Genomic DNA, 72,089 nt, shown 5'->3' with positions numbered 1-72,089 from the left:
CACTCGCTTGCTTGCTCACAGGCACCCCTGGCAATTCCTGGGTTATTTAATTGAATAAATTAAATAACCCAGGAATTGAGCATGGCAATCAAACCAGGTCAGAGCCACCCTATACATATGTATTGTTAACAGCCTAAAGTAAATCCACATCTATATTTGTAATGTAATAAGGGAGGCGGTGAAGCCTCTGACAGTGATTGATTGAAGTGGACAGGCAAAGGGCTATTGGCGGAGTTGTTCTGATGATAAGAGTGACTGGCTGCCAGTGATATAGAGATGGCAGGCAAGAAGGAGGAAGAGGAGGAGAACTAGGGCCCTGGGCAGTGTATGGCCAAGGAGGGGAGCTAGGAAAGAATGGTTGGAACAGAAAGAGACCTAGGGGAATGTGGGAAAGTAAAGACCTAATGAAGGAGCCAAAGAGGGTGAGGCAAACACACACACAGAGAGAGAACAGAAATGTGGATAGCCCAAGTTCATGTGAATAAGCAGTCATATATTTGATTGCAGTGCTCTTTTATATATTTATTTATTTATTTATTTTATTTATCATACTTATACCCCGCTCCTCAGCCAAAAAAGGCTCTCAGAGCGGCTTACACTTAGGAAAAAAGACAGTCCCTGCCCTCAGGCTTACAATCTAATAAAGACATGACACACAAGGAAAAGGAGTCAAGGAGGGAGGGAGGGAGGAGAGAGAAAGAAAGAGAGAGAGAGAGAGAGTCCAGCAGGAGCAGGCCCCGATGTTACTTCTGCCTGCTCCTGTCCCCTCGGTCCTTCTTCTTCCCCACAGGGCCAAGATGGCAGTTTGCCCTGTGGGGGGGGGAAGAGTCCAGCAGGAGCAGGCCCTGATGTTCGATGTTACTTCTGCCTGCTCCTGTCCCCTCGGTCCTTCTTCTTCCCCACAGGGCCAAGATGGCAGTTTGCCCTGGGGGGGGGGGGGGAAGAGTCCAGCAGGAGCAGGCCCCGATGTTCGATGTTACTTCTGCCTGCTCCTGTCCCCTCGGTCCTTCTTCTTCCCCACAGGGCCAAGATGGCAGTATATATACACTCACTAGAACATCTGGGTGGCTTTAGGATCAAACACTCATGACACTGCTGCATATAAATTGCACCAGCTGTTATTCTAGACTGCCACAGCCACTTACATTGGCACCGGTGTAAAGAACACATTGGGTTTGCCAGTTTGAGTGCTCTTGACATTACCTTCCCTTTTTATGGCTGTGATTCTTTATATATGCGCACTTCTGTTTATTTTGAGCTAATTAGGTAATTCAGGTTGTTCTGGCAATCACTCAAGGGCATAAAAACCCTTGCCCATGAGCAAAATTTGTGAAGTGAGCTTTGTGTATGTGAGCATGAGTGCATGTGTGTGTATGTTTGAACAATCCCAAATAAAACAGGCCATCATCATCATCATCTAGGAGAATTCACACCCAAGCATTACAGAATATGAGCTAAGCAAAATTCATTATTCAGCTATTTAAAATTCTTTCCTCCCCACCCCCATTTGGTGGATTGAGTAGGCAACGTTTCTTCATAGGAGAGATCTGTATTATTTCCCAAGATCCCTTTGCAAGGCATTTCGGTATGACTACATGGAACATTAACACACTCTCTCAGATTTCTTGGGTTTCAAATGCACGTTTCTTTTTCCAAAGGCTTCTTATTTTATTAAAATACATAAATCAGTTGACAGACTGAGTCTGCTACTGTATAGGCCCCCTTTAACTGTGAAATGGTGCAGCAAAGCACCACAGTCTTAAAGACCAGAGACCTGCCTGATTACACACTGACTTATTTTCTTCTGCATTCCATGGTGAAGGGAGGGAGGGGATTTTTTATTTTATTTTACTTCAGACACGGAGCTGGGCTTGCAGCCAGACTTGGAGTCTCTCCAAAGTGTGAGAAAGAAGCCAGGAGGGAGTCCCTTAAAAGGGGGGTGGGCTCTCACCCAGACCAGGACTTGGCAACTACTTGCTTATTTCCCAGAAGCTTTGCACTTGCATTATATCCTGCTATGACAATTGTTTCCTCAGCAAATTCGAACATGATTTTCATGAATTACGACTAAAATAGAAATGCAGCAGTAAACAGAGTCCGTCTTTTGGTAGTGAGGTGACCAGATGCAAGAGACAACAGGGCTCCTGTTACCTAAATAGTTGTACTACTGCACAAATATAACAGTAGTAGAGGCGTGTTTAGCAGGTACAGCTTGTCACATGGGGTGAAAAAGGCTGCACCTGTCCAAAACCTTCTGTACAAAGTCTTTTGTACAATGAACAAAGATTGTACAGCCCTGCCTTCCTTTGTGCCCTATACTGAGGTGCAGCATGAACCTAAGAACAGCCATGCTGGATCAGAACAAGGGTTTATTTAGTCCAGTGTTCTGTTCACACAATGGCCCAACCAGCTGTTGACCAGGGGCCCACAAGCAGGACACAGTGCAGTGTTTCCATGTTTCCCAGCAACTGGTGTACGTAGGCTTACTGCCTCTGATACTGGAAGTAGCATATAACCATCAGGACTAGTAGCCATTGACAACCTTCTCCTCCATGAATTTGACTAAAAACCTTTTAAAGCCATCCAAACTGGTGGCCATCAATTACATCTTGTGGTAGAGAATTCAATAGTTTAACTATTCATAGAATCATAGAACCATAGAATAGCAGAGTTGGAAGGGGCCTACAAGGCCATCGAGTCCAACCCCCTGCTCAATGCAGGAATCCACCCTAAAGCATCCTTGACAGATGGTTGTCCAGCTGCCTCTTGAAGGCCTCTAGTGTGGGAGAGCCCACAACCTCACCAGGCAACTGATTCCATTGTCGTACTGCTCTAACAGTCAGGAAGCTTTTCCTGATGACCAGCCGGAATCTGGCTTCCTTTAACTTGAGCCCGTTATTCCGTGTCCTGCACTCTGGGAGGATCGAGAAGAGATCCTGGCCCTCCTCTGTGTGACAACCTTTTAAGTATTTGAAGAATGCTATCATGTCTCCCCTCAATCTTCTCGTCTCCAGGCTAAACATGTCCAGTTCTTTCAGTCTCTCTTCATAGGGCTTTGTTTCCAGACCCCTGATCATCCTGGTTGCCCTCCTCTGAACACGCTCCAGCTTGTCTGCGTCCTTCTTGAATTGTGGAGCCCAGAACTGGACGCAATACTCTAGATGAGGCCTAACCAGGGCCAAATAGAGAGGAACCAGTACCTCACGTGATTTAGAAGCTATACTTCTATTAATGCAGCCCAAAATAGCATTTCCCTTTCTTGCAGCCATATTGCACTGTTGGCTCATATTCAGCTTACGATCTACAACAATTCCAAGATCCTTCTCGTTTGTAGTATTGCTGAGCCAAGTATCCCCCATCTTGTAACTGTGCATTTGGTTTCTATTTCCTAAATGTAGAACTTGGCATTTATCCCTATTAAATTTCATTCTGTTGTTTTCAGCCCAGCACTCCAGCCTATCAAGATCACTTTGAAGTTTGTTTCTGTCTTCCAGGGTATTAGCTATCCCACCCAATTTGGTGTCATCTGCAAATTTGATAAGAGTTCCCTGCACCTCCTCATCCAAATCATTAATAAAAATGTTGAAGAGCACTGGGCCCAGGACTGAGCCCTGAGGTACCCCACTCGTTGCCTCTCCCCAGTTTGAGAAGTTTCCATTGATAAGTACTCTTTGAGTCCGATTCTGTAGCCAACTGTGAATCCACCTAATAGTTGTTCCATCTAGCCCACTTTTAGCTAGTTTGTTAATCAGAATATCATGGGGCACTTTGTCAAAAGCTTTGCTGAAGTCAAGATATATGACATCCACAGCATTCCCACAGTCCACAAGGGAGGTTACCTTATCAAAAAATGAGATCAAATTAGTCTGACAGGACACTGTGTATTCAATGTATAGGCTATTACCCTATTATGCTTGTGGGACCATCACCACCACTCATGCAATGGGGCTTTGGTATGTCTAAAAATAAGACGAAATTGGGTGGAAATGCCAGTGGAGCTTCCAGAAGGGAGAACTGCTGACCTGTCCTGATCTGGAAATGAGTGTTTCGCTCATTTCCGGGGTTATTTTTCAAAGTGCCAAAGCTTCATTGTGCAAATGGTAGGCCCTGTGAGTCCAACAGAAGTAGCAGAGGAAGAACAGCCCATTGGATACTGCCTGTTTCTCACTGATTTCCTATATTGCACCCAATTGCATGTATGTGTCCAGAGCTCTACCATTCCAAGATGAGCAATATGAGACAAATAATCTCCATTTTTTTTTATTAAACATAATGGGCAGTATGCAATGCTGCCAGTGCACCAGTGGGACCACCATTTACTTTGCATTTTGCTTTTAAAAAAACTATTTAATGTGTTATTATTACATTTTTATTTTATCTTATCTTGTACACTGCTCTGAAATTTTGAATGGGGAGTAGTATATAAATATTGTAAATAAAATAAATAATAAAATAAATAAAATAAAATGGGAGGCTAGCACTTCCTAAAGCAACTGGAAACTTGTGTATGTAATGGAATGGGTCAGTGGAGATCCACCGACCTGTCCTGTTCTAGAAACTAGCATTTCAACTTATTTCTAGGGTTGCTCTAGGAAGTGTGGATTATGGATGGATGAACCCACCAATTTTGGTTTCTGCAACTTTTCCATTTCCCCAGTTTTAAGTTTGTTTTCACCTGTTTCTGCCCCTTTTGCAAATTTCTTTTTAAAGTCATGTACAAAAATTCTTGCCCATTGTTTACCCATTTCTTCCAATATATGCATTTTTGCCTAATATATGTATTTTGGCAAGCAATTTCCCCTAATGTAATGTATATTTTGTATGCACGCCCCCTCTACTAAACTCATTTTCCTCTGCTGCTGCTATTTCTTGTTACTATTTTTAAAGCACAGAAGTGCCCTGCAATATTCTGAGAATACTGAAGGATAACTGCATTTCGGTTCATGTATTGGTTCTGGAAGTGCGAATTAAGTTGGTTCACATTAAAATGTATACCGAACAAATTCCTCCCCTGTCCCTTGGCTTCATGCAGGGGTAAATGGAGCAATGGATGTTTGGGAACTCTAACCAAAGCAGCCTCTGGGCAGGAAGAAAATACTTCAGCGATTGGTTCCTGTCTGACTGGCTTTAGTGTTATTAAATGTGCAAGAGCCTAGGGCTGGTTGGGAGACTGAACTCCTACATTTCACCTGGCCACAAATTACACACCCTCTGTGGCAAGGTTAAGCCTTGGCAACCAGGGTTTCAGTTCGTGCTGAAGCAAGATAATGGGAACTGACTGGGGGGTTCAAGAGCCTCCAGGTGATGCATGTTGAGACAACCAAGCAATAGGAGGATCTAGGGAGAGCAATTAAAGGGCTACAGTATGAAAGGAAAAACGTAGAGGTGGTTTCCTTCTGCTCCACTTTGGAGTTGTTACTGCTTTATTTGGCTTTGGGAAAGTAATAATCAGAGTTGAGAAAACAGTGATTTCCCCCCTCTCTCTATCAGTCCAAGAGTGTTTTGATTTGTGTGTGTAGGGTGACCATATGGAAAGGAGGACAGGGCTCCTGTATCATTAACAGCTGCATAGAAAAGGAGATTTCAGCAGGGGTCATTTGTATATATGGAGAACCTGGTGAAATTCCCTCTTCATCACAACAGTTAAAGCTGCAGGGGCTATACTAGAGTGACCAGATTTAAAAGAGGGCAGAGCACCTGCAGCTTTAACTGTTGTGATGAAGAGGGAATTTCACCAGGTTCCCCATATATACAAATGACACCTGCTGAAATTTCCTTTTCAATACAACTGTTAAAGATACAGGAGCTCTGTCCTCGTTTTCATATGGTCACCCATACACACACACACACACACTGAGAGGCCCCAAAGGATTATGCATGCTGAACAATTTTGTAAAGGGCTGGCTGAGCTGGCATTGTGTTGAATGGCCCTCTCCTTTGGATGATGAACGGTTTGTACATGGAGAACATTCGCTCAGTTTGTGGTATTTATTGTAACACTCATATTGGCTGCATTCAGGCATGATGATAAACTTTGTGATGGAAACAAGCCTAGCTTCCTGTCAGGTTTGCAGGTTCTTCCATCCTCTCTCCTCCGCAGATGCAGCTGTGAGGAGGAGACCAAAAGCTGTCAACCCGATTTCAATTAACCACAATTCAGCATTATGTCCAAACCCTAAACTGTGGTTAATCTTAACTAATGGCTTGTTGAAACAAGCCAGCTTCATAGATTACAATTTTAAGTTGATTTGTTTTAAAAATACATAATTAAGATTAACCACGGTTTATCAAGTTCAAATGATATGGCAAGCTGTGGTTAATCAGAAATGGAAGTGAAAGGTTCCAGATGCACAGCTGGGCTGCAGGAGAAGTGGAGGGGTTGGGGAGCACTGAAGCCCAGAAGGGGGTGTGGATAATTCCCATCATGATAAATAGTGGCATTTCATGGTCTGACTGTACCCTCTGAAATGTCCAAAATATTTATGTAATGTTGTTCCCTGCCTCGATCCAAAGGGAGAGGCGTGTAAGAAATAAATAAATTTATTATTATTATTATTATTATTATTATTATTATTATTATTTCCATTGTATGTTCCCATGGAGGCTGGTGGCTCTGATGTCAATGGGGCAGTGAATCTGCTTCGGGTTTCAGTCAGAATCAATCATAAAAGATGCTATCCAAGGTCCACTGGTATATTCTGCTTGACACCTCTGATTCCATGAAGCAGTTTGCAACATTTTACCAGAATTCCAACCTCATATGGGAGTAGCCAAGAGTCTGAGAGTTCCTATGCTCTCCAAGCCCCAACCACGCCCTCAGAGCAGAATGAAAGTTAGATAAGCTTTTTCTCTTTTTGAAGGGATAAGAGATGGGGAGATGTTTTGATGTTTCTTCTGACCTGCTGGGAAGGGCCTGACAAGACTTTGGATAGAAAGGAGCCTCCAAAATTAGAATGCTTCATCCTTTGGGCTTCTCACCAAAGGATTGCTCTCTGGGGTGTCTTTATTTTATTTTATTTTAATTCTCAGTCTTTATGATCTAAGGCTTCAGTGCGATGTTGACCTGCCTGGGAGTAAACCCCATTAACTCAATGCAACTTCTTTCTGAAATTTGCACTATAATACTCATATATTGTGAATGACTAGGACAAATTTCTTAGCTGGAATTTTTTTTTTTAATGATTTAGTGTTTGTTTTCTTGTTTGTTTTTAAATATTTTATCCTGCCTTTCAATCTTTGATTCCAGAGGCATCTTATAATATCACTATATCATATAATAACACAAAATTAATAACAAATGCAATAGAAAATCACTAGCAGAACTTAAAAGCAGCAGTTAAACCAATTACAGTAAAAACCCAAGAGAAAAAAAAGAAAGATTCTTCTTTATCTAGAGCATAAAGGCCATCATTAAGTTTGGAACCAAGAGAGAGAAGGGGGTGGAGTTCTGCAGAGAGGATGCCATCACCAACAAGGCCCAATTCTTGATGGCTACCCACCCACCCACATATAATTTCTGCTTATGTGGGTTCTATGGTGCTTAATTAGAATGAAAGATATTTATTTAGAATCATAGAATACTAGAGTTGGAAGGGGCCTATAAAGCCATCAAGTCCAACCTCCTGCTCAATGCAGGAATCCACCTTAAAGCTTACCTGACAGATGGCTGTCCAGTTGCCTCTTGAATTCCTCTAGTGTGGGAGAGCCCACAACCTCCCTAGGTAACTGGTTCCATTGTCGTACTGCTCTAACAGTCAGGAATTTTTTTTCTGATGTCCAGCCAGAATCTGGCTTCCTGTAACTTGAGCCCATTATTCCATATCCGGCACTCTGGAATTACTGAGAAGAGGATGAATAAATAAAAAATAATTATTTGCATTTATTTATTTATTTCATTTCTGTACCCCTCCCCCCCCATAGTTGAAGCTCGCTGGACAATTTACAAGCAATTCATAAATGAACTGAACAAAAATGTCTTTAGTAAGAATCACAGTTATACAAAAACATGCAGCAACTGCACAATACAAATAAATGCAATGAAGCGTTCCCCTGAGTCCAGATAGAAATATTGAATTCTTGCTTGCCGCTTTGCAGTGAGCCAATCCCAATGTTTCTCTGATTCAACAAGATGCTGGACACTTCAGTAGTCTTGTGTCGATACTTAAACTCCAAACCACAGGAAAACCACAAGTGACAACTTATAAACTGCAGTTTCAAGCCAATAATAAATAATACAATATATAACAAATACCAAAGAGACAGAAACTCTTTCCCCCTCCCTTTGCAATTTAGCAACTCACAAATATCAGTTCTGTTTACTGTCTAAAAGGTGATAAGGACCCATGCTTCTTAATCAGTTCTCCAGGATTCAGCTTCCCAACAGAACAGCCTACAAGCTGGTAGGTTCAGCACCTTGAATAGCACATCTAGAGTTCTAGCTGGTTCTTGTTAAAATTCAGAATGGAATTTTTCTTTTACTATCATGAACTGGGGGAAGGGGGATGTTTGAGGCAGGGTTTGTAGCTGGGAAGGGAAAGATTAACACACTCCGCAGCCTAGTGCTCTCCCAATCTTGATTGGGCTCATACAGAGCCCAACATACAGAGCACCATTCTACATATTTAACATAACATGTAGCAATCCTATCGATTGTGCCTTCTATGATTGGAAACCCCCAAACTTAGAGGCACCCGATCAGCCAATGCAGGATGGGAGGAGTTGCATATTTGGCTAAATCGGATTTTGAGCCCATCTAGTGATGGCACTTTGGAGTGGGGGGGAGGAGAAAGAGGAAGCTCAGGATAGCTTGTATCCTGGCCTCTCCAGTCTCCTCCCCTCCCTGCCCATCACAATGCCCCCTTTCCCCTCTCTGGGGTTGCTTTTCCAATCTCAGAGGGAAGCTGGTGTGGTTCCCTCCACACCAGCTGCAAGACGGCAGGCGAATGGGGTAGGAACTCTGACTTCTCCTCCTGAGGTTGGAGCGCTGTCTCCAACCTGGTGGTGGTGGGAAATCACCACTATCCTATGCCCCTCTCAGACAACATCTAGGGGCTATAATCCGCCCCGCACACTCAGGTCCTCTGGGAAGAATTTACTCCAACAAAAACAAGGCTGACAACTATTACCCAGAGGACCTTTCTCTCTGCCAGTCCCAGATTGTGGAATGGCCTGCTGGGAAAGATTTGTCAAGTTAACAGTCTTCTGGAATTTAAAAAAGCCATAAAGACTGACCTCTTCCGGCAGGCCTACCCAGCTGAATTTTAAGATGCCTTTGAATAATGTGCTGCTTTTAATAATGTATTTGTTTTAAATGCTTTAATCAATTATATGTATTTTATGGTGTCTGCATTTGTGTTGTACCCCACCACGATCCAGAGGGAGAGGCGGGTAACAAATAAATATTATTATTATTATTATTATTATTATTATTATTATTATTATTATTTTGTGCCCTAAGTTGATTAAAACTGAATTATGTTTTCATGAATTCATTATATTGAATTATACATTTTATATTGTATGGTGCCTACGAAGATTGAAATGTGTTCAATAAATAAATGAGGATGCAATTCTATACATGCTTACTTGGGCCTCAATGGGGCTTACTTCTAAGTAGACGTGTATAGGATTGCACTGTTAGCATAGATCCAATCCTCTGTATTTGAATGTTGATTTCTATTTCTATTTGGCGCACAGTCAAAATCAATGCATGAGGGTGCAAGCCTATAGGATGTACTGCCGGGACAGAGGTGTCTGAGTTCAGAACCCTCCACCTATCCTATGCCCTGCCAGCATGAGCCAGGCTGGGCAAGAAGAGGGCAGAGATGATTTTGCATCCATCCCTTCATTTAACATACAAGCAGTGAGATTGGAATCCGCTTCTGCAAGATGTAGTGATGGCTACCAGTCTGGATGGCCTTAAAAGGGGATTGGGCAAATTCCTGGAGGAGAAGGCTCTCATGAAGGCTACTAGTCCTGATAGCTATGTGCTATTTGCAGGAGCAGAGGAAGTAATCCTGTGTACACCAGTTGCTGGGCAACATGGGCAGGAGGTGCTGTTGCACTCATGGCCTGCATGTGGGTTTCCTGTTGGTTGGCCACTGTGTGAACAGAATGCTGGACTAGAAGGACCCTTGGTCTGATCCAGCATGGCTCTTCTATGCTCTTATGGGTGGGGAGAGGACTGGAAAGGTCATAGGATACTGTGACCTCTCCTCTCCCCTCCTCTGCCTGCCTGCCTGCCAGCACATACCCTTTTCTCCTTCTCCAGCTTCTCTTAGGATCAGGTCTCCTTCTCCGTGCTTGCAGTTCTGTCTACAGGCACCGAAGAGAAGATCGGCAGCTTCCTATGGCATCCCAGACAATGTCTAGAGTGCCATGGGATTGCTCTCTGAATAGCTTTTATTTCCTGACCTTGAAGGACAGAAACTTGCTTTTTGGTTGTTGCTGAATGAAAAAGCAGATAGCCACAACTGAACGTTGCTCAAATCACACCACCAGAATTGAAACGTGAAATGATGGTACCACTTGTGGATATAACAAGTTCTTCTCTCCTAGATTTGGATTTATTCTCAAACATGATCAGACTGTGTGCTAGACACAAATGACTAAAAAGCCAGTAATATTAAATAAAGCTTATACAGCCATCATTCTGAATAAAATATCTCTTTGGCTGCCTCTGTGCTGTTTATAGGATGAAATTGCTGCCTGGCATGCATTTTCTCTCCCGTACTGTTTTGCTTTTAAATAAGTTAATTGTTTCCCCCTTAGTACTGGCAACCAAACTAAAATGGACAGCTAACCTTCCCTCCCAACCCCACAGAAGAGAGCAACTCATCAAATCCAGAAAAAGAAGAGACCTGCATGTGACGGGTCAAGGACATAATCCAGGAGAGGAAATTCTACAATTTATTTATTTAAAAGTTTTGTAAGCCCCCATTTAAGGGAAAAAAAAACCCATTTAAGGTACAAAATTTGAAACCACAAGATGCAATAAAACAATAATAAAATCAAAACAATAAAATAATAATAAAATCAAAGCAACAATAAAATAATACAATCAAAATGAACCATTTTACAACCAGAGCTAGATCTACACTACTGCTTTACAGTGGTTTTGAAGTGCAGTGATAACTGTTGGGGCACAATCCACATTCCAGATACCGCTTTCATAGTGTTATATCCTGCTTTTTATTCTACATTATCCAAAGCACCATATATATCCAATAGAGTCCTGACTATATAGGGCATGGTAAATAAATAGGTCTTTAGTGTGTGGTGAACATCAACTGGACCAGAATTCCAAGGGCAGGGGGCCACTATTGAGAAGGCCCTATCATTTGTGCCAGAATTGTTTTGACAGGCAAGCATGCCAGCAGGGCATCTGATGTTGATCTCAGAGTGCAGGCAGGTTGGTAGGACTGAAAGATTATTATTATTATTATTATTATTAATAATAATAATAATAATAATAATAATAATAATAATAATAATTTATTTGTTACTCAACTCTCCCTCTGGATCAAGGTGGGGTACAACATAAATGCAAATGCCATAAAATACATATAATTAAAACATTTAAAATTAATACATTATTAAAAGCAGCACATTGAAGATGGCCCTTCAAATAATCTGGACCTAAACCTATTATGACTACAACAACAAACAACAAGCACTACCTAGGCTAGATCTGCACTAGTGCTTTTTATCAGCATTGAAGTGCACTGATAACTGTTGGGGCACATGACACATTCCGTATGCCGCTTTTCTAGAGTTACTTTCCACTTTTTATTTGGTATTATCCAACAGGTGTCATGGTGTGCACTACAAGGTATAAATCCACAAGTGGGATATAGTGTCACCATGAAGGGATTGTGTTGATATGACATGAGGTGTAGATCCCATGATATCAAGATAATACCACATTATTTCTGTGTTGTTTTTTTAAAATGTGTGATTTCCAGGGAATAGTGCAGGAGACATCCTGGCTGTTGACGACGTCATGTAATGGACCCGCAAACATATGTGAGTGGGCAATCATGAGCATGCTACAAATCACTCATTTAGAGAAGCTCTTAGACCTAATTTACACCTACGGCCCTTTCGCAACAGAGGAGGGATGATTGCGATGGTTCCAGCTTCCATGATTGGCGCTTACGGGGCACATGCCACGATGTTTCCTGTAATTAAAGGACAGCCATTGTGGGAGAACGTGTGCCCCATTATGACGGTTCTGAATGGCAGAACTGGGAAGAACTAGGCAGATGGCTATGGCGCATAGATTTTTTTTTTAATAACTCCTGAGAGACGCGTACCAGTGCAGACATGCAGCAACACAAGGGGATTAGGAACTGTGTTGAAAATCTGCTCCTGTACAGAGATATGGTTTTTGTTTTGTTTTTTTAAAAACCACTCAGCAATGAAATGTGCCGATGCCCATGCACACGCCCCCCTCACAGCAGGCTGGCTGTTCGCCAAGTCGGGCGCTCACATCAAACAGCAACAGCTTCATGTAGGGTGGGCACACCAGCTGTGGATTTCGGGATTGTAGCGAGAGAGCCCTCCCCAAAAGTGACAAAAGCACTCAATGATATTCCTGAATAACTGAGATCACAGCAGGACCAGCTGTGTGTTATGTGGCCTGGTAGGGATGACTTCGCTATTATCCCGGAATAAACGGCTGGTGTAGACACAGTAAACCAATACTGAGAATATCTGAGTATAAATGTGGTATCGCATTTTAAAATAAGCGAATGCACAGCTGTCTTCAAATAGTGCCCTATTGTATGTCCAAGCTGCAAGGAACAGCACTTGAAGGGCCAAATTGGATGCAACATGGGAAATCCATGAGGAAGATTTCCCATGATTTTACTTTGTAAAAAACAAAAACAAACCCCTAATTAGCAGCCCTGTGCTCCATTTTTGGTAGGTCAGGGAGTGCCACTCTGAGAGAGCATCCCCCAGGGACAGCTATTAGCTCTGCCAGAACTGAGTACATAGTCTTTGTCCAGAAAAATCCATTCCTGATGTTCTTTTCAGCAACCTAATGGTTGTCTTTTGTTGCCATTGTTACAACAGCTGAATATCAGACATCCTTGCCAATCTTCTGCAAACCACCCAGAGATCTCCCCGTGGATCCTGAACTACATTCTAGTCCACTGCATGATTTTATAAACTTTGTAGCATTCTCCCTCCATTATGTTTCTGTAAAAGGCACAACTGTTCCTACTGAAGCTGATCCAGCCCCTGGATCATTCTAGCTTCCATTTCCGTACCTTTTCTACATTCTTTGCTCTGCAGTCTTTTCAAACCTACATCAGTCAATGTCGGAGACATTGCCTCTGTGAAGGTTTCCCTACCAACAGTTCATTTGGTCAATTGTGTCGCAAATTGCTATGAATTTTTAGCGTTTCTCTTCTCAGACTTCATCTGAATACAAACAATGTCAGCCAGTCATGGTGTCTCAGCTTGTGGGCACTGAGTCAACAGAAAGATTGATGGAAGGGGTGTTCCCGTGCCTCAATCAGAATCTTTGATTCTTTTAAACACAGTGATTTTGAGGCAAAGGCATCCATTGATAGGTACATATACAGCTATGGATGTGGTAGCAGCCTGCCTAGCTGCTGTTTCGGTTGTTGTGAAGTTGCTCCAAAACCAGCATTTCTGTGAAATCACCTGCAGTTTTAGCCTGTTATTCTGCCCTCGGCTCTGATTTAAACACAGTGGGCAGCATTCAAGGGGTCGCTCAACTGCTGCTGCTTCCATTGCATTTGTAGGACCCACCACTTGTACAACAGGGCTTGGCTCTTCAAAAAATAACCCCAGAAGCAACAAGAAATGTTCAATTCTGAATCAGGACAGGTCACCGGAGCTCCTTTTTGTGAGCTTGCTGACCTGACCCAATCCGGAAACAAACCTTTCCAGGGTTATTTCTGGAAGACCCCAAATCCTGTGGTGTGAGCAGTGGGTCCCATGGGTGCATGGGCACAATAGGATACTTACTAACCAGTGAGTGATTGTGGTCAATTTATGTTTTGTTTGCAATTTGTTGTATACAGTGTGTGAGAGAATGATAGCAGGAAAGAGGACATGAGGATCCTATAGGTTTGGTACCCAACAGGGATGAGGGAGAATTCTGTTTTGTCCACATTTTTAAGGGAGCCTATCTAATCTGAATACTAATATACTGATGGGAGCACAATTATTCTTCAGATTGGGCACTTGTCTGAATTAGGCAATGTAGTTCTTGTCTCAGCTGGAGGGCTACATAACACATTGTGTGCATCAGGGAACATTGTGTACAAAAAAGTATATCTTAGGGAATGTTGCATACGAAAATGCATATATTAGGGAAAGTTGTGCATGAAGGATACTGTTGTTTTTATGCTCCTTAGGTTTTTAAATTTTGTATATTTGTTTTTAATATTTACTGTTTTTAACTTTTGTAAACCGCCCAGAGAGCTTTGGCTATGGGGTGGTATATAAATGCAATAAATAAATAAATGAAAACAAATGTGAGTTTTGTGGTTGCAGTGTTGTTGTTTTTTAAATTGCAGTCTGATTCAGAAATCGAATGGAACAGACCTATGGATTGGTACATGAAAAGCTGACATGGACTGGACATATACTGATTCAACCCTCCCGAATCATGAAATGTGTTGAGTTGGTAGCTTCATATACATTCTTTGTCTATAATACTGGTGTGTGCGTGTGCGCGTGCACACACACACACGCACGCACACACAAGTCTTCTTAGCCTTCACCAATCTGACTCAACTGAAAACAAGACTGAATCATTCAACCGCCATAATCCATTCAGAGCTTGACCCTTAGACTGCAACTGTCACTCCAGGTGTCAACTAGTGGCAAGGCAGTTGTGTGGGTGGCTTTTGTGGGTGACCCAGGGGTGAAAGGCTCTGTATTCTATTACCAGCCCCTTGTACAAACGAGCCCTTCCCCGGTGATGTGATGCAGATGTTAACTCACCACCATCTAGGAAAGTTTCTTCTACTTCTTTTCCTATTCTGATAGGCATTTCGTTTTACACGATGAGTACATGAGCAAAGAGTGGGCATCTCATACTCTGTGGAGGATAAAGTGTTGTGCTATGGAGCAATACATCTGTGCCTATGTGCTTGTCATTTGCTTGGGAATAGTGGACTAGATTTTTTTAAAAAATTGCTTAGAGAAAATATGGGGATTTAAGCCTGTGCTTAAATCTCTCCCATTGAAAGCAATGAGATTTAAAAATGCTTCACTTTGCCTAGATCATGCCCTTTACTAGATGTATAACAAATATCCAGCTGATGAACTGAATTATAAAATCAAGCCCCATCTATGTAAGAAATCTACTATATCTATCTATTTATCTATCTATCTATCTATCTATCTATCTATCTATCCATCCATCCATCCATCCAGCCATCCAGCCATCCAATATTTTAAGAGCATTGGATGCTTTAAAATAATACCAATTTAAAAAATTCCAGAAGGCTAGCCATGTTAGTGTGCTGCAGTAAAAACAAGAAAGCCTCTTATGGCACCTTAAAGGCTAACCCATTTATACTGGCATTAACTTTTGTGACACTGTTCACTTTGTTCATGCATCTGATGAAGTGGACAGTGACCATAGAAGCTTACCCAAAATAAATTTGTGGATCTTTAAGGTGCCAACAAGACTCTTTGTTGTCAATTAACTACCACAAAACCTTTGTGGAGATGGGCCAGCCAATCTGATTTTTGATGCTGTTACTAAAGTTCGAGGGTGGCAACAAGAGAGAGGGACTTCTCTGTGGTGGCCCCTAACTGTTGAACAATCTCCCTGATGGGGCCCACCTGGCGCCAACTTTGTCATCTTTTCGGTGCCAGGTCAGACTTTTCTCTTCTCCCAGGCATTTAGTAATATGTAATGAGCCTGGGTCTGGGTTTTTTGGCTCATCGTTTCTAAAGTTGATATAGTGGTTTTAAATATATGTGAATTTAGCATGTTTTTGTGGTTTTTAATTTTTGTATATTGTTTTTAAGTGTTTTATCTTATGTGAACTGCCCAGAGAGCTTCGGCCATGGGTTGATATATAAATGCAATAAAAAATAACAACAACGATAGCCCAATCCTGTGCATGTTTACTCAAAGGTATGCCCCATGGTGTTCAATGGGACTTATTCACACATATGTGTGTGTAAGATTGCAGCCTGATTCAGTTATCCTTATGTTCACTTTTCTGAACATCCTGCTGAATACTGTCCATTGCCCCTCACACAAAAAGTGGATGAATAGTCCAGCACTTGGTGAATTCCTCTTGACGATGTTATGAAGAACTAACATTGGAAGATCAAAAGCAGCATCAGTATGAAAGATTGGTTGCCACAAGCCAGTTATCTTCCTGGTAAATGTTTGTGCTTAGCTCTTCTTCCCACCCTTGTTAATATGAACAGCAGAAATATTTCATCCCACTTCCCTAAATCCTGGTTTATTTTACTTAGTAAAGCTGTAAAATCCTGGTAGGTCCTCTCTTTGACAACCTACAGGCCACAGCTAGACCTAAGGTTTATCCTGGGATCATCCAGGGTTCGCCCCTGCCTGAGCACTGGATCGCCTGTGTGTCACCTAGATGAAAAGGTTTGACCCCTGGATGATCCAGGGATAAACCTTAGGTCTAGCTATGGCCACAGTCTCTTTGACAACCCTACATCTTGGTTAAAGATGACATCATATGCCCCAACCTTCTCCAGCCTCCTGCCCTCCAGATGTTCTGAACTACAACTCCCATAGTCTCTGTTGATCATGGTGACTGGGGTTGATGGGAGTTGTAGTCTAAAATACCCCAAGGGCACCAGGTTGGAAGAGACAGAAAGCCTATATACACTAGTTGCTGGGGAACATGGGTGGTAGGGTGCAGATGCACCAGTGTACTGCTTGTGGATTCCTGGTTGACAGGAAATGGCACACATGCAGAAAATATCACGGATGACCAAAAGGCTGCCAGATGTGCAAATAAGTTGGAATGTAAGCCAGAGAATATTGTTGCTCTTTCCTCCATGCTGTCATCAGGCACTCTGAGTCTGCACCAATGTGCAGACTAGGTGGTTTCACGTTTGATCGCTCTTTGCTTTGGTATGAAGGTGTGGGGTCCAAGGTATACACAGATTTCCCCTCCTTGTATGGGTATCAATGCCAGGGCTAGCTCCACATACACAACAGAAATATGTGCATGGACTTCTCTCTGGCACTGAAATAAATGGGGATCTCCTACTTGTGTGGGGCTCTGTAGGCACCTGGGAGCTTGAGATCAGGCAGACCACCTGTTACACAGCTCTGTACAGTATGCTTTATTAATGTACCAAGCATGACATGTTAAGTAATGTATGCACGATTGGCTAATCCATATTATCCAAGCATTATCACATCGCTATACTCTCTCTGGCACCATTTAAAATGAAAAAAATTGTCCAGAGAAGGAAAATTACATGGGAATTTCTCATGTTAGTATCTGTCCTCAACAGTATTTTGGCCAATAACATTCAGATGGAAACTTTCTTCATTTTATGTTACTGGAGTGGCACTCACAGTATTTAGGGCATGTTTAGATTATGCCATAGACAATTATTACTAGGAAACAGGATACTAGTTCTCCAAAACAATTTATTTCAGTCCAGAGCTCACATTATAGTCACCCCCAGCTTTAATTATGTATTACTTTACTCAAAACATTTTATACCGTGTGTGTGTATTTGTGTGTGTGTGTGTAGGGATGGATCCAGACTTTGAGCTGATCTACACCTCATTGCCTATCAATCCAGTCCTCTTCTGTATATACCTCATAGCGCAATGACATCTGTTGAAGTATTTTGGATAATACAGAATAAAAAGCAGGAAATAATGCGAGACATAAATGGAATGTGTAATGTGTCCCAAGAGTTATCAGTGCACGTCAATACTGATAAAAAGTAGTGTAGATCTAGCCATAGTCATACTTAGAGTAAACCCAGTGAAATCAATGGGACTTCGTCATGCCAAACGTATGTCTCATTGATTGCAGTGGTCCAACCCATAGTTACTTATTTATACAATAATAAATATCAATCGTTTTTAATTTAAAAAAGCAACAGCAGCAATTTTAACCATCACATAAGCTGAGGCTTAAGGTGCAATCCTATGCATGTTTAGACAGAAGATAAGGCCTACAACTTCAAGCATGCCCCAGCCAATACAGGCTTCAGGAGAAGGTTTTAAGGCACAGACAGGCTGGCATCAGAAGAAGTACTCCTTCAAGAATTTTGGTCCCAATCCATTTCGAGCTTTGTGGATGGCCTTCTTAGGCACTGTTTTAGAAGGCTACTGGAGAGTGATGACTAAAATTCAGGGGTTCATATGGTGGGGTTTATGTATCTCACTCGGGGCTCCCCTGCCTTGTCCATAATTCAAACTTTGGTTAGGTCTCCCCTCCCCTAACCACCTACCACTCATTTCCCTTTTTCTCCCTGTCCCATATTAAAACAGAATTTTCTTTTCGAGGTAAGAGGAAATATAGACTAGCAACAGTGCCTTCATCCACAACTGAACTCTGCATACAGAACCATACGAGAGAATGCAGGTTCCCACAGGGTGAAACAGTGAAAGGTCTCATGTTTACCCTTCCTCCCAGAATTTATTTTCAAAACATTGCATACTTCATCAAGAACACATGAAGTGCTCTGAAATTGCATGCTATGGAGGGCAGGAAAAAGGGAGGGGGGGGGAAGAAAAGAAATGCCCCTGGAGACGGTTTTGTTTGTGTGTTTGGCAATTTGCCGGAGAAGCCGCTCGACATGATTCATTTCATACCTGAAATATTTTATGATGTGAAGAATCTTTCTGTTTCTGAAGGAGATTAAAAAGTTTATTTCCCTTTAGGTCTTTCTGCTCACGCTGTTGCATGCCTGGGAAGTGATTTAGATGTATGGGATAAACAGATACCCCCCTTATGAACAGGCAGTGATTTTAATGCACTTAAGAACACAGAAGAGTATATTGTTCCCATATATTTTAGCAGCAGCTGGGGAAGCCCTTCTCGAGACTTGACATTAGCGAAACAGAACAACGCTCACAAAGCCTTGCAAAGCTGCAATGTAGCAACGTTACTGTTGTGTATCACCACCTCCAAGCAATTATTTCTAATTGCCTCATGTCCCCATATATTTCCTTTGATGCCAGCTACGCGCCTCACTTTCACCTTCTGCCTACTAATGCAGCCTTCCAATTACCCTCATTAGCAGGTAAGCAAAATATTGTGTAAGCAAAATCTCTGGCTCCACATGACAACTTACAAAGAGGAAGAGGAGGAGGAGGAGAAAGAGAAGAAGAAGAAGAAGAAGAAGAAGAAGAAGAAGAAGAAGAGGAAGGGGTGGGGGGAGAGCTTGTCAATGTGACACAATTTCTGTGTCATTGGTGGTGCATTTCCATAGTGTTTGAGCTGACAGCCTTAGGTTTATGACTGACATCAAAGGTAATCACTTTAAAAATCAAGGCTCTTTCAGGATTCAGACAGCTTGAATCCCTTGCCAAACAGAGCAATCTGCTAGGCAACCAGAAAACTTTGTTGACTTAGGAGGATGGAGCGTGGGGAATCTCACAATCACAGAATACAAGGTGGCGGGACAGCTGTGTTCTCCTCTCTACTCTGCATAATATGGAATAAGATTACAAAGCACATGGCTAGAAGGCTCCATCGTGAGAAATTTCTTCATTAGTAACATCAATACTTTTCCCTTCCCTAGAAGTCTGTAGATGTTTTGATTGCTTGCAGGAAGAGCGCATTACATAGAAGGATGTGGATCCGTTGCAGAAGAGACGGGGGGAACAAGTCAAAGAGGCCATCAAGACATGGACCCAAGGAGGCCGATGGCAGCCTGCCCTGCCCTAGTGCTTTCCAAATGTTTTGGACTACAACTTCCAGCATTCCTGACCATTGGCCACGCTGTTTGGAGCTGATGGGAATTGAAGTCCAAAACATTTAGATCAAGGTAGGGTGGCGATTTATGTCTTTTCCAAAAAAGAGGAAATACTTCACCAAAAGAAGAAGACAAAAAGAGGGTGCAGATTTGCAAAAAAAAATTGCATATGCTAATTCATGTAGCCGCACATTTAGAAAGAATGACTATAATTTAAATATAAATATGTAATGGGGAAGAATGTGAACTGGTGATCTGTGTATCTGTACAGGCGGCTGTCAAGGTGGCAACCGCTGATGGGTAGTTCTCCCTTCCCATGGTTCCTCATCTTTAAACTGGACATTGACCAGACTGCCCTTTGAATATAGGATAACTTCAAATAGAGGTCTGCCTATGACTGTCCTTCAAGTAATTTGAGTCTACCCATGACTGATAACTCTCACACAGTTCTATGAAGGTCCTGAGAGCTGCCCAGATCCTAGAATTACCCACACATTGCTCGGTCCTCTGCTAAAACATTCCTTTCTTCTACATCTCTAGCTATTGCTTAAGTTTCTTGCATTTCCTTTTACAGTTAAGTAGCCAGATGTACTACTTTACAGAAGACAGAGGCCTCTTCTCCTGTGAGAGAACCTAACAGACATTGCTGATTTGGAGCCACCATTATTGCTAAAACCTCCTCTCCCTCACTGCTTTTATACCACTATTAATCATGTGTAAGCAGCAGTGCAGAACAGGGGGAGATTTGGCAGCAGGGGGCACAAAGGGCCTAGTCAACACATAACTAGGGGTACATGTGGCCTGTGGACTGTGGGTCATAGAATCATAGAATAGTACAGTTGGAAGGGGCCTATAAAGCCATCGAGTACAACCTCCGGCTCAATGCAGGAATCCACTTTAAAGTATCCCTGACAGATGGCTGCCCAGCTGCCTCTAGTGTGGGAGAGCCCACAACCTCTCTAGGTAATTGGTTCCATTGTTGTACTACAATGGAACCATTTTTTTCCTGATGTCCCAGAACTGGATGTAATACTCAAGATGAGGCCTAACCAGTGCTGAATAGAGGGGAACCAGTACCTCATGTAATTTAGAAGATATACTTCTATTAATGCTTCCCAGAATAGCATTTGCTTTGTTGCAGCCGCATCTCAATAATAATAATAATAATAATAATAATAATAATAATAATAATAATAATAATAATAATAATAATTTATTTCTTACCTGCCTCTCACTGTTGGATCATATTCAGCTTGTGATCTACAACAATTCCAAGATTCTTCTCGCTTGTAGTATTGCTGAGCCAAGTATCCCCCATCTTGTAACTGTGCCTTTGGTTTCTTTTTCCTAAGTGTAGAACTTGGCATTTATCCCTATTACATTTCATTCTGTTGTTTTCAGTCCAGCGTTCCAGCCTATCAAGATCACTTTGAAGTTTGCTTCTATCTTCCAGGGTATTAGCTATCCCATCCAATTTTGTGTCATCTGCAAATTTGATAAGCATTCCCTGCACCTCCTTGTACAAGTCATTAATAAAAATGTTGAGGAGCACTGGGCCCAGGACTGAGCCCTGTGGTACCCCGCTTATTACCACCCCACAGTTTCCCTTAGACAGAGGGAAATAGCCAGTTGACTATGTAAAACACGAAATAGATTATACATTTGCTATGTGGTGATTTATCCTGGGGTTGGGTTTTTCATGGGACCCTGACCCAGATCCATAGGTGCTTCTGACTCTTCCAACCTACACCATTTTCCCACTGAAAATCACACCCACCCAACCAGCTATGTTTTGTCCCTGAATTTATCATTCACTGCAATAGCAATTACAGGGGCAAACAGCAACAGGAAGGGATTATTCTTGGGTGGGGGGAAAGTCAGATGCTCCTCCCCATGCACCACAATCCCAATTTGGAGTGCCCCCTCTTGGGCTATTTCTTTTCTAATTTTTTTAAAGTGAAGTTTGGGATAGCTTTTATATCAATTTTGCTGCGTGGTTTTTATTCTGGTTGTGCTTTTTATATTGTATTGTGTATTTGTGCTTTTAACCTGTTGGTTGTCTTACTATGGTTTTAATTTTTGTGAACCGCCCAGAGAGCTTTGGCTATTGGGCGGTATAGATATGTAATAAATAAATAAATAAATAAATAGCTGATCATGTTGCAAACATATTGTCTCTTCCCAAATAGATTTTTACCAATTTGCCATGCTAAGCTTGGGATTTCTCTCTGAAAGGTAACATCTGTTTAGCGTAGTGCAATTTTGTGTAGTCAGAATAGCAATGTTTGGTATTTCCTTTTATAAACCATTGTTACTGTTCTGTTGCTATTGTAATGAAATACTTCAGCCATTAACCTTTTGAAAGCTGACTGTATCATGTTTGCTTTGGGATTGTTTATCCAACTTTGACCAGTACAGTATCATTATTAGTAGTAAAGAGTACAGCACAGTGTAGATAGAACATAAGAAGGGTCATGCAGAATCAGACTAAAAGACTATCTAGTCCAACATTCTGTTCACACAGCGCCCAACCAGCTGCCTGTGGGAAGCTCACCAGTAGAACCTGAGTGTAACAGGAATCATCCCAGCAACTGGGACGATTCCTGGTGTGCAGCCATGATAACTAGTAGCCACTGATAGCCTTGTCTTCCATGAATTTGTTGAATCCCCTTTAAAAGCCATCCAAGTTGGTATCTATCATAATGAGTATGGGGAGTAGGGAGTATCTTGGGGAAGTTAACTCCATACTCTCCCAGTGTAGAAAACTGAGGGCCTTGCTAGACCTCCGTGAGAATCCGGGGGAAAGGAGGGGAGAACTTGCGTTATGAATAACATGAGATCTCACCCTTATTCAGACGCGAGCTGCAATGAGCTCTGGAGGAGAGCCGTCATGGCCGCCATTTTTTATTTTTAAAGCGGCAGGATGCAGGAAAGGTAAGTAGGGGTTGTTTTTTTTAAAATTCTCCTTCCCCCCGGCCCCGTTCTCCTTCTCCCACCTGCCACCCCGGCCCCGTTCTCCTTCCCCCACCCAGCCCCCCAGCCCTGCTCTCCTTGCCCCACCTGCCCTCCCCATCTGCGATGTCCGATCGCCCACTCGATGTCCCCCCCGCCCACAATTCCCCCTGATGTCCCCTGGGCCGCAATTCTCCCTGATCTTCCCGGCCTCCGTTTCCCATCCCCACCATAGCCCTGATGGCCACAGCGCTCCTGTGGAGCACTGCGGCCCATCTGCGGCTTTTCCCGGCTACTCAAGAGTAAATCCGGTAGCTGGGAAAAGCGGCGGACCTGGTTACATGCCCGCGGTCGGGCTGAGGCCAGGACCATGGGAAGAACCACGCTACAAGCAGTTCCTGTTACCGTGGTGCCAGGGCGGCTCAAGGCCTGGCTGAGGCCAGGATCCCCTGCGTGTCATCTGGGCGCACAGGGCCTCACACGGGCCTCGCACCGCGCTAACCCCTGGTCTAGCAAGGCCCTGGGAGAGTTAATGGCCAGTGACTCCAGCTGTGGCCTTCCAGGTACTTTTAGCTGGAACTCTTATTAGCACTAGCCGGCATATCCAATGGTGGAGGATGATGGGGCAACATCTGGAACCACACACATTACCCATCCCTGCCCTAGGCAAATCACAACCAGTGATAAACTCTGGCCCTGTGTAGATAGAGCATTTGATGACACATTGTTTTATAGATAGTTTAGCCATAGAAATAAAAGCAAAGTAATTACACCTCCTTCCTAATCCAAAATTGCATACACTAAACAGAACATCATCATCATCATCATCATCATCATCATCATCATCATCATCATCATGCATCTTGGTCAAAACCTCATTACTTGACACCTCCTCACTGAATTCAATGAAGTTTATCTACCATGATTAAGTCACGTTGAGTTCAATGGAGTCTAGCCTCCATGATTGAGATTGGATATGTAACCTGCTTGCTAGGGAAGCAGAAGGGTCCTAATTTTTGACCTGAAAGGGCCAGAAATTTCTTTCACGAGCACCCTGTTGAAGTGCTCCCCGAAGTCTTGTGGGCACTCTAAGCACCTTCCAAACAAAACTTACCCTGGGCAGGGGAAGGCAAAGGTGGCAGAGGAAAGCCAACCGTAGGGGAGGAAGAAAATAATTGCTGTGGGTAGAATCCAAGGGGGCGCTTACACTCCCACCAACTGTTTTCTGCCCTGCCAGTTCCCTTCTGCAAGTGATGTGTCCCGCCAATAGCTCACACAAGGAAGATTTAGCATTTCCTAAATGAAGCCTTGAAACAAGTAGAAATGCTTGTTTCTGGAAGGAGGCATGTTGGTGGAGCTTCCTTATGCAAGCTCCACCAACCTGTCTCCTTCCAGAAATGAGTGTTTCCATTCACTTCAGTTTGTCCTAGAAGTGCTACATTGCTGTTGTGCAAGCGATGCACAATGCAATTGGCAGGGCAGAAGAGAACTGGTGGGGCAGAAGTGTCCTGTTGGATTCCACACTACAATTTAAATAGGCATGCAATCCATCTCATCCCAGTGGGGAAGATTGTGACCAGGAGTCCTCTGTGCCTGCTAGGGATGCCAGAGAAATCCACAGTGGAATCAAATAAGTTTGGATTTCTGTGAATCTGACCTGCTGATTCTGCAGTGGACCGGCTTTTCCTGAGTTGCACAGGTTCCATGGACTTGCATACTGTTTTGTTTTTACTTTCCACATTTTTACCCAATTTTAGTCATAGACAAATGCATAAAATTAAAAAAACCTACCAACTGAAAATGCGCATTTCCCCTAAAGACAAAAACACAAAAATGCACATATTGGTGGATTTGCACATTTGGTGGTGGTGGTGGTGGATTTGTGCATTTTTGCAAGTATGAATTTGCGCAAATGCAAATTTGTGCAAATTCAGGAAATTGGAAAAATCTGATTCCATCAATGATTGGACTACAGAGCCTCTCTGAACAATATCAGTGACAAAAGCTAAGGGGAGTTCTGTTTTAATTTAAACAAATGCTTAAAATCTTTTTTACTTGTATTTTCAGGGCATTGCCAGAGTCCCACCATATTGATTGTTCAATGTTTTATAAATGTGTTTTCCTATGCTGATATTGTATTGGCTATAAACAATAAATTTTTGAATGCACAAAGGATTATGGAATGACAGGTGCCTGACAATCTGTGAAATGCAGCTGGAACAGATTTTACAAAACCCAATACATCCCTAGTGCCTGCACAGTCCAGGTGCTAAGTGTTGATGGGCAATTTGAAGACCTCTTCTCTCTCTCTCTCTCTCTCTCTCTCTGTATAGTTCTGTATCTTTGAAATGGACTAGGATTGAACACAAAAAGCTCTTCAAACAGAGGACACCTTCAAATACATGGCTGTCCTTTAACAGCCCTTCAAATAGGGTGATGCCCCCTGTTAATTAGGACAACTGGATGCCGTAGATAAGGCCAACCCAAGACATTTTGCTTCTGTTCCACGTACAAAAACACTTGGCTGGTAGATGAATCTTTGGCACTGGCAATGGGACAGCATCCTTCACCACACCTGAAGGCCTCAGGCTAGGTTAGGGGGTGCAGGGCAGGCAGTGTGATTCACAGCTTTTTCCTGAAACTCCTTCCTGCCTCCTCCCAGCATCTGCTGCCTGAGGTGACTGCTTCACCCTGCCTAATGGTAGGTCCAGCCTTGACCTTGGGCAATATACCGAAGAGATTCAAGAGTGCCATATTGTCTTTGGCAAAATGTACTTTAAACTGGCTGGCTTACAAAGAGCTTCCCAGGGTGAAGCTTGACTCCACAGTTTTCAGGACTAGCAGAAAGTATCATTAATCCACTTGGCCCACTCTCTTGCTTTTATCCCCAGTGAAGGGCAAACTAATCTAAAGGCAGCATAAAGGTGCCCCTCAGGAGTTGGCAAATGGCCAACACAAACCATTTGAGATTCAACTTCTCCCTCCAGGGGCCTTCTTTTGCCGTTTTAGCCAACACACTGACAACATAATCCTCCTAAGTGTCTGTGTCTGTCTAGGTTCATTTTTGTCATGGAAAGTGAGTGAACTTGTAATTGTATTTCAGTGGTTATGAATAGGAAAGGGAAACAAAGGACAGCATGAAGAAAAAGCAAGCTAAAATTGCTTCCTAAACATGCACCTCAGTGTAAAAAGTCAGTCACAACTAACTTACATCCCACTGATTTCAATGGGTCTACTCTAAGTATGACTGAGGGCCTGTTCAGACAACATGCTAACCATGGTTAGGCTGTTAACCCTTTTGCACCAAATGGTTAGTCAGCATGTTTAAACCGTGGTTATGTAGCATCTGTGGTTAGGAATGGTTCACACAACGTGCTAAGCCATTTAGCTCAAAATGCTTAACCACTGTGGCTTAGTGTGTTGTCTGAACAAGGTCATTGTCTGGATCCAACATAATGAGTAGAGTTCAAAGTTACATCCCTGATCAACTGTAAGGTCCTTGGAAACAGTTCTTTGCACTGCTGCTAGCTTTTACTTTGAGCTTTTCTCTGATTTTTACTTTGGTTGTATTCTGTTTTACTATGTTATTGCATGTTATGCAATAACTTTTGTTTTGTGAACTGCTCAGAGGGCTTTGGTTATTGGGAATGATAGAAATATAACAAATAGATAAATAAATAAATCCCTTTCCTCCCATGCCATGGTTCTAATGATGCCATGTTAAAAGAAATCTCCCTGCATATTCAGAACTATCTTGTAAGGGAAAAGACTAGACTAGAATTGTCTTCCTGAAATGTTACATTTGCCTCGTTCACACAATCGCCGCAAGCCATAATTACCACAGCTTTTCATGATGTGCGAACCCAGTGCAGGGTGGGTTGTTGCTGATATTAACAAACCATGCACAACCCAAAACAGCCCATAGGTTCTTGGTGGTTTGTTAACCACAGCAACAACCAACCCTCTCTAGGTTCACACATCATGATAAGAAATGGCAGCTGCCCGTGATGGCTTGAATATAATGGCCACTGACACACACCAGAACCCACTGTGGCTTAAATAAGCCATGGTGAGCTCTGGTGACCATGTGAACTAGGGCTGTGCATAGAACCCCCAACCTGCTTCAGAAGCTGATTTGAATTGAGCCTCAGACATCTTGATCATTTGGATACCCATTTTCCAGGGCATTCTCCCAGCAGCTGCTTGACAGGTGCTTGGGAAAGCCAGGTGCAAGGCTGACCATCGGACTCTCCCCGCTGCCACTCTCCCCCCCAAACCCATCGATCCACTGCCCCACCTACTGAGCCATGCAAGCAGCTGGAACTTACCCAGCAGTGCCCCGTACTCCATGTGAGCTGCCATACGGAAAATGGGGGCTCTGTACTTTTGTAAATCTAATGTTGCACACAATGGAGGACATAAAAGGGTCATTTCTGAAAACTGGGTAAAATGAAAAAAAATATATTGGGAAGAGCTTAATAAAAGGAGGGGATGGTTAATAAACCCAGGGTGAATGAAGAAAGTAATAAAAGAAAAAGAAAAAATAAGGATGAAAGAAGGGAATCAAGAAACTAGAAGGACATGATCTGGGGCACGTGGTAATTGTGCAGTCTTTTAGTGCTTATGCTCAAATATATTTCCATAGAGGCAATGAAAAATAATAAACCTCTTTGAAGATGGTAATTATAGAAATGTTGCTTTATATTTAGTCCAGATGTAAAGATTCCATGAGTCACAATTGATAGAGTTGATAACTCTCCTCCCCTTGTATTGTGTAGGATGATATTTTAGCTATTTTGGCTCTATAATTTGGGTGGAGCTACATATTTTGTTTAATGCAGAGTCACTGCCAAAATCCACAGTCCCTGGGTCAAGTTTTCCTTCCTTTCTCTCTTCACCCCACCCTCTCTCTTTCTCTTAACATTTAAGAATGCATAACTCAGGTGTGACATCGCGTTCTGTGTTTCCTTGTCCCCATTTGTGACAATTAATGGTGCCTAGAAGGGGTGGGAAAATGCACAGGATGATGACGTCCTGGCATGAGCAAGTATGCATAAACATTATGGGGCTGGGTGGGGTTGTGGAGAACTGGACACGGGGCTACCATTTTCAGTGGCAGGGCCATGCTGAATGGAACATGTTGTTCCATCCTTTGCTTGCATTGCAGCATTTAAGGTAGGGGATGGAATCAGGCTGTCCATAATATTTTTCCAAGAGAAATTATGGGTTGATCTGTTTCTTTAATATCAACGTTGGTCATCTACAAGAGAGTTCTCTACACAGGCACATACAAAACTTGATTCTGATGTTGTACACACACACACACACACACACACACACACGTTTAGGATGGAGACATAAAGGCTATGTTGTTGTTGTTGTTTTTTGGGGGGGGAAATATTTTCGCAACCCACAAAAAGCATGCTTAGTTGTGGGGAGGACCTTGGGCCAAAGGGGAGGAAAAACAAGCTACCTTGGAAAGGTCCTAAACAGATGATAATCATATGAGGAAGGGAGGCGTTCCGGAAATGTTTTCCCCACAAAAATCCTAGTTTGGCACAGAAAATGTTTGCACATGAGCATTCAGTTATGTCCTGATCAAAATTCACATTTTCAAAGTGATCTCCCCAAAGATTTAGCAAACTACTATGATAGCTCACAGCTTTCTTATGAGTTGTCAGCTTCAAACTAGATAAAATTGCTGAAGTCTGTGTTTGTTTTGTCATTCAGTGTCATTTAAATGAATAATGCCTTATTCATAAGACACTAGAAACAACAGAACAAAAGATATTGACATCAAACATTTAACAAACTGTGCCATCCATGAGCACATACTCTTAATTAAAGTATGGTTGCATGTATTGTAGCCTCATTCTTTGAGTGCAGCAAGTGAATCTGCTAGGCACTTAAAAATCTATTTCAACTTGATTTAAGTGTTTTCAAGGGGCGAAGTAGAGGGTGAATCCCAAAATGTTAATTTTGTTAAATTATTGACTCAGACTTGAAAAGCATCTCAGCCCATTTGTGAGAATAATAAACCTATATCAATCTACAGGGTGGTAGTTGAATAATTCTAGCCAATCTTAAGGGATATAGTTGATGCGGAAGGAACCATACTGCTGACAAGTGGCAATGGGATATCATTTTGTTTGGTTCATATTTTTAAGAAAGCCAATGTAATGTGCACCTCCCAGACTAGTAGGTGGATCGGAACACAGTTATCCTTCAGACGAAAATGTCTATAGTAGAGAAATTCATGTACAAAATATGCATATTAGGGAAAGCCGCATAGAAAAACGTGTACATTAGGGGAAATTGCATACGAAAACAAATATAAATTTTCATGCAATTTTCTAAGGGAAAGTATTGCAGGCTGATGCAGAAGTTGTATGGAACAAACTTATGACTGAATACACGCAAAACAGGCATGGACTGGAAAACGGCTTTATTAGTCTGTTCCTAGTGGCAAGTCATGGCTGACTATGGCCATAGCTAGACCTAAGGTTTATCCTTGGATCGTCCAGGGGTCAAACCTGTTCATCTAGGTGACACACAGGGGATCCAGTGCTCAGGCAGGGGCGAACCCTGGATGATCCCAGGATAAACCTTAGGTCTAGCTGTGGCCTATATGTCTATTTTAGGGTAGTTTATTTTAAGGTGGCTGTTCTTTGCATTAGCAGAAATAGGGCAGTATCCAATACTGCGAGATCCTCCCCCCTCCCTCCCGGAATGCCAGGAGGTGTAGAAAGGCCCAATGTCAATAACAGATTATGCACCACCATTTGTGCTTCTGCGGGAAGATATTTTTTTAAGCTCAAAAATTAAAACAACAACACTAATACTATTCTTCTAGTATATAACTTTTCATTTTAGTTTTCAATAAAAATAGTTTTGTAACTGCACAGTTCCAAGAACACTATAAATTTAAGTGTGTGTGATAAAATTCCTGAAGTGGGCCTCAGGGACAACCATGGATTCAGAAGTGTTTAAGGTCCAATCCAGTGAACATATCCATTGAAGTGGAATCTCAAAATCCAGGAATTCGTTAGAGGCAGGTTTCATGAGCATTTGTGGTGGACACATTCCCACATTCCATAAGGGGATGAAGATGTTCTGACAGCAATCTACTGTCACCTATATGCACAAACCATAGATTTCACCAGCTGTCACACGGATCACATACTGCCCCAAATCCATTCCAGAAATGAGCATTTCTGCTTTTTTTAACGGCTAGTTCCCCATTGCGATAGTGTTGAGTCCCACTGGCATGTGGGCAGACTTGGTTACTGCCCATAATGTACTGTTTCTTCACCCCCAACTTGTACCCCAGGGCCACTTTTTTCTTGAAACTGCTACACATCATTGAAACAAAAGTGACACATACTTCCCTTGGTTCTTTTCCATGAGTCCCTCTGCAACAAGACGAGTTTATAGCATCAGCAAAATGTATGTCTCTCAGTTGGGCCATGACTAGACCAGACCTATATCCCAGGATTGTCCCTGGATCATCCCTGTGCATCCAAATGACGCACAGGGGATCCCGGTAGCAGGCAGGGACGACCCCTCCATTTGCTGTGATAATCCTTAGGTCTAGCTCAGGCCTTGGATACTCAGCTGAAACACATACACTTCACATTACTTAGGCAGCCTGAACACATTGCAACGAAAAATCAAAGTGATACTTGCAGTCAAAGCCGGAAATAGTTACTGTGGTTCCCCACAAAAGACTAGAAGATTTGTTTCTATTCCATTCATAAGTCTGTTCTGGCTGTTCCTGCAATAATCTGAAGTGGGCATTTTTTTAAAAAAAAAAATCGGCATGGACATTATTTAAATATGTATTTTTTGAATATTTTAGGCCAAAATATGCATTTTATTTGCATTTTGGTATGGGGTTTGAGCCAACAACCGAATTGCAAAATTTGGGAAGGACGAAATCTGAAGAATAACTGTGTTTGGATCTAGACTTTTGTCCGTGAAGTGTGGATCGGGCAGGGGCAGTGCCAAACTTCTGGTGGGCATTGGGCATGGTGCTGCTGAAGGCCACTGCCTCTCCTTCTTGCTGTTTTGCCACACAGCCTCCCATGGTGATCTCCTGGGACACCTCTTCTCCAGAGCAGCCCCCCCCCCCGTATTCTGTTAGCTCTGGCTAAACAGAAGACAGGCAGCTGCCCCTGAGAAGAAATGTCCCAGGAGATCACCCACAGAACAGGCCTGGCTCTGAGAAAGGACCCCACCAGAGCTAGGCATTTGGGTATGGATGAAGAACATCTGAAGAACAGCACCAGCCATTTGCTCCTGCCAATTTGGCTCTCCAGAGGATGTGTGGCAGCAGCAGTGAGATTCAGATCTTAGGGGTAGGAAGGGATAGGGCCTTCTGAGCCCATGCACCCTGGGCAGCTGCAGGGCCTTGCCTACCCCTGATAATGGGCCTGGGATCAGGTCGATTTGTATCAAAATTCACAAAGAACGAGTTCCTCAAGCAACCTAAGCAGTAGTTTATATTCCAGGGTCAAGGACCCTCATTGAAAAAAAATGGACAAGATTTCTCACCACTAACTTATCCCTGCAATAAGAAGCCACAGGAAAGCATTGGCTGTCTTCAGGTTATACTTTCAGTTCACACAGAGTAATAATGAATCCTTATTAGGGTGGCCAATGCTCTGGTGAATGGAGTATTCACTCTCAAAGATGTCCCAGATCAACTGCAACACACAGGGGGTCCTTAGCAAACAGGTCCATGGCCAGATCTACACCAAGCAGGATGTAACACTTTGAAAACAGTTTGAAAACGGCATTTGGAATGTGTCCTGGGCCTGAACAGTTGTCAAAACCATTATAAACCGTTATAAAGCAGTAGTGTAGATACTGCCCAGATGAAAAGAATTCTCTGAAAGTTTGAAGAACACTGCTCTGTATTGCTGGACTATGTGTTCTGTGCAGAAGAAAATAATAAAATTCTGATAACTTGAAAAGCAGTGTTGCAAAGCACCAGAAAGTCATCTTTGACATTAGCCAGTAGTAAAGTGGATAGTTAATGGGTAGCTGTGACACCAAGGGAAGCAATTAATGTACTAATAAAGATGCCATTAGTGGGCATAATTTTCTATGTCGTGAGTATTATAACAGCAATAATTCATATTCATTGGGTTTTTATAATACTAATAGATTATAAAGGTAAGCAGTATATGGTTATAGAATACTGGGCTGCATAATGTTTCAGCCAACAAAATACAGGTAATGACCTATTATTTTATTTTATTTTTTTGCAATCCAGGCATGAAAATGTTATTCTGCCTTTAATAATTCATACACAAGGGTGTTTCATTTCTATTTTACCATATTTCTGCAATTAAAGTGCTCACATTCTAGCAAAGCCTAGCTGAGAAAAGCATATATATGCTGCTCAAGGACTTTCAACTAATAACTGGTTATTGATAATTCATTCAATGTGCTTCTGTATATTGAACAATTTATAATGCTTCTGAAAAGCTATCCAATTTCTCCCCACCCACCCCAATCTAGACATCGCAAGAATAACCTCCAAAAGGAGAAACAGAATAAGGCCCATTCTGTATTCATTAAAATTAGCAGTAGGAGGTGACTGCAGAGGGGTGACGGAGACCACAAAGTGGAACGCGGCTGAAAGAAGCAAGGGTGGCTATGTGGCCTACTTTACAGAGTCCTCTAAATGAAGAATTGTCAGAGGACCATCCTGTATTTGAAAGCATTCTCTATTTGAAGGGCTGCTCAGTCCAGGTCTGATTCATAGAGTTATAGAATAGTAGAGTTGGAAGGGGCCACAAGGCCATCGAGTCCAACCCCCTACTCAATGCAGGAATCCACCTTAAAGCATCCCTGACAGGTAGTTATCCAGCTGCCCCTTGAATGCCTCTAGTGTGGGAGAGCCCACAACCTCCCTAGGTAACTGAGGGCTTTGCTAGACCTACCAGGTGTTCCGTCGTTGAGGAGCGGTGAAAGCGGATTTTCCCGTTCAGCCGTGACGCCTCATCATCCACACTTGCCTTTGATTTGTGGCGGAAGTTTGTGCCGGTTGTGCTGCTGCCGCCGCTAGCACGGTTGCGCAGCCACACCGGCCTGATTGCCGTGGCTTTTTTTTTCGCTCACTGCACGGTTTGCGCAAGTCCGAAAGACCGCAAACTTGCGCAGCCGTCAGCGATGCCACCGCCAGCCCGGCGGCGGCAGTGGCAGTGGCAGCTGAAGTGCTGCTGGTGCTGTTGAGGGTGAACATTGATGCGCTCACTTCCTGATGGGGGTCGTGGCGGGTGTAATATGACCCGAGGTCAATCGTCTGCATGGGCACTCTGTGCCTACATCTCCCATCATGCCTCTGAGGTGTCGGCGGCGATGGCCGCCTCTGTGCCCTGTGCCCCATCCCAAGGAGCCAACCCACATCTGGCCGTAGCCATGGCAGCAGCCCACAAACAGCTCTGCCCTCTGCCAGCCTGGTACCCACACTAACAGGCAGCGTACAGCACCGCCATTATGCGGCCACGGTAGCTGCCCACCACAAGGAGTCACCAGCCACTTTTCCATTCCTCCGTTCCTGTGCAAACTGTCACTGGGGGAATAAAAAAAAAAAGCCGCTCTGCCGCGCTGCCCCAGCTGGCGGACTGTGCGCAAATGGCGGAGGTGGCTTGACCGAAGCTGCTGACCACTCCCCCTTAGCACGCCTTTTCCTGCCCAGTGCAGACCGCAGTGACCTCACATCCTCCCACATGTACTCCGAATTACCGCGGGATGGCAGGAAAAGGTGCACTAGAACTCACTTTTTTAAAGTCGGGAGAAAGAGGCTTCACCGCAGGATAACGGCGGATCCTCGTGAACGTCATCTGGAAGCCTCGACGTGACTGCGGAAGGTAACGCGCGCTAGAGCCTCATCTAGTAACGCCCTGATTCATTTGTCGTACTGCTCTAACAGTCAGGAAATTTTTCCTGATGTCCAGCTGCAATCTGGCTTCTTGTAACTTGAGCCCATTATTCCGTGTCCTGCACTCTGGGATGATTGAGAAGAGATCCTGGCCCTCCTCTGTGTGACAACCTTTTAAGTATTTGAAGAGTGCTGTCATGTCTCCCCTCAGTCATCTCTTCTCCAGGCTAAACAGGCCCAGTTCTTTCAGTCTCTCCTCATAGGGCTTTGTTTCCAGACCCCTGATCATCCTCATTGCCCTCCTCTGAACATGCTCAAGCTTGTCTACATCCTTCTTGAAGTGTGGTGCCCAGAACTGGATGCAATACTCTAGATGAGGCCTAACCAGTGGCAGAGGGGAACCAGTACCTCGTGCGATTTGGAAGCTATATCACACGAGGTACTGGTTCCCCTCTATTTGGCACTGGTTAGGCCTCATCTTGAGTATTTCATCCAGTTAAAGATAAGGAACCATACGAAGGGAGAGCAACAGGGGTCTTGAAGTTGCTCATCAACAGTAAGAACTTGGGCAGCAGACTAAATAGGCAGTCACAAGATCATCTGGTCACACTTTTCCAAACTATGGTGAGATGTCTTGTATACAGGGATGAGAAACCTGAACAGAAAATGAGAGATACTTTTAAAAAAATATTTACCCCAACTAGAAAAATTAAGCTTTGCTTTTTAATCTGGCCCATGCAAACTTCCCCACCAGAAGCTTAACCAAAATGTCATGATCAGTGCAGCACTTTCCTACTCCCACCCCCATATGTCAGCAGAGCAACTTGCTAAACAGAGGCGTAAATGCACCGCTTAAGACCTAACAAAATAATACCCACATCAATTTGAGCTTACTGCTTATGGACTGCAGCTCCAAATTGCACACGCCAGGCAGCTGTTTGTTTTGACTTAAACAAGCGATCTTGCATAGCAGCAGGAAAGGAGTGCTTGCTTTCAATCCCTGGGGCTTTTGTCCTGACAGTGTGACATCTGTAATGACCTTTTACAAACCAACCTGAGGATACGGGGCTGTCACTAAAATGAATATCAAGGGCGGCGTGCAAGAAAACCAAAATATAGTCCTGCGGGGAGTGCCATTGCTTATCGCCAGGTAATGAAGCCAAGTGACCATGGCACTACAAATAAGTCATCCGCTCCTTGGGTTTGAAATTCATCTTATCCTCAGGACCAATTCGCACGTGGTGTTTTCCAATGCACATGAACTGAACCTTGAGTTGATTAGTTGGTGGTAACTCATTTTAATTGATGGGTCGTGCAAATTTCAAGGCACGCTTCTTTATTTTGGAGCTCATTTTGGCCTTCTGTGTTACTGAATGAAATTATAAAAGCTAGGCTTTCCTTCTAATAATGAATAGTATTCTGATTACTAAACTGTAGGCTATCTTACACGTACCCTGACAATTGCAGGACTAATGAGGTGCCCTCCTGAGGGGATGCTAGCTAGAGGGACCTGGGAGAGAATGAGTGACTTAATTGTGCCACCCTATTTGAGGTTGTTAAAACTGGTGAGGACAGTTTCAGATGTGTATGCCTCTACCTAGCGCTATTTTAAGAGAATTGTTGAAATTGGCTCCGGGGATTTGGGGCAGTAAGTGATCTGTTTGACAGCTGGTGAAATCTATGGTTTGTGCATATAGAAAGATGACAGTAAATTTATTATTATTATTATTATTATTATTATTATTATTATTATTATTATTTTCATTTCTATACCGCCCAATAGCTGAAGCTCTCTGGGCGATTCACAAAAAATAAACCATGAAGAACATAATAAAACAACCAACAATTTAAAAACACAAATACAAAATACAATATAAAAAGCATGACCAGGATAAAACCACACAGCAAAAATTGATATAGGTTAAAATATGAAATTAAAACAGCAGAGTTTAAATTTAAGTTAAATTAGGTGTTAAAATACTGAGAAAATAAAAAGGTCTTCAGCTGGCGACGAAAGGAAAACAATGTAGGCGCCAAGTGAACCTCTCTGGGGTTCGCTTGGTGAACATCTTCATTGTCAGAACATTGTTGTCAGAACATCTTCATCCCCTTATGGAATGTGGGAATGTGTTAACTGCAAATGCTCACGAAACCTGCCTCTAATGAATTCCTGGATTTTGAGATTCCACTTCAATGGATATGTTCACTGGATTGGACTTTAAAAACTTCTGAATCCATGGTTGTCCCTGAGACCCACTTTTGGAATTTTATCAATTTTTTTTTTCAGGAGATTTTTTATTTGGTTCCACTGTAAATTACACCTGCGAGAAAGGGTAAGCATCAGGGAAACCGATAAAATTGACAGATATGGGCTCTCCCCTACCCCCAATTTCTCTGGTTTACTTTTAACAACTTGATGTTATTGAGTAAAGTTTTCTCCAAGGCTGGCATAACGGGTTGGCATCATTGGATGACTGCCAAGGCCAAGACTTCAGCAGATGGACAGCTGCTTTCAACCAGAGCCCCCTAGTTTGATGCTACGTCTCTTGGCATTGATCCCTACTCATCTTCTCTAATGCTTTCCCCCAGAAGTAGAGCCCCAGAAAACAATAAGAGGTAGCAGAAGGAACAGCAGTTGCCACTGCTTGCTCACCTCGCTGCTCTTTCACTTTGGGTAGCGGTCGTGATTTTGCCTCAAGGCAGAGGCAGAACAAGTGGGCAAGTGCAGAGGGACCCATTGAGAACACCTTGCCCAATGGCTCCTAAAAACCTGGAAGAAGCACCACTTTCTCCCAGGCAGGAAAAGGTCATTCACAAATTTCTCTCTATTTCAGCTTTTCCCCAAACACACCTTAGCAATTCTAGGAAAGAATTTCTCTTGCATCCTACTATCTTGTAAGATAAATATGCAGGACCATCACCATGAGGAGGTGAGGGAGACAGTTGCCTCCAGTGATCGCTATGGGAACACGCTATCACCATCTTCGCACAGGGCAATGATGTTTCTCCAGGACATTTGCTAACCTCCAGTGTTTTTTTTTTAAAAAAAATATTTATTAAACTCCATTTAACAAAGCAGTTTTTAAAAAAGTTAAAAATATATATATAAACTTACAAGTCAGACAGCGTTTCTAATAAATACACAAACACGATTTCTGTAGTTGCCGAACCGAGCTTGTTTCCTTCAATTTACTGTGGTCAGAGGAAGATCTGTTAAACCAGAGTTGGATGCCACATCTATACCATTGATGTAATTGAGAAAAGGAGACCATATTTCATTGAATGGGTCATAGCTAAGTTGGCCCGACGAGACTCTGCAGTGGTAGGTTAATTTTTCAGAGCAGGCTATATCCCACACTTTCCCTTTCCATCCAGTGAGTGTAGGGCCCTTCGGATCCTTCCAGTGTTCGGCTATTTCTAAACGAGCTGCCGTAAGGAGGATAAATACCAATTCTTTATGGGTAAGGGAGGGGTTTAGAGCATTGGGCAGGGACAGCAGTGCCAGGCTTGGTTCTGGGAAGATTATCTGATCAGTGGCCTTAGAAATTATATTGAAGATAGTTTCCCAGAACTGCTTCAGGGCCTTACACTCCCACCACATATGTAAGTAAAAGCCCTTTTCATCGCATCCTCTCCAACACAGTGGGGAGATTGAAGTCGTTGCATGCGAGAGTTGAATTGGAGTTATATACCATCTTAATATAACCTTGAGGGCTGACTCCTGTATGCGGGACGATATTGTTCGGAGGGGGGGATTTATCCAAATTTGTTTCCATTTTATATCTTCAATCTGTATATGTAGATCAGTTTCCCATATGCTCCTCAGAGCCAGGGAAAAGCCACCGCCCTTCTCAAGCAATAGGTCATAAATTGCTGAGGTCACGCCTTTATCTTTCCCTTTGGATCTCACACATAGATGCTCAAAGGGGGAGAGAGGGCGAAAATCCGTCTCGCTACTGTATCTTTTGTTTAAGAATGTTCTGACTTGTGTCAGTTGGAGCCAAGAGGGATTGATCCCTTTTAGCTTGTCTTTTAGTTGACTATCGTTAATTATTTGGTCTTTGACTAAAAAGTCCCTCAAACGATAGATCCCCTTACTATCCCACCCAGCAAACTGGGCATATTTATCTTCATGTCTAAAAGATGGATGATCTAAAAAAGGTAGCATTGGAGACTCTGGGGGAGAGAGATAGGTTGACCATTTTTTCCATATTGCTAGGGTAAGGCGTGTGAATGGATTGGAGATTTGTTTGACGATGGTCCAGGAAGTTTTTAGGAAGGGGAGAGCTGGGATTGTGGGTTGTTGGGATATCGTTTCTATTTGTACCCAGGGAATACTAGTCTCACAGTTGATTATTTTGACTAGCTGCCTAAGCTGGAAGGCATTCCTAGGCCTCCTTTTGTGTGTTTCCTATATAACGTCCCCTTATTTATACGGGAACGTTTGCCGTGACTGACAAAGTGGTCTAGTGTAGCTTCCATTTCCAACAATTGTAAAACCTTTTGGCAGATAGTATCAGGTGCCCTAGGTAACAGCAATGGCAGCATGGAATGCCATATACCAGCTGAAATCTGGGAGAATCATCTCCATATCGCCTTTAATGACAGCCACATATCAAATTCTGATCCGAGACTGCCACCTGACTCCCCTAACTGGCCCAATGTCAATATCAGCACTGTAGAGGACTTAATACTACAGTTAAAGTCAGGTAAGGCTCCTGGACCAGATGGCATCCCCTCAGAGATGCTGAAAAGCAACATCAGCTGGTGGACTGCCCTGTTAGCACCTCTTTTCTCCTTAATAAATAAAACTGGGTTAATTCCCGCAACCTGGCTAAAAGCCATTGTCATTCCAATATATAAAAAAGGACCCAAAAATGACCCATCCAACTATCGACCCATTAGCCTCTTATCTGTAGTTGGTAAGGTCTATGCCAGTTTCTTGGCCTTGAAACTAAAAACATGGATCCTTGATAACAATATATTGGGAGAAGAACAGATTGGCTTTAAAGCAGGCTGCTCTACTCTTGACCATTGCCTGGTACTGGCTCACCTGGTTCATAAATATTCTACACCCAGTGGAGGCAAATTATTCACCGCTTTTATTGATCTCAAATCTGCCTTCGATTCAATATGCCGAGCCCATCTTTGGAGTAAACTGGAACAGCTTTCTATCGAAAGCAGGCTTCTGTTCCTGATTCAATCTCTGCATCATAAAACATCTGCCCAGGTTCGTTGCAGTAGAGAAGGACATCTCACAAATGAGATTGTCACTTCACTTGGTGTCAGACAAGGATGTGTTCTCGCCCCCATCTTGTTCAACCTTTATCTGGCAGACCTCCCTGTCTGGTTGGCTTCATTACCATCGCATGCACCCAAGATTGGTTCAACAAAAGTTTTCGTTCTTCTCTATGCTGACGATGCCGTTTTGATCTCCCAGACTCGACTGGGCCTCAAGAGACTACTAAATGGTTTTGCCAAATACTGCGAGAAAAACCTGCTGACAATTAACTATTCAAAAACCAAAGTGGTAGTTTTTGCCAGGAGGAAGGTAAGATTCCCCTGGTCCATGGGGGGAAACAGAATCAACCAAATTGACGCATATAAATACCTGGGCATATGGTTTCATGAAGCTCAAAACTGGAGGGCACATGGCAAACACACCAAGAGTAAAGCTGAACAAACTATTGGTGCGTTATCCCGATTCTTCTATGCGAAAGGTGGGAAATATCTACCGGCAGCCATCCAGGTTTACAAAGCTAAAATAGTGTCTCAGACTCTATTTGGAGCTCCAATATGGTTCCCACACTTCAAAAGTTCTCTTGAAGGAGTGCAACATCTCTACCTCAGGCTTATATTTGAAGTCCCTAGATGTGTTTCTGGTGCTGCCCTCAACTTGGAGGCTGGACTAAGTACACTTAAATGCCAAGCTTGGATATTCACCATACACTACTGGCTCCGCTGTCACCTAACGCTCACCCCCAACTCCTTGGTTACCAAAGTCCTGTTAGAACCCTCCGAATCTCACTGGTCTAGGGCAGTGGTGCAAAAAGTAACCTCAATAGGGCTATCCCCTTTTTTCCTGCTATCTCTGGACTTGGACAGCGCTAAACAGATCACTAAACAGAGACTACTGGATATAGACCACCAAGAGCTCCGGGGAACTGCCTGGGGACCATGTTCCCCCCAATCATTGGGTCTCCCAGTCCCTTCTTGCAAAGACGGAATGCCATACCTGGGTTGGTTAACCATTCCCAAATACAGGAAAGCATTCACCCTAGCAAGATTTAACGTCCTCCCCTCCAAGTTGCTGGAGGGCAGATATAAGAAAATTCCATCCAAAAACAGATACTGCCCATGTAATAACATCGAGGTGGAATCCATTTTGCATGTGCTCTTCCATTGCAATTTTTACCAACAGGCAAGAAAAGACCTATTATGTCCTATTATGCAACGTCTCCCTGGACGATCCCCTGAGTCACTCCTGATTAGTCTACTTCAGGGCTCCAGTAAATCTACCACTGAGCAGGTGGCCAAATTCCTGAATTTGGCCATCCGCACCAGATCACTTATGGATGTTGATTGCGTTTAAATCCACAGATTAGCAATTTTATTATCTATATATCCCTCCCTTTTTCACTATGCTAGGCCCCAATAACTCAATTCTGTTCCCTTTTCAGAAACCAACAAATAACCATCTAGTATCTTTAGTGATTTTGTAACACTCTTTCTTTTTATCCCTACTCTGTATTGTTTTATATAATGGTGTATCTTCTTGTTTTATATTGGTCTGTTGACTGTAAATAAAGGAATCAAAGCTCCTTAAGAAAAAGAGAAAAGAAAAAGACTGATCAACCCTCAGTTCCAGATGAATTTGAGACCGGCAGACGATCCAGGCTAGATGTTTGTTTGCTTGAGAGAGTCAAACTCCTTCCAAGAGCTCACCATGGCCAGGACTCTGCTTTTCCTCACACTTCTCAGTTACTGTTCAGGTGTCAGTTCGCAGCCAACGTTGACTCAGCCGGCCACTCTGTCTGTGTCCCCGGGACAAACAGCTACAATATCCTGCGCCATCAGCAGTAACCCAACCTACACAGGCTGGTATCAACAGAAACCTGGCCAGGGTCCTCGCTATGTGCATGCTGATGGTGGATACGGCAGGGGAGAAGGGATCCCGGATCGGTTCACTGCTTCCCGCTCTGGGAACACGGCCTCTTTAACCATCACCGGCACTCAGGCTGAAGATGAAGCTAATTATTACTGTGCAATGTGTTACAGCAGCTCGTTCCACAGTGATAAATTCTAATGGGGAACTGAGACAAAAACCTTCACCCTTCCTAACATGTGAATTTCTTCTCTGAACTGAACGCTATGATATTTCATACCAAATCAAATATTTTCATGTTACGACATGAAGCCCAAAATGATCAGAGGTCAAATTGCACAGGCAAACTAAAATTTTGCAAAGGGAATATGCAATGCCATGAATCCAAATTAGTGTTACAAATAATAATAAAAAATACTTTAAGTTGATGAATATAAAACTCATTTGGCTTTAGTTAAAAGCTTAATTATGTACCTGCCCAGACCTTAAGATCATCTACAGGGGCCCTTCTCCGTGAGCCCCTGCCAAAGGAAGTGAGGCAGGTGGCTACTAGGAGGAGGGCCTTCTCCGCTGTGGCACCCCGGTTGTGGAATGAGCTCCCCAGAGAGGTCCGCCTGGCGCCTACACTGTACTCCTTTCGTCGCCAGTTGAAGACCTTTTTATTTTCTCAGTATTTTAACACTTAATTTTAACTTAAATTTAAATTTTACTGTTTTAACTCTGTATTTTAATTTTATATCAATTTTGCTGCGTGGTTTTTATTCTGGTTGTGCTTTTTATATTTTATTTTGTATTTGTGCTTTTAACCTTTTGGTTGTCTTACTATGGTTTTAATTTTTGTGAGCTGCCCAGAGAGCTTCGGCTATTGGGCGGTATAGAAATGTAATGTAGTGTAGCTTGCCATTTGGAGAAGGACTTAGGAGGGATATTTATAGGTAAGGCCTGATAAAGGAATAATATTTTGGGCAATAAAGACATTTTTATTGCGGCTATTCTGCCAAGATATGTGAGTTTTAGTTGGCTCCATTTAGTAAGGTCATGGAGGATCTGATTAGACAGTTTCCCAAAATTTCTTTTAAGCAGCTGCATTGGGTCTTTTGTAATAGTCACTCCTAGGTAGCGAAACCCCCCATAACATGGTTTGAAGCCTGTTTGGACACACAGAGAATTTGTAGTCTCTAGGGGAGTGTTCAGTGTCATAAGAATTGATTTTTCTTTATTAATTTCGAGACCTGAGACTTTTTTAAAGTCTTCTAGATCACATAGTAGCTGAGATAGGCCTCTAGAAGCGTTGCTGAGCATAAGAAGCATGTCATCAGCATAAAGATTTATTTTATGTTCTGCTCCCTGGATGTATATGCCCTTTATATCTTTGTTGGTTCTTATTTTGGAGGCAAGACTTTCTATTATTATAGCAAAAAGGAGGGGGGATAATGGGCATCCCTGTTTGGTACCTCGAGAGAGTCGTATGGGACGAGAGTCAAGCCCGTTGACCCCTACTGAAGCGATGGAAGTAGAATAGAGCTGGTTTATGATATTCTTGAACTTAGAGCCGAAGGCCATGGCTTCTAAGAGTTCTTTTAGGAAGCACCACTCAACGCGATCAAAGGCTTTGAAAGCTTCGAGAGAGATAAGTGTTGCTGGTTGTTTGGTCGTGTGGCAATATTGAACTATATTAATGACTCTTCGTATTGAGTCAGCTGCACTGCGTCTTGGTATAAAACCGGTTTGATCTGGATTGATATAGGAAGCTATAAATGTGTTGAGTCTTGCAACCAAGACTGCTGTAAAAAGTTTGGCATCTACATTTATCAAGGCAATGGGTCTATAAGACTCCATTTTTATTGGATCTCTGCCTTGCTTGGGGACCACCACTATTTTAGAGATCTTCCAAGACTCTGGAATCTGACTACCCTCCTGGATTGCTATGAATAAACGGTGCAACCAGGGGATGAGTTGCTCTCTAAAAGCCATGTAGAATTCTGCACTAAAGCCGTCAGAACCGGGGCTTTTCCCCTTTTTTAAGTTTTTAATTGCTTCATTGATTTCTTCTACTGAGAAAGGGCTATCCAGGTAAGCCCTATGTTCTGTTGAAAGTTTATTAAGAGGTATCTGGTCTATATAAGATGCAATATCTGATGTAGTAGGTGCATCTGAGTTGTATAAGGAGGCATAGAATTTTGCAAATTCTTCTGTTATATCCTCTCTATCCGAGTATAGCTTGCCTGAGACTGAGCGGATTTCCTTGATCTGGGCCTTGTTTTTCTTTTTAGATAGCGCATGGGCCAAGAGCTTGGAAGACCGGTTGCCAAATTCATAGTAGGTGGCCCTGACCCTAGTGAGTTTGATGTGGATAGCTTCAGTCTCTAGTTGGTTAAACTCATGGTGTTTTAATTGAAGTTTATCATATATCTCTTGTTTAGGGGAGATCTTTAAATCTGACTCCAGTCTCTTTATTTCTTCTCTAAGACTCTTCCTCGTAGTGTCCCTGGCTTTACAAAGACGGCCCTGCTCACTCAGGCAATGTCCCCGGAGGGTCGCCTTCATTGCGTCCCATATTAAGTGAGGTCCAGCATCGATTATGTCGTTATCCATGAAATAATTGTTAATCACTGTTTGCAAGTTGGATTTGGCCTTCGCGTCGGTTGCTAAAATTGGACGAAAGCGCCAAAATCTAGGCTTCTGTTTAAGCTGCCTTGCCAGGGCCATGGACACCATTGCATGATCAGATACCAATCTAGGGCCAATAGAGGTCTTGTAGATTAGATGGAATAGATCTTGAGATGTTAGAAAGTAGTCTATTCGTGAGAATGAATGATGTCTGCATGAAAGGAATGTAAACTCTTTGTCAGTAGGATGTTGCAGGCGCCAGACATCAACCAAACCCATATCATCAAGAAAATCCTGTATTCTTTGACCCTCCTTTGATCTAAACGCTGAAGGGGGGCATCTGTCTATAAAGTTGTCAAGACATAAGTTGAAGTCCCCACCTATTATCAGGTGTCCTTTCTTAAATATCAGGAGTTTTTTAAGAGTTTTTATTATGAAATCAGCTTGACCTCTGTTAGGGGCATAGATCGAGGCCATCGTAATGATGGTAGGCCCCCAGGAGCCATTGGCAAAGATGAATCTGCCTTCTGCATCCACGAGTGTATCTAGAAATGCAATAGGACTATTTTTAGAAGTAAGAAGGGCAACTCCACAGGCCTTAGAGGTTCCTGGGGCTGTATGTTGGGTGCCTAGCCAGGAACCTTGTAGTATAGGGCCCGGGTTTATGCTTTTCTTTTGATGTGTTTCTTGCAGCATAATCAAATCTGGGTGTTCTTTTCAGAGTAGGGATTCTATGCGAGAGCGTTTAACCATTGTGCCCAGACTATTAACATTTAAACTAACCACTTTTAAATGTGGAACAATTGGATAGCTGGGTGGAGTACCGTTAAATGGCCGTGATTGTATACAATTATCTCTTATTACTTTTTCTTTTTTGACAGGGTCCGGCAAGGAGAGTGTTAATTCAATCAAAGGCGGGTTTGTCGAAAGATTAGTACTGAGGTTAGGGCAGAGAGAGTTGGATTGCTTCTCTTCGAGTCACTCCAGCTCGACAATTCCTGGATTTTGAGATTCCACTTCAATGGATATGTTCACTGGATTGGACTTTAAAAACTTCTGAATCCATGGTTGTCCCTGAGACCCACTTTTGGAATTTTATCAATTTTAACACACACACACACACACACACTTAAATTTATAGTGTCCTTGGAACTGCAATTACAAAACTATTTTTACTGAAAACTAAAACAAAAAGTTATATACTAGAAAAATAGTATTAGTGTTGTTTTAATTTTTTAATTTTTTAATTCCCACCGAAGCACAAATGGTGGTGCATAATCTGTTATTGACATTGGGCCTTTCTACACCTCCCAGCATTCTGGGAGGGAGGGGGGAGGATCTCGCAATATTCTGCTCGCGAGATCCTCCCCTTGGATTCACACATGGTGTGTGACATCCCAGGAGGAGGAAAGGATGTCACACCCACCATTTTCTTTCTTTCTTTTTTTAACACTTGCGCGCCAACAAAAATGTAAGTAAAAAAACAAAAAAACCTGCACCTGCTCCCCCCACCCCTGATGGGCACAGAGCACATGAAGAGCTCTGTGCCTCATGCCCATATCCTGCCTCCTTGCATTTACTCGCAAGGAGGCAGAACAAAGCAGGGGCAGGCGGCCACACACCTCCTGTGGTCTCGGGACGATCCTGAGACCACTGGAAGAATTGGGTTTTCCTGGGGATTATTTATCCCCGGGAAAACCCGTGTTTGCCACCCCCACCCCCTGTGCGTCATTTGGATGCACAGGGACTCGGCCATGACCAACCTGGATTTTTGGGCTGGTGTAGAGGCCATTGACAAACAGTGGCAAAAGTCCTGCCTATGCTGGCTCATTGAAACTAAGATGAGTTGATGAATGTCTTAAAAGGTATTATTTTGGGTGTAAACTGGACTGACCATTCTTTCCTTCCTTCCTTCCAGCTTAAAAAAGAAGGTAAAAATCAACCAGCTGTTGTGCATTTACCCGTTGAGTCTCCTACGCTGGTGTCCAGAGACTGATTGTTAATTTGGAATTTATGTCCAAGAAGGGGAAGAGGCCAATGAATTAAATTTGGAAAACAATGGTCATGCTAGTGGGGTATTGGCTTCATATCATGCATACCATCCTGCTTTGAATGTCAGGGTGTCTTTTAAGATCAGAGATATCTATATTTTCTCAAGCAGGAATTAAGCTTCCTTTTTCCATGGGGAAATCTACACTATTGTACCTATAACGGTACATAGGGCTTTGATTGCGTCCCTGGTCACATGACTCGTTAGTTATAACATTTTATAGGTGAATTATGTTCCGTTTTACCTTACCGTTTTAACCCTTCTGCACCGTTGTTAGTTTTCAATGTGCAGTCTTCTATTGTTGTATTCCCTATCGCATTGTAAATGCAATGGCACGTGATCCTCCATTCTCCTTTCTGTTTGGGACAACTTCCTGGTTGAGACAGCTTCCTCTTCACGGCATCATCCAACCAAAATCACCAAAAATGGAAGTGGGAGGATCATAGAAGAGACAGTCAGGGCATTGGGAGGATCATAGAAAGGACGGAATCAAGGATCAGGCAACGGGGCAAGCAAACAGTGTGCTCTGGAATAACGTTACAGGAAAAGGTAAGTAACATTAATGAGCTCAGTTAAAAACAGAAACGTTAGAATTAATAATGGAACAATGGCTAACAATAACCTATAGTGTCGATTCCCCCCTTGTCAAAAATAGCAGAATATTGGATTGTCGGACAACACCAGTCTTCATACCCCTCAAATGCCTGTTGTGGTGACAAAGCAGATGGCTGCCTGTCCTCCTGGAGTTCCCCATAGTAAGGGAACTATTTTCCTGGAAAGTCATGGAACAGCCATTCCCTGGAGTGCTACAAAAAGGCAGACAGATCATATGCCAGGGATCAAGCCCCCTAATATATATGTTCTCTTCTTAAAGAAATATATAAATAAATATTGGGCTTTCTTCTTAAGGTCAGGGACTGCAAAATGTCCTTGAATGACTCACAAATTAATATAGATCTCAAAGTGGCATTGCACAATAAAAAAGTTCAAACAGGGGTGGTTGTTGATTTCAGACTTTTCTCCTTGTCTCTAATAAACTGGCCACAAAAAGCAGTTATCTCTTTGTTGACATAACCATAATCACCACCACCACGATGACAATGAAAGCAAACATGGGATTGTTGGGTTTTTTAAATAATGGGTGTTGTAGTCCAAGCCATCTGGGGTTTGTAGTCCAAGCCATCTGGGGGTTGGGGAAGGTTGATTTAGATTGTTACTGTTTATGTGTCTAAGGTCCTTATGAAAGATCAACGTATGACTGGCTATTAGGGCAAAATTACACATTACGTTAGTCACATATCTCCACCCTTAAGTAGGGATGGGCGAGCTCACCCACATCCAATTTATCAGCTGCTTGCCCTGCTGCTGCCCTCACTCGTCGGGCCACACGAGGCCTTGCCAAGCCTTCTTTTGAGGCTCGGCAAGGCCAGGCCAACTGCTCAGCAGCTGTCTGCCCTCGCTAAAGAAATTACGTATTGAATATAGGGCGACCGTAAAGTCTCCATTTATGCCAGACAAAAGGCGCGAATGGAACTCTTGCATAAATGGGGCCTTTATGGCCACTATTTATGCAAAGGGGAAGATGCACAATTTCCAGAGCCTCTTTTGTGCATCACAATGGAGTCTCTGAAAATTGCGCATATTCCCCACTGCATAAATGGTGGTCGTAAAGGCCCCGTTTACGCAACGGGGGAAATATGTAATTTCCAGAGCTTGCATTGTGGTGCACAGCGGAAGCTCTGGAAGAAGGTGGACAGCTGCTGAGCGCTCAGAGTGCAGGTTTCATGAATGCGCCAAGGATGCCCGACTGGCTATCTTATATTTATTATTTATTTATTGCATTTTTATACCGCCCAATAGCCGAAGCTCTCTGGGCGGTTCACAAAACTTAAAACTATTCAAAGTATAGAACAACAGTATAAAAACATGATATAAAATACAATATAAAAGCACAACCAGGATAAAATCAGCAGCAGTGCAGAAATGCAAATTTAACAGACAAATTTAAAACAGCAAAGTTAGAGTTCATTTATAGACTGTTTAAATACTGAGCGAATAAAAAGGTCTTCACCTCCTCGTTTATAGCAATAAAAGAGGAGACCACACTCTTCTTTGGTGAAGAAAAGATAACACGAATCGCACGAATATCTCTTCATCTTCTCAATAGGTATTTGAGCCATGTGCAGCATTAATACAGTTCTGGAAAGACAGTGCTCAGGCTGCTGAGGCTGCTGAAAATAAATATTGTTTCAATGACTTGCTTGTTTCAATGACTTGAAACAGCTTGTTTCAATGACTTCCACTACATCTACTCCCCCCCCCCCTTTTAAATGTCATTTAAAGCCTGGAACTGTTTGCATCTCCCCAGTGAAACAACTATTTGCATATGAAATGAGTGACATGGGCCAAAGGGGTCAACCACATACAGTATAAATGTCATCTCCTGTAAACTTTCCCCTAATGTGATTCTCATTAACAATACTCGCTTTCATGTGGGTTGAGTGGTCTGGTGATCTGGGACGAAGCTTAGGGTTGGAGCCCTTCAGCTCTGAGCTTATATGGGAAATTATTACTCCCACCCCACCCAAAATAAAAATAAACACCACATGTTTTTTTATTGGTTTCACATTTCTGAAGTGCGTGTCATTGAGAGTCTCTGCAGGGAAGGAGAAGCAACAATGTGGCCGCATAATGGGACGGCGGAAAATCTCGCAGTAGAAGTAATATTAGTCCATTTTTATTTTTTATTCCTGTCTAATTCCTATGTAGGAAATGCTGAATCAGAGGATGCGTGATGATGATATTACGAACAGCATTTTAACCCTATAAGCTTCTCTGAGTACACGCCATTCTTGTGGTGGTAGTATTCTGAGCCATCTCCGGAGAACACAAACGGCAATCCTGAAGAGCCTCAGGATTCCAGTTCCAGCTACTCAACTCTTATGATTGTGTTCTTGTGCACGTTTGCACAGAGTAGCTAAGAGGGAAGTAAACCACCAGCAGCCATTCCAGCTGGTTGTATTGAGAGACGTGAGAGTAGGAAGCAGGGCCATTGTGGAATGTGGAGTGCGGGAAATAATGAGGCAGACACAAGAGTTGGGTTATCAAACAGGGCCACATTTATTGATAGATTTGCGGAAGAGAAACCTAAGCAGGCATCTTCTTCTAAAACGGCATATATCTGTTAATTGAAAGCGTGAAACATTCACAGCCAAGGGGAGGCACCTCGAAGTTCACTGCCCTCCAGCTTCCCCTTCTGGGGTAGGGAGACCTTCCGTATCACCCCCCCCCCTCATGGTATGACTGCGAGTGGGTGAGAAAGGTTGGCCTCAGAGGTAATCCTTATTTCCCCAGCTGGGTCATGGTTCTCGCAGCTGTTGAACCTCAGGTATTTACCAATCACCGCTAGGTGCCTTAGAATGCTCACCATCCCTCGCCAGGTGAAGATGCCTGTGCATTCCTGCATTAATGTGACCAAATTAACTGCCAAATCAACCTATTAATATTCCCTATCTGTCTTGCAGTATGAAGTAGGTGAAAAAACTCACAACCAATCACAGATTGTGAGCAAAAAATTCCTACTTGGCTTCCATTAAAGGACAACCAGCAATCCCATACCGCCTACAGGGAAGGGAGGGAGGGAGGGAGCCGCGCTGCGAAGACGGAGGAGGGAGGGGCGTGAGCCATTTAAATAGGCTCCGATTCCCCTCCCTGTGTCACGTGGCCCACAGGAGAGGCTGCCAATTGATGGCCTCCACGGCTCGTTTCCCTCACCCCCCACAACAGCCCCACGGCGGGGGTTTAGGGGATTTCTACCACCCCTGCTAATAAAACTTAACTTCTTCCCCTCTTCCCTCTTGATTCCTTTTTCCTTGTTTGTCATGCCTTTTTAGACTGTAAGCCTGGAGGCAGAGACTGTCTTGTTTTACCAATTACATGTGAGCTGCTCCTGGAACCTTTTTGGCTAAAGAGCAGGATAAAAAAAAAAATACAATCAGTCAATCAGCTCTGGAGACTGTGCATCAACATAGCTATGACACACCTTTTTCTTTTGGAGAGCAAGAGGTTTGGGAACTGGGTGGGGCATTTTCCAAGTGTTAGTTGTGCTGAATCAGTGTGCCTAATAACCCCCAAGTCCCAATGAGACCCTGCTGATCCCCATGCTGGCCCCCTTCAGACAACATGCTAAACCATGGTCGTTAAGTGTTTTGAGCTAACCATGATGGCTTAGCATGTTGTGTGAACTGCATTTTTGCTAGCCATGGTGGCTACGTTACCACAATTCAATCCTGTTCAATAACCACTTGCTACAAACGAGTTGGCGGCCGTAACCATGGTTTAGTGTGTTGTCTGAACAGGCCCCCGTGGTTAAGGAAGTGCTGCCATAGAGCTCTGCGGCCAGTGCACAAGATCTCCACGGTCGGGCTCTGCCTAGCAGCACAGGCTGCTGCAGCCAAGTGCCAGCCCCCTCGCTCACTCGCCCTCCCCACCCACACCAGGCACTTGGAGAAGAGCTCTGAGAACAAAGAACTCACTCATGCTTGCCCTATGAGCAGCTGGACAAACCACTGCTACTTACCCACCCCTTTTCCATTCCCTGGGTGAGCTGCTTGGCCATTCACGTCTGTAATCTTCTATACAAAGATGCTTTATGGCCTATGCGTAAGGCATCTTTTATGGAAAACAACAAGCCTCCATTTCTACACAAAATGGTGGCTCACTGAGGAGTTGGGTGCTCGTGCCCACAGACCACTGAGCAGCTCATTCAAGGAGAGGAACAGAGGTGTGTAAGTGGCAGCGTTCACATACAGGAGTCTGGGAAGCTGGAGCGGTAGGAGTCAGTCAGATTCCACTACCTGCTCTGAGACGCCTGCAACATCTCTAGAACATTTCCCCATGGTTCTCCAAGCAGTTGTAGAAGAATGGCTACTTCTACACCCCACAGCAGTGCAAGGGGGTGCTACAGGCACTTTTCTTCCTCCCTCCCCATCCCCTTTCCTTTTGTGTCATGCTTTTTAGGTTATAAGGCCGTGGGCAGGGACTGTCTTAGAAATATTTTTGTAAGCTGCCTTGAGAGCCTTTTTTTTGGCTAAAGGGCAGGATAAAAATGCTATAATAAGTAAATAAATAAATTAAAAAAGGGTAGTTAAGGTTGGAGGGTGGTTAGGCATTAGTGAGAGTAGCCGTGGTTAAGGCTGTGGTTCTGTGCACGTGTGCAGTAGCACTTGGCATAGTTAGTGGTAACCATGCACCATGGTTAGCCTAACCAGATGCAACTCACCAAGTTGCATCTGAACAGGGCCACTGATTGCTTGCTACTAATCTGAAAAGAGTATAGTGGTACAGTGAATGTTGTCTGAATTTATGTTTGGGTTCAAAACATTTAGATCATGCAAATGTTCTCCCTCTACCCATCCTGCTCAGTGCCATTCTTTCCCCTGGCGGCTGCTTTTTAGTGCCCTTTCCCTCCTGGCTGCTTCTTCCTCAATCCTGGATTAATCAGAAATGGTTGATTCCACCAATCAGAGATGATATAGAAAATGGGATGCTATCAGAATATATCATAGGCTGTCAGATATGGCTATGTGATCATATGTCATTAAATGCAAGTGAAGGCAATTGAAAGTGAAGGCAAGTGAATATAAAGAGAGCTGAAAAATCAGTAAAAAGAGGAGGTATTTTGTTGTTGTTGTTATTTGACATTGGCAAAAATGGTCCTGGAAGTCTGGTTTCAGCTAGCTCTTAGCAGGATCAGAGTGGGTGGTAAGTCCAAAGCAGCCTCAGGGTAGCTGATGAAGTAAAAACAAACCAAATTAAACCACACACACACACTCCAGTTTAATTTGTTCCTTTGATCCCAACCCATTGTTGGGTTAATCCAGCTAGACACTGAGGGATATGCAGAACATGGTTCTGATTCTGAGTGAAGTATGCTTAGAATGTTTAGAGCTGTTTCTCAGAACAAAATTGTTGTAAGAGGTCTGAGGTTACATTCAAAATCAGCCAGGCAAATTAACTTCACGTAGGGCTCTAAATCACAAGCCCTTACCACATCAAGCATTTGTTGACAATGGAAGATAAATCAAGCAAGGGGTCAGAGAATGTAATAGTGGCTCAACCAGTGGAGGGGCCTTTATTGCTTTGAAATCCAATACTTGAACATTTTAGTTCCCAAACATATGTCTTTGGAAGATTTCTTATATGACCCTTTTAAGAACAACAACAAAATGGCACAAAGTGTATCTAAATAAACAGTATTTCTCTGTGTCTATGTTGGGTAAAAGAGCCCTTTGAAAACAATAGACACCCACTGATTTGAGTGAGGCTGAGATCAGATCTCTCTGCAAAAGAGGTCAAACTGGTGCCAATGTTTGCTTATTTGTTTATGACCATTTCTATCCTACCATTTCTATCCTACCACACAGAGCAGATAAAACCCCGGTTTACATAATCTCTTCACATAATGTTCAAAATTTATACATTTGTCTCCAACCTTGTTTGACCTGACCTTCGTTGCCTGCTCTGATGCTGCTGATGTTTTCTCCTTGCCTTGCCATATTTGCCCCGGTTCATCATAATCCAAATTATGCTCAAGTGTGAGTACTTCCCTCCGATTTTCCATAACCCCAGGAGGCTATTTGCCCACTGAGCATATTTCATTCCAGCAGACAGGCGCTATGTTAGAAAGACCAGGCCTGTTTTGTGGAGAAGGAGCAGTAGACGACACTGTCTCCTTGCTTGTTGGATGTCTGCCTGGCAAGCAAGCAGTGGTGGCAATAAGGAGGAGGATGCAACAGTGTTGGTAAGAGGGTAGACAAACTGGTGGAAAGGTGCCCATTGAGGGTGTCTTGCCCAAAGACCCTCAAAAACCTGGAACCAGCACTGGCTGTGGTGGAATTTTAGGCTCCAAGACAACTCCATCCATATTTTCAGGTAACCCATTGACAGTATTCCTGCGTTCTTTGGCTGCCCCTTACGCCTGGAACGCTCTTCCAGAACATTTGAGAACTACAAGTTCAATCGCAGCTTTTAAAGCTCAGCTAAAAACTTTTCTTTTTCCTAAAGCTTTTAAAACTTGATTTTGCTCTGACTTTTATACTCCCTGTTTGGTGCATTCTCTTCCCCTCCTTATTGTTTTATTATGATTTTATTAGAATGTAAGCCTATGCGGCAGGGTCTTGCTATTTATTGTTTTACTCTGTACAGCACTATGTACATTGATGGTGCTATATAAATAATAATAATAATAATAATAATAATAATAATAATAATGGCTTCTAAATCAGGCTGGGAGTTTGCCTGGCCAACAGCAGTCTTTGCTTCCCCTGCCTAACTTCTTCCTACCTCAGTACTATTATTATTATTATTATTATTATTATTATTATTATTATTATTATTTATTTATTTATTTATATAGCACCATTAATGTACATGGTGCTGTACAGAGTACTAGTACCCAGTGTCCTTTCAGGACAACCACTTTTCATCACAACGTATTTTAATGCATCCATTTAAATTTATATCCTGTTAAGCTACTCAGAATCAATGCAAACGTGCTACTATTTGCAGTGGAAGACACAGATGTCTTTCCTGGAGGAAGCACTTCTTTTGAAGGAATGTCGCATTTTCTTCATATTCAAATCCCAGTGTTTTGTAACTGGGAAGTTGTAATCTTTCCTTTATTAAACCCATCAATTCTGAAATTCATTGCAGAATCTTTCGTTGAATGAAAGCTTCATCACATCTAGTCAAATGCGCAGCTCCCGTCGCTTCTTCTGGCACCGCTCCCACGTCGCTTCCTGAAAACAGGACATTAGCCCCATTCAGTCCGGTAGAAGAGAGCAGCAACCAGACTTAATGAGGGTTTTTTAGTGGTGCAATAATGGCCAGAAGGGGTGGAAGATGGGCGAGAGGCAGACTATGTCATGTGAGTAATTTGCGAGTTCCCAGTAACGAGCGTACAGTCTAATGGACAAATTTTGGACTATGTCTGGGACATCTTTAGGACTAGAAGCTCTCTCTCTCTCTCTCTCTCTCTCTCTCTCTCTCTCTCTCTCTCTCTGTGTGTGTGTGTTTAAAGGGATCCCTGAAACCTGAAAGAATGCCAAATTCTGCACCACCAAATTCCTATTCTTACATCTAACCACAAGTATTTGGAAGTTAAGTTTGGATTTCAGTGGAACAGGCTTTCACATAAGTTTGCTCAGGACTGCAGTCTTGTTGATCAGCCCTAAACATGCTTAATGAAAGCATTGGTGCCATTGGGACTAACTCCCAATTGAATATGCCTAGAATTGTAGGCATGAGAAGTGAAATTGTGGATGTGCGGAATGCACACCCCACACCACCTTAGAAAATGTAAGACATGCATCTCTAATGTGGTGACGGCCACCAATTTGGAAGGCTTTAAAAGGGGGTTGGATAAATTCCTGGAGGGGAAGGCGATCAATGGCTACTAGTTCCGATGGCTAAGTGCAACCTCCAGTATCAGAGGCAGAAAGCCTATATACACCAGTTGTTAGGGAACATGGGTGGGAGGGTGCTGTTGCGCCATGTCCTGCTTTATTGGTCCTTTATCGACAGCTGGTTGGCTGCTGTGTGAACAGAGTGCTGGACTAGATGGACCTTGGGTCTGATCCAGCATGGCACTTATTTTCTTAATGGGCAAATTCTATGCAGATAAGTCCTGTTTAAACTGACCAACCAGAAATTTAATAAACTTATTTGTGAATCACCAAAACAGCTTAAAACACTTAGTGGAGGATTTTAAAGAAAATTCTTTTGCAGGAATCATCCCTCCACCCCACCCTGCTCAACTCTCCAGAGGGACGAAAAGATAATGCAAGCCCCATAATTATTTGCTGAAGCTTTTGACCAGGTCCCTGCTGTTAACAATTTCTCTCTCACTGTATTAATTCTCATTCCCACAACTACTTCTTCCACTCTACCAGCTCAGAGGTTAAGAATGCAGGCCTTGTTTATGTAACCCACAATGAAATTGATGGATTTCATGTATGTTTCCAAAGGGAAGTCATGTCCCTTTGCGCCTTGGGGGAGTCTGAGTAATTGACATAAAAGCCGACCTTGTGTAAGGCTCTAAGCAGATTCCGAAAGAGCCTCTGGTTGTTTTCAGGATGTCAGTTAGCTTTCTGAACACTTACCTCATGTTGTCCAGCCTTTTATCAGCTATCCCTGACACAGTGGGCATACTAAGAGATATGAATCACAGTGGGAAAAATGCTTTAAAGTCTAAATGCCTCCCTACATCCTCCTCTCCCTCCTCTTTCCTCTGCACCAACAATACATCTTAATTAATTTAGGAACAGATCAGCCCTGCTGACCAAACATTTGGAAGGGGGAAATGTCTTTCTGAAACATATTTGGTTTTATTTATTTATTCAAAGTGTGAGTCAAACCACTTTTAAAAAAATACTCAAGGTGGTGATGTACAATCTATAACATATTTATTTATATTTGTTTATTTATTAAATTCATAGAAGCCAAATATAGATGCCAAAACAACCTCCCCTCCTCAAGAACAGCATGACATATGATTTTGCAGGGGGTTTAGAGGCTCATGGGGATTAAGAGAGAGAGAGAGAACTGGCTATGGTCTAGATCTCATTTTGAAGTTGATTTATAAAGTGCCTCAAAAACTAAGCATTATATGTTAATCTAGAAAGAACAGGTCCTGCCTGTAGGTTTACCATCTTGACTGATAAAAGTCTGCTGCATGAAGGCAGTGGTGGAAGGGGTTCTTGCTTGGGTCAGGGAATGTCAAAACTGAGTATGTGTGAGGCTTGAAGGCAATCTTTTAAGAACATGAGAACATAAGAAGAGCCATGCTGGATCAGACCAAGGGCTCATATAGTCCAGCACTCTGTTCAGAGCACTTTGTTCAACCAGCTGTCGACTAGGGACCTACAAGCAGGACATGGTGCAACAGCACCCTCCTGCCCATGTTCCCCAGAAACTACTGAACATGCCCGAACCTGTCTGATTTATTTATTTATTTATTACATTTTTATACTGCCCAATAGCCGAAGCTCTCTGGGCGGTTCACAAAAATTAAAACCATAATAAAACAACCAACAGGTTATAAACAAAAATACAATATACAGTATGAGAAGCGCAACCAGGATAAAACCACGCAGCAAAATTGATGTAAGATTAAAATACAAAGTTAGAACAGTAAAATTTAAATTTAAGTTAAAATTAAGTGTTAAAATACTGAGAGAATAAAAAGGTCTTCAGCTGGCGACGAAAAGAGTACAGTGTAGGCGCCAGGCGGACCTCTCTGGGGAGCTCGTTCCACAGCCAGGGTGCCACAGCGGAGAAAGCCCTCCTCCTAGTAGCCACCTGGAAAGATCTCAGATGCTAAGCAGGGTGGGGCCTGGTTAGTACTTGGATGGATAATCTTTTATCTCCCCAGGTGAGAGATGTGGACAGGACTGAGAGGGGAGACACAGTTGAAATCTGGGAGGAAGGCTGACACAAGTGAGAGGTGTGGCTCTTAGGTCAGGGTGTCAGATAAATCCACAATGGATTCAAATGAGTTCAGATATTCTATGAATCTGACCTGCAGATTCCACTGCAGACTGGCCTTTTCCAAGTTGTGTGGATTCCGTAGACCTCTGGACCATTTTTTTTAAGGTTGGTGGGTACGCAAATTCACACTTGCGCTGCTGTGCATTAGTGTTGATTTGCACTTACACTAGTATGCCTGAGCACAAGTAGAATGAAATTCTCATACCTCCCTAAAACATCCAGTTTTGTCAATGAGCAGATGGTGGAACAAAAGACACCCAACAATCTGTGAAACACAGGCACAACAGATTAAACTACATTTGTACATCCCTACTGCCAGCTAGTGTCTTTGGATAAATGGTGGAGAACCCCATGTTGCCTTTGTGGAACAGAGACCTCATCTCTTTGTCCTTGTAAGTCATGTCTTTGTATTCCTGGATTAAGTTTTATTCTCCTGTTAAGTGTCAAACTAGATTAGATCAGTATATGTATATTGTTCTATACAATGTTGAATGGACTGGAATTTTTATTATATATTGACCGACTGATACTTTGGAGTCATTCCAATTGTGTGTGTTTTTCATAGATTTATTGATGTTCATAAATTGTGATCCACTTTGGGCACAAAAAGTGGCATATAAATAAATAGATGCTGAAGGGGACAATTTAAGAGAAACAAGACCATAAAAAAGGGAAAGCCCATGAAAAGGAAGAGGCACAGATTAGAGATCAAAGGTTTAGGAGAAGAGGCATGTTTTTAGATGCTGTTTAAATAGTTGCAAGAGGAGAGAGAGAGGTAAGAATGTTGAGGAACCGAGAGAAACATTCCAGAGTAAATGGTCTGAAACTGGATATGTAACCAGAGGTTTAATGAGCAAGGTGGTATTAGCAGACTGAAGGAGATGAGAGGGCAAATAAAAGGAAGAGAAAGAGCCAAAGATGAAAAGTGATTTGAAATGTGGGTGAAAATGTTCCAAAGGCCTTTAGGCCCTTGCATACTCCTGATCATCCTTCCCCAACCTGATGTCCTGCAGATGTGTAGGTTTACAGCTCCCATCATTCACAGCAAGCATGGCCATTGGTTATGCCGGATTGAGAGATTTTAGTTCAACAAACCCCAAGGGCACCAGATTGGAGAAGGTTGCTCCTGATGTTGTAATTTAGGGTGACTGTGGCAATACCCACCTTTCTGTCCCTTAGGTATGTCTGTTTTTGTATGTCTAGCAAGTGCAGAATGTTTGACTGAGTGGGTGTGGTTAGTGATGCGGTGAGAAAGGGGGAGGGAGGAGTATAAATAGTTTGGCTGAAGGGATTGTGTGGTTTAGTTTGAGGTTCGGTTTTAGTCTGGGAGTTTTAGTCTGGCTTGTGCCTCATAGGAGTGTTTGGTGTGTGAGGAGTGAGAAGAGATAGGATTTTAAGGAACTTGAGATTGTTGATTTAAGTACAAAAATAAGCAGGTTTGATCCAAATTGAAATACCAAAGATCTGTTAAATTTCAATAAACTTTAGTTTGTGTTCTGTTACCACAAAACATGTGTCAGCTCAGATTTATTACCTGCTATTTTACACAGTGTAAAAACATTTACCATTACACCTGCAGTTCAGAACCTCAACAATAGAACCTATTTTTCAAAACCCTTTACCTTGTTCCCTCACATATAGGGGAAAGATTGCGTTGTTTTTACCCTTTCCCAGGCTTTTCAAGAGGTGGTGCTTGGCTTGAGAAGGGTGTGCTAGGCAAGGCCTTCTGTGTGAGGTCGGTGCCATCGCAGTGACCATATTTGGGAAACCAAAAAAGAGAACACTCGGGAGGGGGGGGAATTCATTTTCCAGGGCCTCTGGAAAGCACGTCATTTCCTCCCACCATGCTAATGGCAGTTGCCATTAGCGTGGCACGGGGGAATGTTGCACTTCCCAGAAGCCCCACATTCCTGTGGGAGTGGGAGGGGGGCAACAGGGAAGAAATAATAATAATAATAATAATAATAATAATAATAATAATAATAATATTAATTTATTTCTTACCCGCCTCTCTGACGGGATCGAGGCGGGGAATTAGCATGGTGCAGGGGAATGACGTGCTTTCTGGAGTCCCAGGATAGCATGCTTCTTTGCTACAATTGGGGCCTTAAAGGGTCATTCCTGTGACCTCCCACTGCTCTAATTGGGGCCTTTAAGGCCCCGATTGGAGCAGTGCAGGGGCGGCAGGAAAGCGCACTTTCCATGGCCTCCAGAAAGCAAACTGTTCCTCTGTGCCACACTAACGGTGGCTGCTATTAGCGTGGCACACGGGAATGATGTGCTTTAAGGATGCCCCAGTAAGCACACTTTCCCCTCCTCCTTAAAGGCCCTGATTGGAGCAATGGAGAGGAATGACACGCCTCCAGGGAACACATCATTCCCTCCCACCACGCTAATGGAGGCCTTAAAGCAGAAAGCATGCAATTCCACAACATTACAGGAAATTACAGAAAATCCCCCAACACCCATGATAGAACAAAACAAAAATGACAAATTCGGGGAAATCCTGTCAGTTGGGCCCTTTCTACACTATACAGGTGTAGAGGGAGTGAGAGGGCGATCCTGGACTTACCTTCTTCCGGGATCGTCCACCATGTCCAAATGGCCAGTGTGATGTCCGGGATGGGAGGAGAGACATTGCTCGAGTGGAGGCGGCCATTTTTTTAAAGCTGCAGAAGCTGGAGTGCACTTGTGCTCCAGTGAAACTTAAAGTAAAAAATGTTTTTTAAAAAGCCCCAACCCCGCTCCCCACCCCCCACCCCGATGGCCCTGGACTCTCCCCTTCCTGACTTCTTCCCTCTGATGATCCCCCGCTACTCGCGGGGAAGAAGGCGGGATGGGCGCCCACACTGTCTGCGGACCTTGGGATTGTCCTGGGACCATGGGTAAAAACAGGATAACTGAGGTCTGTTATCCCGGGGAAATGGAGGGATCATCCCTCCCTGATCCTGGGATCGCCTGTGCGTCATTTGGATGCACAGGGACGATCTAGGGATGATTCCTTGAAAAATCCTGGCTGTAGAAAGGGCCTTGGTCACTGTTCTTGGTTGTGGTTGTAATTGTTGTTTTTATGAATGGTTGCTATTATATTCTATTGGTGTTTATTATATAAATTTCATTGTTGTCAGCTGCCTTGGGATGGATCCTGCCCGGAAAGTTAGCCTTGACATATTTTACATAGAGCTTCCCATGCAATTATCAGCATGGAGCAGGCTCCTTGCAAGCATGGCTCTCCTTGCTTTTTGTGTTCAGGCACGGTAATGCCCCCATCCATATGAACTACCCTGATCCTTTCAAGACACCCTGCTTGAGTTGCTGCATCCTTGGGAAAATAGCTTCACTGGCCCATGCTACAGTGCTTTCTCTTTTCCACAGTTGTGATACTCGCTCAATTATAGTCATGTACTGATTTACAAGTAGAGGTGCAAGTCATATTTTTACAATATAATCAGTAAAATGTGAACAAGCAAACATATTAAAACAGAATACAATGGTATTTAAAGGAGGTTGGCTGGGGTACAGCCAAACCTTTGGGGGAATATCCAGCCGCTGCTGACTTAGGATGGATTTGCTGCTGCTATTATAGTGCTACTGTGTATTATAGCATCTGTTTTTATTGCTGTGTTTTATTGTTTTTATGGTTTCCATTTTGTATTTTTATTGTTCACTGCATTGGGTATTCCTGAATAGAAAAGTGATTTATTACAGAAATAGTTAAATAGATAAATAAGTAAAAGAAGCTTGGGAAAGGGAAAAAAGGCAAGGCAAATATGACCTGCTGTAGTGTTTTAGAGAGATGATGGGTTCAAAAATCATCCAATTCATGACCACATCAGTTGGCCTGAGGCAACATCTCAGAAATAGCAGATACTCTGCCTTGTCTCTTAAGAAATACAGCCAAAGCCAGATACATGCACACCCTCTTACCAAGAGACAAAAGAAGAGCCCTGCTGGATTAGACCAAAGGTCCATCTAGTCCAGCCTTCCCCAACTTGATGCCCTACAGATGTTGCAGGCCAATTATGGGAGTTCAAGGCTAATACATCTGAAGGTCACCAGGTTGGAGAAGGCTGATCCAGTCTGTTTCCACAGCAGACAACCACAGGCCTCAAGGAAGATCACAAGCAGGTCATGAAGGAAATAGCCTATCCCTACTTTTCACCCACAGCAACTGGAATTCAGCAGCAGAAGGCCTCAGAACATGAAAATTCCATATATCCAGCCTCTTTCTCCTCCTCCTCATTTATATACCGCCCCATAGCTGAAGCTCTTTGGATGGTTTACATTTGGAGAGCCCTGGAGGACCAAATTGGGACTCCAGGTAGGCTGGATTTCACCTCCAGATAGCTCACAGGAATCCCAAGACATACAGAAGTACAAAAAAAATCTGTACTGAGAAAATGGAGGAACCTCCCCCTCTCCAAAACAGCGAGATGGGAACTGAGCATGGTCCGTGGGCACAGAATGCAGTGTGTGTGTTGGGTGGGTGGTGGGTGGGAGGGAGAAGTAGGCCAGTGGGGAGCGGGGAGAGGTGAAACAGAATGGAATGTTCTAGAAATGGCCATGACTGGCTGGAACCCTAAACAGAAGCACTCCACACAACAACATTTTGTTGCAGTATCCACTTCTTATTACTAATATCCATTAATGGACCTACTGTAGGTAGAAACTACACCAGAGCTCCATTTCTTTCCGAGGCAATGCTGAGCCAGAACTTCTTTTTCCAAATACAATTGCTACTCTGTGGGCACACATTAATGAATACTATGTAGTACCTGCTATGCGTATAATGCAATCAAGTGACACGTACCAATGGATAATGTCACGACTGGAGAGAAGGAGGAGGAGTTTGAAAGATCACATGTGCTTTATCATTAGTGTTTATAGTGCAAGCACATACCGTAGGATAGTGGTGCGATTGGGGGAAAAGGTGGAAGTCATGCTGCCATTTCAAGTTGCTTTAAATGTACATACACCTGTGCAGCTGTGAAGGAATGCCAGCTTTAAAATGAAGATTATGCAGTTATTTGCAGCTCTAGAGCTCTGTAGGTGCGGACTGAAAAAATAACTTCCTCCCCACCCCAGTTCTTCTATGACCAAGCACCCCCATCATAGAAGGAGAGAGGGAATGGAAGACAAAAATGTCCTGCCCATAAATCCGTTTCTTCACCTGAGATCAAAGGAGAAAGTGTGTGTGGGGGGGGGGGGACACTGGGAAACAGGTTCGATAGCTTCTAAGCCACTGTCACCTGCACGAAGTGTAATTCTGCTAGATTGGAACACACATGATTTGGTAGTGCTTCGAAAATGCAGTCACTGGGAAAACATGGAAGATTGAGGGACAAAAAGTGTCAGAAGTGTGGGCTGGGGAGCATGTCATGTGCCACAGAAGTGAGACTTTACACTCCTGAGATAAAATTCCAGTACAGATTGGCCCTTGCTGTGGGAAGATTTTCCCCACATCAGAAGTTCAACTAGCAGATATTTTGGACCGCGGCTGAGCATTCTGGAGGGTCTTTGTCACTCATCCAGTTGCATCAGATGACAGGAGTCAGAGCTGCATAGCCCTAGTTGGCATGAGCCAGAGCTCATTGCTTCTGCTTGCTTGATGCCTTCTGTTAGACGATCATAATTAGGACACCAGGGATAGAGGGAATGAGAAGAGATATAGCAAATTCATGCCAGGTAACATTTAGGCATAAACAAAAGGAGAAGACAGCAGACTGTGCAACATTTACTGCAGGGGTAAGAGAGAGGAGGGAATGCTATTTTTAAAAGAAGAACTTTTCATTTATATTCATTAAACAAAAAACCTACAGTTTATAAAACAACGTTAAGGCTCTACAGTTTTCAACCAAGCACCAATAAGCAGGGAAATTGGGAGTTAAGGCTCACAAGCCATAGTGCCACATCCTCCCTCAGGAGGCAGAAAGTGCAAGTGAAATTCTCATTCTCCCAGAGCAGATAAATCACGAGGACAGGATGGAGAATATGATATGTAGAGGTGACTGTGGGGTTGTGGAAAACTGATCATGAACAACTTCAGGCCATTTACTCTTTTTTAAGAGCATCCCCTCATGTTGATCCCTTGAACTTTAAAAAAAATCATAAAAATCAAGGCATAAACAGATCTGTTTCAAACTTGGCATGGCTAGATCCCTACTTAAGAGCTAGCATGGTGCCAAGTTTCATCGCTTTATTTTTAATTTCAGTTTTTTAAACTTGTACTATTCAAGGTCCTAGACCCCAAAGAGGAGATCTGAGTTTGAACTTTAAAAAAATTCCTAAAAATCAAGGCATGAACAGATCTGATTCAAACCTGCCACAGCTAAATCCATACTTAAGAGCTATTATGCTGCCAAGTTTAATCTCTTTATCTTTACAAATGACAGAGCTATAAGCATTTTGGTTAATTTCCACAGGCTATAATGGGCTATTTATCCCAACTTTAAAAGTCCCATTGTCTTCAGTGGGCCTTACTCCCAAGTAAATGTGCTGAGGGTCTTATGTCTACTCAGAAGTAAGTACCATTGTCTTCAATGGGGCTTACTCCCAAGTATGTTTGCTGAGGGTCTTATGTTGTATGTGGATCATTCTGTTTAAGTTTTAAATGTATGTATTTGTTTTAAGATTTAAAATATTTTCTACTAACAATATGATTTTATTGTAATAAGCATAGTTATACCAAACTTTGATATATTGTTTTTATCAGTTTCCTTAAACTTATTTTGTTTTCAGGTTTGGTTTTGGTTTAAGATAACACTTTTTCACATTTCTTACATCTACTTAACCAATTGCAGGTCTTAAAAATGCCCCACATGACAAGCTAGCTCATCATGGGCAGCTCAGCATGCCTAAACACTATGGCTTTACGTGTTGGGTGAACCCAAACATTTTCTACATCCATAAAAGGAGATCAGGGTGTATCTTTGGTTAACACAAGTTTTAGATAGGAAGCCAGCTTTTGTTGAGGTTGAACTGAATGATCTGCATGTTTCAATCCAAGAATGATTTGAAAAAGACTATTTGTTCCTTCCGATTGAACAAAAAACCAGAAAGCCATCATCTCTCTTCTACACTTACACACACACAGTGAGAGAGAGAGAGAGAGAGAGAGAGAGAGAGAGAGAGAGAGAGAGAGAGAGACCCTCTCTCTCTGCCAGGCATTCTTTCTCACACACATTCACATGCACACACAACAAACTACATACAATTGACCTTTGGAAACCATTCTCATCCAAAAGTCTCAACTCTGTAGGGTATCATCCATCCACACACCTAATTGTATGTGTTAAGACTGTAAATAAATATCATTGTGGGATTTATAGTTGTTTTCATTCTGTATATGGGCTTCTTCTTGAAGCTGACCAGTCCCAGAACTTTGTGCATCCTTTGACCTTGGCATCAGCCAGAAGGTCTCCCGTGACTCTCTGCCCCCGCTTATTGTGTTTTGAACTAGATCAAAGAAAAGCTTGAATAAATCCTAATGCTGTCAAATCGGCAGTGTGTAAAGCTGGGGTTGCGCTATGAACTTGCAGTGGAAGGACTTTCCCATGTCTGTGATCAAGGGAGAAGAGCCTTAAGGCAGTATCATATGTGGAAGTGGGTAAACATTTTGGGACATACATGAGACACACGTTTTATCCTGGTTGTGCTTTTTATACTGTATTTTGTATTTGTGTTTTTAGACTGTTGGTTGTTTTATTATGGTTTTAATTTTTGTGAACTGCCCAGAGAGCTTCGGCTATTGGGTGGTGTAAAAATGTAATAAATAAACAAATAAATAAACATTTATATGTAGAGATGCTACAAGCCACAAGGAACAATAGAGACATTTACATGTAATAAGTAACCAAACAAAAACAGAACATAAAAATGGTTTGTTGGATGATAAAGAGTGGGGTGGGGAGATTAGGCCTCAGCTAGACCTAAGGTTTATTCCGGGGCCTGTTCCCAGGATGTCCTGTTTGTCATTTACATGAACAAGGATGACCCCAGGACGCTCCCGGGATAAACTTTAGGTCTAGCTAAGGCCTAAGTTTAGAAGCTTTTAATAAAAGGAAAACTACTCTAATGTTGCATTAGTAGAGGCTAGACAAAAATATGTCTGAGTGTTTATATTGTATTCTGCAGAGTTTTCTTTGGATAACAAAGAGAATCACTTTTCATACACACACACACACACACACACACACACAGAATATAATATTAAGGGTTGGGCATTGCTTTTAGTTGAGCTCATCCAGATTAAGTACTTCATGTATTCATGCTTTTTTAAGTGCAATTTGAGCTCTAGATGCTGTCAAGAAGAAGGAGGTAAGATTGTGTCTAATTGCACGGGTTCTCTCTACATTCAGAACTCCCAGATTAAAAATCAGGAGCAGTGTCAAATGTTGGAATTACGCAGTTCAGAGTACAACACTGGGATTTGTGGGAGGGATGAGCTCTATGTGCTCCAATTCTTCCTCTTTCTGCCTGTCTGATCCCTTTTGGACATGGGTGAGTGCTACATTCACACAAATCATGTAGGTAAATATAGGTATTGCCCAGTCACAGACGCTTCGGCCCTGGGTGCTCCACTGGAGTTCCCTCTCCCCGAGGTTGGACTGCAACACTGGCTTAGTTTCTTCTTAGTGTTCTTTCTCACAAGATTAACGCCTGGTTTAGACATGCAGCGGGATGAGGTAGTAGAATAGACTGTACCACTCTACAGATGGGAGATACCATTTTGTGAATGCTGTCTGCAAAGAGAATTAGCACATTGAGGGGGAAAGAATCCATTCCATGCCTCTGCTTTCTGGGCTAGTGTTTTTTTTAAAACTTGCAAATAGTTTTTTTTTAATGTATAGGACAAATAAAAAATGCACTCAGGTACTTGCAGTCTAAAGTGGTGCAGTCCACCACATTCCACTGCATCTGTAGACAGGCCTTGCTCTTGTTGGGAGTATGGCATCCTCCCTCATCTGCAAGTTACAGGAAGGGGGCAGTGTTGCAGTTAGTTAATTCATGGGCATAGCTAGCCTTACGATCTCTATAGCTTATGGTGTGGTTTCCTCCTTCTAATCCTCCCCTTCCTTTCCAACTGCCCCCCTCTCTGACCTTCCACCATGCTGGGAGCACACACATTTGCTCTCCCCTTCCAGTGTTACAAAGAAATGGACTAAACAAATTATTTGGAAGTCTACACTGTAGAATTCCTGCATAACTTCACCTAGGTTCTCTTTAAAGCCCCACTCGCTGTAGCTGGGGCAGATCCCCTTTGGCTCTTGTCCTATTGCCCTGGAAGCCACATTTGACCTGGCAATGCCCTTCTGTGGGAGAGCCATGCTGGGAAACACTTTGCAGAGGGAGACAGGCCAAGCCAGCAGGGAATGAGTCCACCTTATGCCAAAAGAGCATCAAGGGCTTTTTGGAGTTTGGGAGAAGGCCAAAAAGGAACAAAGAGCCTTTGGGCTCATCTACACCAAGCAGGATATTCCACTATGAAAGTGGTATGAAATCGATATATAAAAGGCAGGAGCCACCCTACTGCTTTATAGCGGTATTGAAATGCACTGACAACCGTTGGGGCCCATGACACATACCATGTACCGTTTTCATTCCACTTTCATAGTGTTATATCCTGCTTGGTGTAGATGTGTCAATGGGCCCCAACAGTTGTCAGTGCACTTCAGTACCACTATAAAGCAGTAGTGTGGCTCCTGCCTTTGATATACTGCTTTCATACCACTTTCAGAGTGGACTATCCTGCTTGGTGTAGATGAGCCCTTTAAGTCCTCTCATGTTTCTAGGTCTGTTGGTTGGTTTGTTCATTTATTTAAAGGATAGATCAAGCTATACAGTGGCCAAGGCAACTTGGAACTATTTTTTTTAAAAAATGTGTAATTAAACACTCAGCACATTAAGCATAATAATACAATACCAAACAAGCATTTAAAACAAAACTGAGTATGGCAAATAATTCAGAAACAGTACCTGATCAGCTAAGAGAGCAATCCCATGATCCCTGGGAGAGTTTCAGTTTGGCAGGGCACAGGAAACCCGGAAGCCTCTGAGTTCGGGGTCTTCTGAGTGGGCAGGGCTGAATCGATAGAATTGCACCCTAAAAAACACAATTCTGTGGCTGCTAGATGGCATCAGAGTGAGCAAAGGATGCAGCGAGTGTCCTTTTCCAAGGCTGGAGATAGAACTCTGACCTTGGAGGAGGAAATTGGACTCTCCCCGATCTGACCCCAGCCCCTCCTGGCCTCTGAGAGAAACTCTGCAGCAGCTCCCTCTCCTGATGTCAGAGCTTTGACCTCAGGAATGGAAATAAGAGGGTAGGATGGAGCTTGGAGCATCTTGGTGGGTGCAGAAGAAAGAGGTTGTGGATCCTCTGGATCCAAGGGTCCCCCCCCCATTCATGCCCCTGGCAGTGAGAGTTAGATGGCTCTGAGGCCCATCTAATGAATAATGGCTTTTGGGAGGGTGTAGTAGCAAAATTAGCTTCTGCCTTTCCTTCCACCCTGTGGGAAAGAGCCTGACAAGACATTGGATAGTCAGAATACTCCATCGTTTGGGCTTCCATCTCACAGGGTTGCACCCTATGTCAGTTAACAGCTGCCTAAGCAAAAAGGCCTGAAGCAAGTGGTGACAAGATACTAAAGCACCATAGAAGGCCTCTCTCATGTTCCTTCCAAACATATGTTCTCCTGCCAGCATCAAGGCAGAAATGGGCAAATCAGTCTAACTTTGGTCCATGTCACTCCTATGTGTGTTCAGCCATAGGACAGTTCCATTCCATTTTTGCATTAAATCTCCATACATATGCATGAACATTTGCATTTAAATATTATCTTTACTTAAAATACACATTTCTAAACATATTTGATATGTTAAGTCAAGAACTGTGTCAGAAAATTGGGAAATTGTGAAAGCCAAGTTCCAAACCATAGATGATATTCCAGGAGGTGTAGATCAGTTCACTTCCTAGGAGAACATGCAAAAATGAAAGCTCTTAAGCATTCCTGTCTCAGGCAAGGGGCAGGATTATATAAGAGGAGACAATCCTTTAAGTATTTTCATCCCCGGGCTGTTTAGGACTTTAAAAGTTAATAACAAGCATTATTAATTGAGCCCCCCCCCCCCAAATGATAGCCAGTCTGAAAGCTTTGAGCTTGCCATGGCATTTTCACCCTGGACCAGATCCTGCACCTTAGATGCCTTCAGGAGAGGTGCAGCAAGACTCTGTTTCAACAATACAAAGAATTTGTCTTTTTTTTAAAAAAAAAAAAAATCCACATCAGTAGCCTTAGATATTGGGGTGAATTCTTTTTCATACAGACAATAAAGAAGGGGGATGTTACTTGTAAGCTTTGGTCATTAAGAGGAGACCCACATAAATTCACACACACACACCTGCTTTTGCTGACCTTCAAGTAGCTGACCTTCACCTGGCTTGCACATTGTTTTAACTGTTTTAATTGTTTTTACTGCTTTTAAATTATATATTGGTTTATTTTTATTTATATCACGCCTTTTCCCCAGTACTGGGACTCAATGGCAGGCTTCATGGTACATGCCTGGTAGTTCATAACAGCAGATGAAATTACAAAGAAAGCAAAGACTATCAACTGTTCTAAAATCTATTTTCAGCAATTTAATTGCACAGGCACCCAATCTTCCCAAGTTCAGTCAGATCAATGATCTTATATGTACATTAATATTAAATGTGTGAACACACACACACACACACACAGAGGCAACAACTTTAGCTAAGAGTTTAATATCAAAAATGTGTTGCTGGCATGAGACGTGACTTATTCCTGCATTATGAAGTCCTGCTTTCCTTTCTTCCTCAAGCCACACTCTTTGGACTGTAAATAAATTGAGTTATCTGTACGGAATTGAAGTCAACTAATTGAGAAAAGCTATTTCAGTGCCAATAGCATTTTGAGGGTTTGGAATTTGTATTGATTTTGCAGGCCAAAGGAGGAAAGGGAGTGTGAGCTGCACAGCAAATAGATACCTGGGTTTGGGTGCTTGATTTCAAAAGCCTAATGAAAATATCTGTGCTGGGGTTTCTATTCTCAAATTCTGCAGCTGGGAATTTAGTTATCGATTGTCTAATCCCAGGCAAGTCAGGAAACAACATGTTCACCTACAATCAATAGTGAGCAGGGAGGTCACTTGTTGCTGGGTTTCTAGGGGATAAAAACATAGTGGCCTCTAAATAAAGTGCAGAGGTGGGGGGAAGTGTCCAATTTCTGCCCTTGCGTATTGCCATTGCTATACAAAAGAAGGAAAGAGATGGAGATGTGGATCAAAATAAGAAACAGAATGTTTATATGTGTGTAGTTAAATTTAATCCATTACACTTTAATGGAACCATTATCTGTATTGTAACTGTATATAACTTCTACGTTTAGCCACTACAGCAAAATCATAAAGTTCCCTCCACATTCATTATTTGATGGTACTTTTCATATTTTCCAATAAAGTATATAATGAAGACATAAGATTACTATCAAATCTATTTAATTCACCTTACATTTAATTTATTTTGGGATGTTTTGTGTAGTGTTCTGAAAATTCTATTTACAGGATACAAAATTTACTTAATTTATTCTTAGACATTAATAGGTGTGTTATGCTGAGTGTTTTTTGTTGCTGAATAGCTGAAATAATTGACAGTGTATAATGAATATGTTGTATGGCAGTATGTTGTATTTTTTGTTGTTGAAATAAATAAAGCATTAAAACCTGAATATATATATATATATATATATATATATATATATTTTATTGAAGACATGAGGATGTAAGAAGAGCCCTGCTGGATCAGACCAAGGGTCCATCTAGTCCAGCACACTGTTCACACAGCGGCCAACCAGCTGTCAGCCAGGGACATACAGACAGTCCACTCTTTCGAACTGCTCATGGTGGCTGCATTGCATAGCACAGTAAGCCAGTTATTATGCTATGCTTCCAAGACCGTTTTACTGAAGCTTGAAATAGTTTTGATTCCCCTCTCTTTAAAAAGGAGGAGGAGGAAGAGGAGGAAAAAAGGACCATGGCAAGCTTACAGGGAAGTGCCAGGAAATGAAATCACATACAACCCTCTTTAGTGCAACAATTTGAGACTTGCACGAAAAAAACCAGTGGGAGCCCTATTGAAAACTTGATGGAAGATTACTGTGAGATGATAGAAAGATGTTCAAAATGACAGCCTTTCCTTAGTACAAGGGTCCTCCATTTCCACTCTGATTAGGGACAACCAGAGAACAGAGATGATTATGAACTTCAGACGAAACTCCCTCTCTTTTCTTGAAGGTGGCATGAAGCATGGGATGGCTAGCTATTATAAAACAGAACCTTTCCAAGCATGTGATTTATTCTGGCTACAATCCCGAATTTCCAAAGCAAAAACAGCAACAGTGAAAGAAAATGGGGATAATATTCCAGTCAATGCCCTGAACAAAAATGTCAGACACAGACTTGGTGATTCCAGGGAAAGGCAAAAGCATGATACTCGGAGTAAATAATCAATGATGAAGAAGGCAAACTAGAGACTTTAATGCTTAGCCAAGAGTCATAGACAATCTTAGCTCTGGGACAAGTTTGATGCGCTTGTTCAGGACCATCCTGAGATATTTCGCTGTCTGAGACAAAGAGCAAGATAGGGGCCGCTCCAATTCCAGGTACAAACACTGATTGGACTGGCAGGTGAATCTTTCTTCAACACTAACAAGGGGAGAGCATCTGTCGCACCTGAAAGCAGCAAGCTAGCTTAGGAGGCACTGAGCTAACTTTGGACACAATCCTAAATTGTTAGGTATGCACTTTAAGAAACATAGATGCAAAGGTTGCATCCAATGCACACTTGTGTAAAGACACTCAAATAAGAGAAATCCTCATCTAGCCCCTCTGTCTCCCCTCTGCCTCTGTCTGATTTTGGCAATTCTCCCTTCTCACTGCAGCATCCCTTCCTGCATCCTAGGCATTTCCAAGGATTACCCAACCCTCAGAAAAAAAACACAAGAAAAGCCCTGCTGGATCAGACCACGGGTCCATCTAGTCCAAAATTCTTTACACGTAGTGGCCGACCAGCTGCCCACAGGAAACCCAGAAGCAGAGCATGAGTAGTGCATTCCTTAATTTATACTATGCGTTCTGTGAAGTACTTCTTTTTATCTGTCCTGAATGTCCCACCAATCAACTTCAGGGAATGATGGTGGGTTCTAGTATTATAAGAGAGCGAGAAAAATGTCTGTTTAGTACTTCTATGGCCACAAACTATGGTGGCCACAGAGGTACTACTCAGAGTCCCTGCGATATCTTAAAATCGTGGCCTAGTTCTCAGATGCAGCGATGGCGATGGCAGCAGGAATGATGCGGTGGCAGCGGCGATGGTGGCAGGAGCGAGGAGGCAGCAGCGATGGCGGCAATAGCGAGGAGGCGGCAGCAATGGCAACACCCCGAGGCATCCCAAAGCTTTGGTGCCAATCGGCTTTGGCTTTGGAGCACTTCAGACTGACCCAGAACCAAGGCGAGGTGGGCTGAATAATAGAATAGCAGAGTTGGAAGGGGCCTACAAGACCATCGAGTCCAACCCCCTGCTCAATGCAGGAATCCACCTTAAAGCATCCCTGACAGATGGTTGTCCAGATGGACAGATGGACAACCATCTGTCAGGGATGCTTTAGGGTGGATTCCTGCATTGAGCAGGGGGTTGGACTCGATGGCCTTGTAGGCCCCTTCCAACTCTGCTATTCTATGATCCTATGATTCTAGAATCATAGAATCATAGAATCTAGCTTCTGCCTGTTTTTAGTATTTGCATTTTGTAAGATTGCCTCTGACAAATAAGCTTTGGTTTTGTCTCTGATATGTGTTGGTTTCAGATAAAGAAGTTTCCCTTTGGTAACTTTGAAAATACATTCTCTTTTTGCATTTCATTGAGATTTGAGAGTGATTCTTACTTTCCACATTTCAACAGAAAAAAGAGAAAGTGCAGTACATAAGCATTACTCCAGCAGTCATTCTGGGATAAGGAACCCTGAACTCATTTCAATCGCTAATCTTTTTAAGGGGTGAACAGGAGCTGAACAGGAGTTGAAAGTGACTCACCAACCCATGATGAGATCAGAGACTCTTTACTCACCTCTCTTTCTTCCAGAACAAGTGATAATTTAACAGTTTCAGGGCTACACATTTTTTCCCTCTGAAGACCAGATGTTACATCTATGTACAAAAAGCATGCGGTTACTGTTATCAAGAAACTGTCACAGTGAGAAGACTGAAGAAAAGTGGCTTATTAAACCCACATGAACAGAGATATCTAGCAGTAGATCAGGGGTGGGCAACATAATGCCTTCTATGGCCCCAAGTGCAGCCCCTGTCACCCCTGCTGCCACCCCCACACTGCTGGAATTTGGTGGTGCAGCAGCAAAGAAATCAGCAGTTTGCACCCAAAGTTCAGTGGCAAACCAATACAGAGACCCCAAAATTAGCTTGCCTTTGATTTTAGCAGCAGCAAATTCTTTTGCCACTATGGGTGGTTCAGTGGCAGGAGACTAATGTAGCTATTTGTTGAGAACAATTCATAAACACAGAAGCACCAGTTCAGCTGGTGGTATCTTTGAGGAGTTTTCTCCTGCTGATTTGGCAAAGGAGAAGGGTCCAACCTGGAATAGTTCATGACTTCTGAAGCATCAGATGGATGAACCTGAGCATAAACACTATAATGCCTATACCTAAACATAGGCATGAGGATCACCATCTCATGGACTCAAACACACATAGTGTGAATAAATTAATCAACCATATTAGAACATATTAGTTGTAGGCCAAAACATCTGGAAGGCCACAAATTGTCCATCCCAATGTAGTTACAGGGACCAGGATTGACTGCAGCTCAGTTCAAGTATACACTCAATGGCAAACATGCATTTCCCTTGCACAATACGTGCAACAGAGTCACATGATGAAAGTTCAAGTGATGTGCTTGAACATTAGGATTTTTG

General features: G+C 42.8%; 1 gene segment (V, D, J or C); it reads left to right on the top strand.

The window, feature by feature from the left end:
- Positions 1 to 40,718: 40,718 nt before the first annotated feature.
- On the top strand, positions 40,719 to 41,078 carry LOC134408744 (immunoglobulin lambda variable 3-1-like). The segment is given in 1 exon segment: positions 40,719 to 41,078. A coding segment is annotated over 1 exon segment (360 nt).
- The last annotated feature ends 31,011 nt before the right edge of the window (positions 41,079 to 72,089 follow it).

Source organism: Elgaria multicarinata, chromosome 1 (genome assembly GCF_023053635.1).
Source record: "Elgaria multicarinata webbii isolate HBS135686 ecotype San Diego chromosome 1, rElgMul1.1.pri, whole genome shotgun sequence".
NCBI lineage: Eukaryota > Metazoa > Chordata > Lepidosauria > Squamata > Anguidae > Elgaria > Elgaria multicarinata.
Note: the sequence above shows the minus strand (reverse complement) of the source record. Positions and strands in the feature narration are given on the sequence as shown.